The sequence below is a fragment of the Phalangium opilio genome, unplaced genomic scaffold (assembly GCF_054372755.1).
Source record: "Phalangium opilio isolate 3A_F unplaced genomic scaffold, DU_Popi_V2 ptg000209l_1, whole genome shotgun sequence".
In the NCBI taxonomy this organism is placed as follows: Eukaryota; Metazoa; Arthropoda; class Arachnida; order Opiliones; family Phalangiidae; genus Phalangium; species Phalangium opilio.
In genome coordinates this window covers 15398126-15470214 of record NW_028324217.1, presented here as the reverse complement: position 1 = coordinate 15470214, position 72089 = coordinate 15398126, and the positions used below count along the sequence as shown (strand labels likewise).

The 72089-nt window shown below is 37.3% G+C and overlaps 1 protein-coding gene and 3 non-coding genes across 4 annotated transcripts; 3 read left to right on the top strand and 1 right to left on the bottom strand.

The window, feature by feature from the left end:
- The first annotated feature begins 46022 nt into the window (after positions 1-46022).
- Positions 46023-46095, top strand: TRNAV-CAC (transfer RNA valine (anticodon CAC)). Its single transcript has one exon. It is a non-coding gene; the product is annotated as a tRNA-Val (tRNA).
- A 65-nt stretch (positions 46096-46160) lies between these two features.
- On the top strand, positions 46161-46233 carry TRNAV-CAC (transfer RNA valine (anticodon CAC)). The gene has a single exon. It is a non-coding gene; the product is annotated as a tRNA-Val (tRNA).
- Positions 46234-46298: 65 nt separating this feature from the next.
- On the top strand, positions 46299-46371 carry TRNAV-CAC (transfer RNA valine (anticodon CAC)). Its single transcript has one exon. It is a non-coding gene; the product is annotated as a tRNA-Val (tRNA).
- A 16757-nt stretch (positions 46372-63128) lies between these two features.
- On the bottom strand, positions 63129-66288 carry LOC149620812 (uncharacterized). Its single transcript, XM_089855818.1, has 4 exons — positions 65275-66288; positions 64926-65206; positions 64692-64861; positions 63129-64578 (listed from the first exon to the last, which is right to left on the bottom strand). Exons 3-4 carry the CDS (start codon positions 64844-64846, stop codon positions 63129-63131), a joined length of 1605 nt encoding a protein of 534 aa, XP_089711944.1. The 5' UTR covers positions 64847-64861; positions 64926-65206; positions 65275-66288.
- Positions 66289-72089: the final 5801 nt, after the last annotated feature.

Below are 72089 nucleotides of genomic sequence, written 5' to 3'. Positions count from 1 at the left end.
AACCCCTATTAGGCTTGGGAACCTAGAGTAAGAAACCCATATAAGGCTTGGGATCCTTGAGAAAGACACCAATATTGTTCCAGTTCATTATTGAGAAAAATGACAAAAATATTGTTCCAGTTCATTGGACAGAAATTTGTTACTTATTTCATTAAACTGTAAACCAAAATCATACTATATTCATTTTCTCATGGTCGGAAAGTTATTTTATAGTTAAATGAACAAAAAACGGTCAAATAAGCCAGGCATAACGTTAATCTGGCCGGGGCCATCTTGTTTCAAAGTAAAATGTGACTTGTTAAGAATTATAAAACTTGGTACAAAATATAAACCTTGTTACAAAATTATTGCAAATATTAATTCAAATCATAACATTTATATAATGAGTATGAAAAGTCCGCCTCTTAGCACGATTATTGACAATAATAGAAATATTTTGGAAAAGGTGGCAGCTAATTAATTTGACAATATTTTGAAAATTGTGGTAACGAATTATTGGGACCATTGTTTTTGTTAAAGGTGGCAACTAATTAACGAGACCAAACCGTCCCGAGACCAAATAATCACGATTACAAATAGTCCCGAGACCAAATATAATCACGATACCAAATAGTCCCGAGACCAAAAAATCACGATACCAAATAGTCCCGAGACCAAAAAATCACGATACCAAATAGTCCCGAGACCAAAAAATCACGATACCAAATAGTCCCGAGACCCAAAAATCACGATACCAAATAGTCCCGAGACCAAAGAAATCACTTCACCAAATGGTCCTAAGACCAAATCGGTTAGGCCATAAGCATATCAAACCACCCGGGTGGTTTGATATGCTTATGGTACAAGTCAAGGTTATGCGTTTATGCGCAAATTTATGACAAGGCTATGGTATCAAATTTACATAATATTAAGAATATGGAATGATATTTATAAAAAATGTTTTTTTAGACAAAGACATGCAAATGTAAAAGATATAATTTTTTTCAATATAGGGTGGTAGCTTGTAATTCCGAACACTTTTTTAAAATCGATTGAAACATGACACACGTATAATGTTATGAGAAATATTTGATATTGTACCAAATAGCTTGAACATTTGCGCTACTTTTGAGCCTATTTTGAGCCAAAATTACCGGTAACTTGTGGAGAAATATCTATTTCCCCGTTTCTAGTAGTGGCGTCCAATTCCGAACTGATGTCTTGTAATTCCGACGTAGGGGGTTTCAATTCCGACCCCCCGCTTCCAATTTCTGACCCCCCGCTTCTAATTGCCGACCCCCCGCTTCTAATTTCCGAACCCCCGCTTCTAATTTCCGACCCCCCGCTTCTAATTTCCGAACCCCCGCTTCTAATTACCGAACCTGCTTACAGGGTTGGCAAAAATCCGGATAATTTGAATAAAATCCAGACCAGTGGTTTTTATTGGATTAAACCGGATTTTTTAAAAACACGAGTTATTTTAGGGTTTTTTGAAGGCAAAGTACTTCTGTGTAGCTCTTATTTTAGTTTTGGGGCACTTCCCGACCCCTAGCCCCGATTCCAATGTAAAATAGTCTGCTAGTTTAACTGATAAAATGTTTCATGAAATCAATTTATTTCCTGAGTGCACGAACCTAACACTAGCGCGGCTCCAGTGGATCCCTTACAAGGGGACTTTCCTTCTAAACTCCGGGTTTGGCTTGGCAAAGGCTAGTGGGCGGGATTTATACATGCACGTACAAATTCCGCCCACAAATGCCTCTAGCTTTCCCAAGCCAAAACTGGAGTTCGTAAGGAAAGTCAAGTTGTCCACTGGAACCAACGCTATGCTTTAAGTTCGAGTAATACTGGAAAAATATTGTAAGCTGTAACTGGACAGTAACCGGTAACATAACTATTAGTTTTATCATTTATAATAAATAATCTTTAGTTGTCGCGTCATATATTTTTCCCTTGTTTCTGGTTGTATTTTAATTATTTTTATGGCACAAAATAGATTTTTCCCCATTCATAATTAAGCCGGATATTTTACGTGGTTTTTTAACACCACCACCTGTAATGTGGTATAACTATGGTGAAATAAACTTCAGCGCCTATCTCATTTGTATGCTAAATTGGGATTATCTAAAACTGAAATATTTTTTTCATTAGGTGAATCGGGATAAAATTCCCTAACCAAGGCTTAAGTTTTGGGACGTTAATTCTATAATAAATTTCGCTTTCAAGTTTTAAATCTCTCGTAGGTTAATAGGATAAAAAAGATTATTAATAAATGCAACAGCGATTTACATTACCTTGATCGTCATATTCCATATTCAAGTAGGTATAAACCTTTAGCGACCCGTTTATGCAAAAGTTTGAAACGCGCGAACGCAAATTTTCAAACTTGGCGCGAGATTGAACCGTTATTTTTTTTTATCGCGGAATAGTGTATGAGTACGAGTGACGGCGCCGCGGCGGGGAGGGAAGGAAACAGGGACTTTACGCTAGCCGGGTTAAACTAAAGTTGTCTGCTTGAAAAGCCCGGGAAAACGTATCGCCGTATTATCGAGGATAACTAATCTGTTAAACCATGTCGTTTAATAGCGTTAAATTTAATTTTACTGTCGATAATTTATGATTAATGGAGTGTTGTTTCGAGTGGTCGGAATTAGCTGCTCGCAAAGGTTTTTATAAATATTCTTTTATTAATTTAATTTTGAGCCAAAATTTCGTTACGAATGCTTATTTTGTGGGGGAAAACTTGACGTTTTGGCTGAAATTGAGTTTATTTGCCTCTGATTTATCTGAAGAAAATGAAACCTTATTTTCGGAGGCATCAGGGTCGGCATTCCCTTTAATTGACATTAAATTAAATTCGCAAATTAGGTACATTTTTATTTCGTGTCACATCGTTCCCTGACTTTTAGATATGGATTTGAAATGATGTTTTTCGGATAGACAATGAATCAAGGCATAATTTAAGCCTATTTTTCACGGTCTAAAGCCTCGCAAGTAAAAGAAAAATCAATTTAAAAAAACTGTTCGGAATTAGAAGCGTTCGGAATTACAAGCCACCACCCTAACAATAAAACATAAAATATGTTTTCTTCCGTTTTTACATCAAATCTTTCTGGAAAATTATTTTACGCATTATTTACTAATGACTTTAGTTTTCTATACAGTTCTAGAAGAAAATGGGTTTTTCGGTGATATTTAAATTGATATTATAAAGTTTTATAGAATAACGATGTTCAAGATGTTTCAAGATCAAAAGAAAATTAGTGCTCTTTAAACCAGTGATGGGCGCTCTCATCTCCTACTCATAATTTTGAGTAATTTCTGAGTAAAGGAGAGGGCTTTTTTGAGCTTGTGATATGAGCAGGAGAGGAGAGGAACTAAAATTTGAAATTGGAGGTGACCAGGAGAGGAGAGGTACTAAAATTTGAAATTGGAGGTGACCAGGAGAGGAGAGGTACTAAAATTTGAAATTGGAGGTGAGTTTGAGATGAGATGTGGTTTTTCAACCTCCACGAGTAACTTTTGTGGTGAGATATTTTATTTTCAAAACTCGGAGAGATAACCTAGTGTTGAGAGCAATTGTTTTGGATCATGAGGAGAGTAGTTGGATGTGAGATATGATTTTTCGGTAGTCCATGAGTGGAGTGATAGGTGAGAGGCTGTTTTTGGGCATTTTTTTTTCTTGAAGTGAGTGTATGATATAAGTTTTTGGTTTTCCATGGAATGAGTGGTTGATATGAAATAGGTTTTTTAATGTGCTATGAAATGAGTGGTTGATGAGAATTTCTTATACTCGATGAAAGGAGTGGTTGACGAGATGTCGTTATACTTGATGATAGAAGTGCTTGGTGAGATACTGGATGAAAGTAGTGGTTGATGGGAGACATATTTTGGGCAGTAGGTAAAAAATACTACAACTGAAAAAAAGAAAAGAGAAACTTTGCACCGCCTGAAATTTATATGAGTTACTTTCAAAGGCGAAACCCTACTATCTCAACCATAATAAAGATTTATTTAAATATGTTGTGGCTGTCAGTTTTTTTTCAGCTTAACGGAAATTACGGGATAACGTATTTTGAGTTTGTACTTTTGATAAATTTTGAGATTATCTTTGAAGCGACTTATGATATTTATAGGGGTTCAAAGAATTTAAAACACGCGTTAATAAGATAAGCTTTAGTATTCTAAGAGAGCGGTAGATTACCGACTACTGGTAATGAAGCTAGATTACCGATGGACGCGCAACGCCCTAATACGTTTTCTTATTTCTTTCCAATGATTCTAAACAATTTTAAATAATATTAAATAATATTAAGACTGAATTAGAAGATATTAATAAAAGCTGCATTTGTAGACAAAAAGGGAAAGTGTAAAAGATAAGTGCAGAAAATTAATTGCCTGAAGTACAGATATTCAAATTTTCCTTTTTGAAGAAATGATTAAAAATCATCAATTATCTGAAAAAATTCTTATCCTAGTTTTTTCACCTAAATTTCATTTGCCCAAAAATTTAAACACAGTATTTTTCTAGTAGTTCTAGAAAATAAGTCACCTTCAAGAATTTTTTAAGGGATACAATGTTCTACTTTATACTTTGCTTATAGAAGATTCAAATACTCAAATATCTGAAAAAAATGTAGCTTGATCATATTAAAGTTTTATATTATAAAATTGGAAATATTGATATGGTATATATATCAGTTTAAATTTTTAGATTTTAAAATTGGAAATATTACTAAGCGGAAAATAACATAGGCATTTTTATTGTGATTTCACTATTAGTGTCGAAAAAATCTGTAGATTGATCGTGATATCTTGAGAGCTACACAACACGTAAATTTTTAGAACTTCGAAAACTTTACAATTAACGAAAACGTTTTCTGTCCATTTTATTCTCCTTATAGGGCCGAATTCTCAACCTAATTGTAAATGTTTGAGAGAAAATAAAATGCAAACGTGTTCTTTTTTTTAAATTATGCATATCTTTCATGTTAAATTATATTTAAATTAGGTGAAAAAAATTAAGATAAGAATTTTATCAAATGATTGAGGTTTTATAATCATGTTTTCAAAATGGAAAATTTGAATATCTGTTACTTCAGGCAATTAATTTTCTACATTTATCTTTTACACTTTCCCGTCTTTGTCAAAAATGACATTTTTTATTAATAATGTTTGACTTCACCTCTTTTAATTTTGAGTTTCATTATTTTTTTATCTGATTAGCTTTGATTAAACTCTATTAGATGCTCACTGAGAACAAGTACTTTGCGCCTTATTTTATAGCATTGGTGCATAAACGAACACCAAATGCTCATATATGAAAACCAAAAGCACACTTCATTGAAGCTTGCTCGAGCCATGTAATATAATAAAACACCCTTTTACAATAAGATAAGTGCTAATTTGAAAATGAGATGAGCGCTAAAAATAAAATGATGTGAGATTGAAGAAATAGTTTTGAGTTCAAAACTAAGACTTCATGAGTGTTTAAATGAGATGAGTGAAAAATACCAGTTGACATTGCAGGCGCTTAAAATGAGATGATATACAAAACCCGGGATAAACTCACCGAGAGATATATCTACTAGAAAAAAAATGAAAGGAGAGGAGGAAAGGAGAGCCAAACTAAGGCTCTGATTTGAGGGCTGCCATGAAATGAGAGATAATGTATATTACTAAAAGGAGAGGACTCAAAAATGAGTTTTCAATAACACTGACGAACAGTAGTGCGCTTGATATTTGGTTCCATTTTATAAAATAAAAGAGGTGAGCCATAGAGGAGAGGTTTCTATAGAAAAGCGCCATTTTGATCACGTGAGATGAGATGGCATTGTATTTGAATTTGATAAAATAAGGAGAGGAGAGGTTTAAAAATATTTCACCATCTTATGAGATGGGAGAGGAGAGCGGCGCTTTGGTCAATATTTGAAAAAAGGAGTGAGTGGGAGAGGCAAGAAAACTATCAAAAATGCCCATCACTGCTTTAAACATCCTTGATCGTTTTAAATTTATGGGTAGTTATTTAAATATTTAAATTTTTAAACGGAAAGTAGTAGTAACAAAGTGTTGGTCCCCAAACAGTGGCGTGAACTGGCGTGAGAAATTGGCGTGAAAGTCATGATGTTGGACTTGGCGTGAACTGATAGGGGAAAATTGGCGTGTAATCTCATGTCGATCACTCGAGATAAGGTTATCTATTCCCGTTGGCGTGTCTTATCATATTTTTCGAGGAAAATATTAAACGCATGGTCTCAATGAATAGGGATTTAATCTTGTTATTATAATATAAATTTTGGCTTCTTTATAAACTACGATTTTGGGGGAGTTAAAGTATATGCATTTCGGAATTCAAAGTGCAATATTAATTAATGCAAACAATAATTCATACTCGAATAAGTTCATAACGTTCTAACTTATGATATTGTAAATATCTGCCAAAGAAAATAATTAATTATATATCTATTAAAATTCCCTATATATCGTCAATATCTTAAATAAAATTGGTCCGAATTATGATGGTTGAAACTCTCTTTTTACCGTCTACTTTCATGCTTCCCGCTTACTTCGTTAATAATAATAGGTATTTCATACGCTATAGCATCTAGTAATATCAAGATTAAATCCCTATCAGCTGATCCCTTACCATTGACACCAAGCGTTTAATATTTTCCTCGAAAAATATGATAAGACACGACAACGGGAATAGATAACCTTATCTCGAGTGATCGACATGAGATTACACTCCAATTTTTCCCTATCAGTTCACGCCAAGTCTAACATCGCGACTTTCACGCCAATTTCTCACACCAGTTCACGCCACTGTTTGGGGACCACCACTTTGTTACTACTGAAGGTATTGTTTCATTTAGACTAACATTATGTTTCAAAAGATAACTTGTCGGATTTGTGAAAACTTAGCTGGAAGAGTTACTTGATAACATCGTGAAGCTGAACACAAAATAGGCCCATTGACCGTGATGAAATTATATCATTTGAAAGATTGGGATCTTTTGAGCATTAGGTAGCCTATAACACGTTAGTTTTTGAAACTTTGAAAAATTAAATTTGACGGACAAGTTTTGGTTAGTTAGCATAATGATTTTATTTTTGTTTTATCAGGAGCAGATGAAAAAGGAGTCTCGGACGCTAGATTCCACAATGTAGAGGGCAATGGGACCCGCGTACGTCACAGCTGTAGCGGTATCGTTTGCCATAGAGGCGCTATCAGACATTATAGCAGACGAAGATTTTGGTGGATTATATCTGGCACCAAAGTCTGCTGGGAATTTTTTTTTGGAATAACGGGCTAACGGTGGCTACTGAGGTTCGTCTTATCCGATCGTGACATAAATATACACAATATAATTACTTTATTCAAACAACTGTAACCGGTGGTATTAAGATAAAAGATAAGACTACATTTTGTGACTTTAAACCTACTAAATAGTCAAATTAAGTCCACTGGAGTGAATGGACTGGTGTTTTCAAAAGATAAAAGCAAGGTTTTAAAAGATGCCGAAACACAATGTTATATATGTGTTTTAGGGCCATAATATTCCGTATTTCTTTTTAATTAATTGACTGCTACAAGAGGTTGGAAAAGAAATCACTGTCTCTTCCTTTTTGGGTTTTAAAAGATCGTGAGTGATTTCTTTTCCCAACCTCTTGTAGCTATCATTTAATTCAAGAAGAAATTTAGAAAAAATTGGCACTGAAACACATTTTAGTTTTTCAATAGTGTACATACGTTACTCGCTGGGCTTTTCATTACCAATTTTATTCTAAAAAAAAGATTAAAAATCCGTTGAAATCCATTTTTTAACTCGTTAAGCCTAGGCTAATTATAAGCAGACGATAAGTATTTTTAAAGAGAGGCTCCAGACGCGATTTCCCAGATCTTCTTTCGAGACTTTGCAGCCACGCTATTGGTTGGAAAATAAAGCTCAAATTTTCTACGAGAGGTGGCACTGGCGTAATGGTTTTGGTTAATAATCGTGACGTTCGCGGATCCCATTGCCCTCTGCATTATGGAAGCTAGCGTCCGAGACTCCTTTGTCATCTGCTCCTGGTTTTATTAACCTTAATCAGTTTACTGTCCATTTTATTCTCCTTTAGACGACCGAAACTGTAATTTTTAACGGAATTTAAAATAAATGTATTCTTGATCAATCTAAAGGCTGGTTTTCACCGATGGAACCATAAAAAATTACGTGTAATTTTGCGAAACATTCCTCAAAATAAAAACGGCGGCAAACTGTTTTCATTAAAAATTAAAATATGAAAGACCATGCACATGCTGCGTAAAGAAGGGCTTACTTTCATAACGAAAATTTCACCGATAGCAACCCATAGATTTTCATTCACTCGATTGTCTTAGTAGAAACGCTCAGTCTATCATATAAATAACGATAAAGCCGAACTTCTTCAAAGAAATTCTTGGAGGCTAAACATTCAAAGAAACTATACTCCACAGCCCGAACGCCTCCTTTTTTTAAAAAAACTGTTGAAACAAACTTGGCGCGAGCTGAACAAAACAACGTCTATGACATCACGTATTAGACGCTTCAAATTGGCCAAACTATCATTTCCGTAAAAATTTGCGGAAAAATAAAAAAAAAACATTCTGTGCATGCCGCCTAGAAATAACGAAAATTTACAGAAAGTTATTCTTTGAAAAAATGACGCAGCACGCGTGCATTTCTGTGTTTTGGGCCATTGGAAACCAGCCTTTACACGTTACACGTACTGTTTCTAAAATTTCACTTTAATTATTTTTTGCTAAACTAATTGTGGTGAAATAAAAACGAAGATAAGCACTTTTTTACGCAATTGATATTTGATATTCATGTCTTTAAAAGTGAAAATTTGAATATCTGAACTTCAGCCAATTATTTTTCACATCTTTTCTACGAAGACGGTTTTAATCATAAGACATGAATGTCACCCCTGGACATAATAGCTCGACCATTTTATTTTCTCTCTTGTATAGAGAGTGAGATGATTTGTACTTTATCTAGGATGGGGAAGGTGGCCGGGAATTTTTTCTAGAAAGCTGGGGAATTTTGTACTTTTTCAATAATTTTAGGATTATAACCGAGGCTCTATTGTATTCGGGGTATAGTCATATTCCATTAGGAATATTTGTTGCAAATTATGAATAATCATGTTGTAAATTTTCCCCATTTCGCTACAACTGTTCTAGAATTTAGAATGAAAAGAAAAGGTTTGGCTGCAACTGTTAATAAATAATGAGTAGAGAACTAATTTCTCCCATTTATAGGCATACTATTTTACGTTCCTAAGAATTGCAGCACCATCGTCTTTTATATTTTTAAAGTTTAAATTAAGTGCGAATTACCTGAATCTCCAGAATTCCGAATCCTTCGCTGAGTACCTTACATGACGCTGGGAGTAGGTTGATCCTCTAAAATTTCCAAGCCATACGTCATATCTTTCATCGGATAAGATTGTGGCTGTAATTTTGAATGATATTTATTTTTTTTTCTCAGTAACATGATTGTGTCTCAGAGGTGTCTCCCCATTTTTGCCAATCTCATGTTCCCTTATACTTAAAAGTAGCCACATTGTATATACGATGGGCTATTCGTTTGACTTGGTGTGTAGAAGAAGAAGGAGATGATGATGATGTTGTTGAAGATGTTTTCGTTCGTTATTTTTAACTAGTACTCCGTAAAACCACTCCTAAGTGGCGCTGGCTCCATAATTTTTTTGACAACGATTTCTAAATTTTTAATATTTATTTTCTTCTCCACCACCACCGGGAATATAACCTGGGACCTACGGCATGCCAGCGTTATACTATACTGCCTCCTCTACGGTCGCTTCTTGAAAGTGGGTTGCAAAGATTGTAGGAGAAGGAGAGAGATCGAAAGTATATAGGAGCGGTGCGAGCTGTGTTTAGTGAGCTCCAAGAGAGAGAGAGAGGAATGAGATATAGAAGCGGAAAGAGCGGTCCGAACTTTGCTGAATGAGCTTCGAGTGAGAGAGGAATGGGATATAGAAGCGGTACGAGCCGGCGAGGATTCTACTTCACCCATAGATCTTTTGAAATAGGGATAGCGAGAGTACGTAAACGATGCGGCTTAATTACGGGCTATAGAGCATCTTGTTTTATTCTTGCTTCACCCAAATTCGAGTATCAAACCAAGGCTCGATAAATGCTCGAACCTGCTTTTGGAAGGCCTTTAACTCTGAAAATGGTATGTAGTAGAAAGTCACTCACATTGGTTAACAGAAACAAGTTAGTGTTGATTGGGTAGTTTAGATCATCATGCTAGTGTAATGTATTAGGGTAGTAGCTCATAGTTGGTTCAATAGTGGTGGTAAAAGTAATAAAATACCGTTAAAAGCGCGTTGACTATTATTTGTATTATTATGTTTATTTATTTATTTAAGTTCAGCTAAGTAATTTTCGTTTGGGACTTTGCGCGAAGTATAACAATGGCTTGTGACTTCGGTGACGAATTAGATTCCGAATAGGAATTAGGCTGTTAAATTTAAAGGGAAGAAGACTAGTATCGTCTGGGAATTGTTTGAACTAGTTGTCGATGATTAAAACTACACTAAATGTCTATTATGAGAGCGGTAAATTGACAGAAAGTGTGGAGATACTGCAAAATCAATTCCTAATTACTCGATAAATACTCGAAACTATTTTTTCAACTACTCGATACTCAATTTGAGTACTTAAGACTCGACTCGAAACGAAAAATTCAAGGCTCGCACAGCCCTAACCCAAATGCGTTTTCCCCGAATTCCCAAAAAAGCGGTTATTGATTTTGTAATGCAAGCCTGGGTAATTGTAGGCAACGTTTGATAGGCTAGGTTAGGTTTCATCGTTACTTGATAGGGCTCTCGATTGGAGTTTTTCCAATAAAATGAGCTCTTCAAGGATAGCAGTCTATCATTGCCAATAACATTAGGTTTTGATATTTTCAAAGATTTGAAATTATGAAGACTTGAGCGTAAAGTGTTAGTGCCACGTTTTATGAAAAGTGGCTAATTTTCGTTTTAAAACATCAATTGGGTTATAATAACAGTAGATCCAAAGTAAAAAGTCTTATAGAAATTTATTCATTTTGTAATATGAAAAAGAAAATTGATATTTCACATACCTCATTAAGACGGAATAAATTATAAATATACCCCTGGTGACGTCATAAGAGGTTGACCAGCGCGAGACAGATTTAATTACGAGAACTAAGCCTAAATTTTAAATTCTGGATATAATCCGGCCTCGCGGAGTCGCGGTTCAACTCCGCGGTTCACGCGCGCTCGAATCGTGACGTCACCAGGGGTATATGGAGTACCGCGAAATTTAAGGTTCACGGGTAGTTGAGCGGTTTTCAAAAGAGCGTTTTGTAATAAAGCGGTTCCTAAAACAGCGGTTTGCAAAACCGCGTGGAAGCAAAACCATGGTTACTGTTTCCGCGTTTCTCAATACAGCGCTATTTCCCAAAACAGCGGTTGCTGTTTCCGCCCAAACTGTCATTGATAGGAAGGGAAATATCTATTATATTAAGTATATAGGACAAAGAACAATATTATGCAAAAAGGAGTAATGTTATATCGGAAGTAAATATAAAATATATTTTTTTGGAAAAGGCATATTATTTTGGGAAGTCAATGACGATAAACAACAATATTTTGGAAAAGGCGTACTTTCGTACGCTCAAGATATAAACGCTGTAATCAAAATGCACTAAAACGAGAAATGGCTATAATGGCAAACGTGTTTATGAAAATGCCGTTTTGGACAATGCTGTTTTGATAACTCGCCCAATCGATAACATACCAAATTTAACTGTCAAAATAGTTTGAAAAACTTCTGCGAGTAGGTTCCGAAAGCAGGGGTTTTAATAATATTTGAAAAATTATAATGCATTATATAAATAGATATTCTGAATCAGAAAGATTTGATCTTTCAAATGGGAATAAAACCTTTTAGTTTTAAAAATACCGATTTTTGGTGACTCTACCACTTTAATGAGTCATATTTTTTTCCAAATCTAAGCTCAATACGTAATTTTTTTTAAAAAAATGAACGGACAGATTTTTGTGCTTTTCTTATTTCCTTGTTCGATTAAAAATTATTTTTCTGTATATGTTTCTCACTCTACCGATGAGGTCGGAAACTCGGAATACATATCATTGTTGATTTTAACAAGGGAATTTCAACGGAAAACGTTACACGTATGTTTTTAAAACCAATGCATATATTACGATAAAGTATTTTGACAGATGGAATTTTGGTCAAAAAGAAAACTAGGCTAAGAATTCTTTTAAATTAATTGATGTTTTATAGTCATGTCTTTAAAACTAAAAATTTGAATACCTGTTACTTCAGCCTATACCCAATTACCCAGAGAATAGCTAAGAGTATGAAGAGGCATATATTCCCCGGCTAAAACAAAACGCAAAGACTAAAGATTCTTAGCCTTTTCGAACTATCCTCTTGAGACAGTTACGGTATAACGAAAGCATGGTAAACAACTATTATTAATGCCAAACCTTACAAGAAATAGTAGTTTGATAAGGGCGCTTGATTTACTAGGGAAGTCCAACAAATATTTAGATTCTCGTGAATTTTATTCTAAAATGATACCTTGGTTTGAATTTAAAATTATCTCTCAATTTCAAATGGTACTAAGGAAATTTCGGTTTATTTCATAAGTGCTTATTCCGGTAAGGCAAAAAATCTTGTCCTTTTATTTCTTAAAAATTATTTAACTTTATTTTTATTATGAAATGACTTACGTAAATTTTGCTTAGCGTGATTATTAATCACAAAAACTTTACTGGACTCCAAGAAACCGTGTAGTATTAGTACTACTGAAGCTCCTTTCTTCGACGGAATTCTTTGCAAACTCAATATGTAACCATCTTTAGTTTTAACGGTATGTTCTTCGGTTGGATATCCAAGAATTTTAGCCAAGAGCATAGTCTAATAAAATAAAAAATAATTTGAACTTTGCATTGTCCAAAAACTCTAATACTGTAAATGTGTCGACATAACACCTAGTAAAGTATTTTTGTAATCAAAGTTTGTCTCTCAAAAAACGTTTGATAAATTATCAGAAAAGAAGTGCTAAAACGTTTAGATATTTCAAGTTCAGCGCTAGACAAAAAGAGGTTTTAAATTTTCATTTGCAAATTATACTCACGCCCAAGCAACATTTTAAAGGGATAGAATCAATCATTTGATTACTAAAGAAAAGCTTTCATTTTTTAAAATCAGATATAACCTAAAATTACGGTTTCAATTATTTATATAAATTGATAGTTTTAATAACTTAAAAAATTTTAATAAATTTTTAAAAGTATTAGTTTTCAGCGCCGCTCCAATCACTGCCCCCTCTACAGTCGTTTGGCAAAAACACGAGCGAAACCCCTGCATTACACCAGCTACACTCCTCTCACTTGGAGATACAGTAGATTTACACATAAAAGTAGATTTACACCTAAAAGTAGTTTTCATACTATTTTGCTATTTTGCCAATTTAATATATATCATTTCGATATAGATGCTTTGAAAGTTATAAATAAAGGTAAATAGTAAAAGGTAAACTGTAATTTTGGTGTTCAAAGTAATAGCTTTACTATGTTTAATTACAAAAATATGTTAAAGCTTAGATAAGGGCCATTAGGCTAAAATAAAGCCATACCATTATTATACATGGAACGTAAGCCTTTGCCAAAATAGCATAAAAATATGGTGTTTTAGACATTACCTGTAACAATTTTGACAAATCGCTATCATCCTTACTCTCTAACCACGAGTTAGGAGAACAATGGATAATAAACATGAAACATCAAAACTATGTTTACAAGGTCTTCACAAATATGCGCCGCTTCCCAGTGAAAGTGAAAAGCTACTATACAGTGATCAAGAGCTCCCTACATTCTCCGTTTTCCAAAAAACCAATGAATCAAAGTCCCCTTAGCGACATCACTACGGGGAAAAACAAGTTGGACGGTATTTCGCGGATGGTTTGAATTTCAAAATATCTAACGTACTTTTCTTAATTTTAAACGTTATAATTCGATTTTTTTTGGCACACATAATTTTAGTCAATTTTTTTTACCTAAAACTGAACTCATCTTGTACTAGTCGGAAAACATTGAGAGTGACCCTTTAACTGCACGAAAATAAAGAGAAAATCATAGGGGAACCCGCTTATAAGCGAGTCCCATTTCGGGGCTCACAACCGCAATTTCCCGAAAAGTAGTTTACATGTTTCGACTGTTCCCTAAATAGTGGTTCCTGAAAGTGTGGATACCCGTTACGGCAGTTCAATAAATACCAGTTTCTGAAAGTTTGAATACCCGTTACCGCAGCTCCCTAAACAGCAGTACAACCGGGACGTGAAAAATACCCTTTGTTAGCTACAACGTTTAACTTTTAGGGGTTATGCAAAGTCCCTCCCAAATTAAGGGACAGGTTCTTTGGGCGATTTTGAGTAGAAAATGTTAATTTTTAATTGAGAAACTGAAAGGCACTGTTAATTCTACAGGGCCGGTAGGCCCTTGTAGATATGACTTGACAATGTTAAAGGAAAATTCACAGTTTTTAGGGTTAGCGTCCCATAGAAAAAGCATTAAAAAAGTTTCGGTTTTTTAAGGCCATACGGAAAAACTATAGCGAAGTTAGTTTTCGGAATACTTCTAAATTAACAAGCATTTCTTAAATGAGAAACTTACCTGTTTTGTTTTTTAATTAATGAATTCTAATTTTTGTAATTTAACTAATTAAGATAGTACGTCAAAAAATTACTTTTCGGTCAGAAGTCAGCCTAACCTCCTAGCGCGTTTAAAGTCATTTCCCCTTTTTCGTTCTCGTTGATAACTAGAACGGCCTACCTTTTTGCTTGCTAACAAGTTACGTTGATATATTTCAAACGTTTGCTTTTATGTGAAAAATTCCTAATTTCGTAGCAGACGAGAGTAAGGCAACTAGAATTAATTACTTTGGTATTTTGTCCGAGCTTGAACACCTTTGATTGGATTTGCTAATTATCTATAACACCCTTAAGAACAAATACTTTGATATCAGGTCGAATTTTCGTCTAAAAAATTAATTCAGGTAAATAATTACAGTTAATAGAGGTTTTTATATCTTTTGAAGTAAGTTTTTCGACGTTCTTTACGGCCAAGGCTTAAGTTGTATAGACTAATGGCACCCCATGTTATTTCCCCATAGAGCTTAATATAGTCGAAGGCAGAGGGCTGCCATTACCCTATTTTAGTTACTCGATGTAATTATAGTCTCATATAGTGTGATTAGTGGGATTCCCTGCTCGCATTCTTTATAAATTAAAGTATTTGCTTGTTTCCTCCCCTGTTTTTGAAGTTTGAAGGGTTAATTTCGTCTGCTCCGCGTTCTGTTGTAAAAACGGGTTTTTAGAGGAAAAGTACTTTGAAAATTGAAACTGCTCGTAAGTTGGAAGCGTGTGGCGCACTCCTGTAAGCCAAGCTTCTGGGCGGCAAAGTTTGAGGGAATAAGACACATGTCGGCGATCCTACCCTATAGGTGCCGACTGCCCCGTGTCCGCCGGAGGTGACCTGACCCCCACACCCCTTCCGTCACCTCCCAAGTAACCCTCATTTCCTTCCCTGATTATTCACATACTGAAACCTGAATAATCGCATCCTTGTCGCGGACCCTTATGGGACCCAATTTACATTGAAACCTCTTAAAAAAAAAGTTGGAAGCGTATTAAAACGTTATCTTAGAACTTAAAATTTAAGGTAATATCGATTATTTGAATATTAATTTTTAAATATGTACCTCATTCGCGAAGACTCATGGAAATTCCTCTTTGGCTGTCAGGGCTGATTACCTAATTAATTGGACCCCTTCTTTTCGCAATCTTATAGTAAGCTGGATAGATTACTCAAATTAGAATGTTGGGCTATTTCCTCATTTTTGCATGATTAGCCAACATACCTCATTCAATTTACGTGAATATTAAGTGTTAAGGCTCGTTTACACGAGAATATGAAGCTTAAAGATGAGAGATGAAGCTGACCCGTGTTTCTGTTTCTCGCGTGACCGTTTACATGCCCGCGAGAATATCACTTGAACGAGCTTTTGCCTAGAGATGAAGCTGATTTTCCGAATAAGCTCGCGTTCTGCCAAGGCAGATTTTCTCGCACGAGTTCAGCTTAATCGGAATGTCATGTGACTTTTGCTATCCAATGACAAGCATTTGTTTAGTCGGCGCATGGTCGGTGGTTATTTTGTCTTTGTCTGCTAGTCATTCACGCTTGATTTTGAGAGTAAAATTTTACAGAATAGAAAGAACAATGTCTTTGAAAGAAAAAATAACATGCAAATATTAAAAGCCTACAATAGAAAAAGGACAAGAAAGAAAGGAACATTTAATAAATATAATTCGCGATTACTCGGAGATTTGGGACAAGTCCAACATTAATTATCGAGACAGGGACTTCCAAAACTTAAAATGGGAAGCCATTGCCAGGGAAATTAAAATGACAGGCAATTAATATTATATTAAATGATAAGGTCGTTACTAGTCCCTCCGCCATTTTGCATGTTTACCTTCCCGGCTCTCGCAAAAGCGCGCTAACTTGAAGCGCCAATGTGAACGATAGGCCTCGCGTAGAGAACAAGCTTACGCCGAAACCGATTTTTTGCGCGAGATACGACATCATACTTCGGAACCTACTTTCCGCTTCAGCTAGATAACCTCGCACTTGTGTAAACGAGCCTTTATCGTGAGATGTTTATGTTATTTTAGCTTTATTGACAATCTCGCTCAATATCTACTGTTCAACAATGATGTAAAATTTGCCACCCGATTCAGATTTCGATCTTAAAGACCTTTGGATGTTCATGTGAAAACCGGTATGCCCATAAAATCAAGTATCTTTCCTTTCAAGTATTTACATTGAGCTCTTAAGCGTTGCTATTGAATCACTTTTTGGTTCATTAGGGAAATATGAAGTTCAAGTGTGAACAGTGCGGTTGATATATTTCAAACGTTTGCTTTTATGTGGAAAATTCCTAATTTCATAGCAGACGAGAGTAAGGCAACTAGAATTAATTACTTTGGTATTTTGTCCGAGCTTGAACACCTTTGATTGGATTTGCTAATTATCTATAACACCCTTAAGAACAAATACTTTGATATCAGGTCGAATTTTCGTCTAAAAAATTAATTCAGGTAAATAATTACAGTTAATAGAGGTTTTTATATCTTTTGAAGTAAGTTTTTCGACGTTCTTTACGGCCAAGGCTTAAGTTGTATAGACTAATGGCACCCCATGTTATTTCCCCATAGAGCTTAATATAGTCGAAGGCAGAGGGCTGCCATTACCCTATTTTAGTTACTCGATGTAATTATAGTCTCATATAGTGTGATTAGTGGGATTCCCTGCTCGCATTCTTTATAAATTAAAGTATTTGCTTGTTTCCTCCCCTGTTTTTGAAGTTTGAAGGGTTAATTTCGTCTGCTCCGCGTTCTGTTGTAAAAACGGGTTTTTAGAGGAAAAGTACTTTGAAAATTGAAACTGCTCGTAAGTTGGAAGCGTGTGGCGCACTCCTGTAAGCCAAGCTTCTGGGCGGCAAAGTTTGAGGGAATAAGACACATGTCGGCGATCCTACCCTATAGGTGCCGACTGCCCCGTGTCCGCCGGAGGTGACCTGACCCCCACACCCCATCCGTCACCTCCCAAGTAACCCTCATTTCCTTCCCTGATTATTCACATACTGAAACCTGAATAATCGCATCCTTGTCGCGGACCCTTATGGGACCCAATTTACATTGAAACCTCTTAAAAAAAAAGTTGGAAGCGTATTAAAACGTTATCTTAGAACTTAAAATTTAAGGTAATATCGATTATTTGAATATTAATTTTTAAATATGTACCTCATTCGCGAAGACTCATGGAAATTCCTCTTTGGCTGTCAGGGCTGATTACCTAATTAATTGGACCCCTTCTTTTACTTAAAATGGGAAGCCATTGCCAGGGAAATTAAAATGACAGGCAATTAATATTATATTAAATGATAAGGTCATTACTAGTCCCTCCGCCATTTTGCATGTTTACCTTCCCGGCTCTCGCAAAAGCGCGCTAACTTGAAGCGCCAATGTGAACGATAGGCCTCGCGTAGAGAACAAGCTTACGCCGAAACCGATTTTTTGCGCGAGATACGACATCATACTTCGGAACCTACTTTCCGCTTCAGCTAGATAACCTCGCACTTGTGTAAACGAGCCTTTATCGTGAGATGTTTATGTTATTTTAGCTTTATTGACAATCTCGCTCAATATCTACTGTTCAACAATGATGTAAAATTTGCCACCCGATTCAGATTTCGATCTTAAAGACCTTTGGATGTTCATGTGAAAACCGGTATGCCCATAAAATCAAGTATCTTTCCTTTCAAGTATTTACATTGAGCTCTTAAGCGTTGCTATTGAATCACTTTTTGGTTCATTAGGGAAATATGAAGTTCAAGTGTGAACAGTGCGGTTTCCAGACAGGGAAAAGCTCAGTCTTTAAGAATCATCAAGTAAGTCACAGCGACGAGCGTCCATTCAAATGCAATATTTGCGAATATTGTGCCCGAAGGCGGGGTGATTTGAAGTACCATGTTGCGACTCACAGTGATGAGCGTCCATTCAAATGCCATATTTGTGAATATCGTGCCCAAACTAGCTACAATTTAAAGAAACATGTCGTGACTCACAGTGAAAATCGTCCATTCAAATGCGATATTTGCGAATATCGTGCCCGAAGGCGGGGTGATTTGAAGAACCATGTCGCGACTCACAATGACGAGCGTCCATTCAAATGCGATGTTTGCGATTACCGTACCCGGAAACGCAATGATTTAAAGATACACAATGTGACTCACAGTGTAAGTGTAATTTTTGTGATTTCGCAGCCAAATTAAAGACAATACTAAGAAATCACATTGCTAAACTCCATCCATCAAAATCAGGAATTATATATGGTATATGATAAAAATTTAACACATTGTGATGGCAAGAATGAAAAACTCTTCTAAACTTTAAATTACAATTAAGGTGATTTGAAACTCATTTTATAAGCTAAATCAACACTGCCAAACCTCAATCCTTCATTAATTTCAACTTAATTAAGTATAATTAACGTGAATTTAAACATGAAATATACATATTTGGATGAGAACTCGAGTAACTTTGAAATAAAATACCTAATTAAGATTAAAACTGCACAAGCTGTTAGTATAGCCCCATGTTTTCTATCTCATACTTAGTTGATTTAAATTATCTTTAAAGTACATTAATAGAAATCAATTAAATATAATTAACGTGAAATTAAACCAAAAATATACATATTTGGATTAGAAGCTCAAATAACTTTTAAATAAACTGTTTAATTAAGATTAAAACTACCCAAGCCGTTGGTAAAGCCAAATGTTTTCTATTTCATACTTCAGTTAATTTCAACTATGTTTAAAGTACATTAATTGGCGCGAAATTCAAAAGTTTAGGGTAAAATGATGACTGTGGCAAAAATGTTAAACTGCACAAAACGTTCCAATTAGGGTAAAAAATTCCAATAAATTATACTTTTAAGCTTAATCGACTCTCCCGAACTGCGCTCAAATTAAGATTAAAACAACACAAGTTTTTCGCACAGCCACGGATGTTTCCTATTTCACTTTCGAATTAATTTAATTCATCATTAAAATACATCAAAAGCGCATACATATTTTAGAGTAATTGCAATTAAAGTTAATATTTCATTGAAACTTGTATTATAAACTAAATCCACACTAGATAAGCCGTTAAATTAAACTTAATCAAGTGTAATTAATGTGAAATTAACCCAAAACACGAATGTTTTTGGTAAGTTCATGGATACCTTATAATTAAACTAACAAATTATAATTAAAACTACACTTATCTTTCACTCAGCCTCCATTTTCCTGTTTAATTCTTACACTTAAAAAATTGTCATTTAAAATCATTTTTCCCATATTGAAAAGAGAGCTATTGAAAAGGCGCGAAATTTAAAAGTTTTTTTGGGGGGAGGGGGGTACAGTATGTGTGCCTTTTAACAGGAGTATTGTTACAATCGTAACACTACAGACCTTGTATTTCTAATGGAACCGGTAATACCGCAACGCAGAGCCGAAAAACCAGGATGGTTATTGTTTGGACCTATCGGGTGAGGACATTGGAGCACCAAAAACATACCGCGGTGTCACTTGTTGAACCTTCATCACTTTAAATCCCATGACCTGCTCAATCTGGCAATCTTTGAAAATTCAACTTTGAGGTACTTCCGGTCCCTTTTGATATACAGGGTCTTCAGTGTAGGAGCTAAGTAGTAGAATTACAGTAGTTATAGTCTCGTTTCCTAGCAAAATGCCAACCTAATCCAACCAGGACAGGATGCTTATTTGGGTCGCAGTAACGTTCAACTAAAGGCAGTGCTTTATGCCGAACGTTTTCCAAACCGACAACATGTTTTGAAGCCAATTCATGCTAATAGTAGAGCGGTGGAACAAGAAGTTGCACTAAGCCATTCTACTGTTTGTGCCAGTTTACAAGGGCATCACTACCGGCGTTATCATACCCCCCTACATCAAGCCTTAACGGACGAGGATTTTGTAAGACGGAAATTCCATTAGTCTTACCATGCTTCATGAGTTTACTGCTTGCAAATGTATTATTTGCAAGACATGGACAGTCGTCTGGAACAGTGCCTAAACCACAATGGTAGAAACGTCGAATATTTACGTTGAGGTGTTTACCAAACAGTTAAAGGGGCTGTTCGGACAGTGGGACAAACGACGATCTTCCTCATAGAGCTTAACATAGCGGGTGGGTAAAAAAGGAGAGGGGGTCGGACAGCCCCTTTAAGAGGTTGCAATTTGAGGCCCACGTTCTAAGACTAATCGTAGGACAGTGCTTTAAAATATTTTGTTGCATTCTCCAGTATTCTTTTTGTACCTTGTCACTCGTTGTCACTTGCATACAATAAAACATGATTTCTAAACATTTATTTACACCCTGTATAATTTAGTATGACATCATCCGTTGGCAGTATTGGGGGTTGTACATAAAGGAAGCTGTTGGTCTGATCTCGACACCACTGTATATGTATACAGTATACGAAACAAATATTTTTCTACCAAATTTTAAATACCGTCGTTTTTAAGCTTCTTTCATAAATAAAGTGCAGCATTATATGCTTATCGAAATCAATGTTATTGGATATAAGTTAAATGTAATTAACGATACCAGGGATAGATAGACTTTTTTAAGACGGAATAAACAATGTTTGGCCTTTACTTCAGTCCGACTCATAGACGAGTATATAGTCCCTTCCTTCAACACGTAACCAAAAAATTCAATTATCTTATTGGCTCACAAAAACTACGTATTGGTGACGTTGCTGACGGGGAGGGCCAAGAATACGTAATTCCTGTTTACCTCTGTCGCCATGACTACGACCCCTCTTGCGTTGTACCATAGCCCACTCGATCACGCGCGTCACGACGCAAGCTGCTCGCGCTATAGCTATAGAGCGCGGATCGAGTGGGCTATGGTTGTACAGATAAGCGTCTTCACAGGGGTTCAAAATGGAGCAGTCTAAATGCGAGGGTCCGGTAATTATTCGGGAATTGTTTTTAATAGCAATTAAGAAGGTAGTTAGTGAATTTGGTGCCGGTGTTTTGGATTTGGAGTACATCTGTAAAGGTGAAAAGTGTTCGCTAATTCTTTCTTAAGCCAATCATTTCTACTATCCTCATGATTTTGTAAACGAATTTGATGAAGTTAACCAAGGCTTAGTGAATGGTCAGGAGTTTTGTGAGCTTAGTTTTTGGTTAAAACCTGTTCGTGCTGTAATATCTATGAAGACTTTTACTCAATTCTAACTCACTTTTAATTTTCTTGGGTCTTCCCCGTTTTTTTTCAGTTGCAAGCCCTATGTCTTGTGTAGCTTCCATTTTTAAACAATGTTATTTCAAAAATTACAATCCGAGCCCATTCCAACTTGGCAGACGAAGGGGCAGACGACGTTTATTTGACCCGGATATACATACAACGCCATAACAAAAATAAGACCCGCCTCTTTTTTCATACCCCTCCGTCACGGGTAAGGGGGTCGTGGACTAGGACGCGCACCCGAATAACCCAGTTACACATTCCGTCTTAAAAAAGTCTATCTATCCCTAACGATACTTAAGTACTTCTTTAAGCAATTAGAAATAGATCAACCCCAAATATATGACGGTAAAGCAAACATAATTATTCAAAATTTAATTACATTAAGACTGAAGTAACAGATATTATGAAAAAACGTCTTTGTTTGGACCAAGGCCGAAAAAACAAACGATATGTGTCAGGTTTATCAATTGGCGGAAGTTCAGATATTGCAATTTTTTTAGTTATTTTTATCCATTTAATCCTTAATCAATATTAAATTCAATCAACTGATTTTACTGTTAATCGATCTATTCCCTCTAAATTAATTGAAAAAATTACATATCTACGCTTTTTCAAGAACAATTACATTTTCCGAAAACATTTTATCATGAAATTAATTATTTTGAAGGGATTTCGTGTAAGCACCTTGACGGACACAGTTTTAATTGTTGCTGGCTTGACAAATTTTCAAGTTTGCATCAAAAAGAACTTAAATCGGTAAGTTGCTAAGAAGACTGATGTTAAAAAAAATATGATAATTGAAATTTATTTGGTTCAGACTAGTTAATAAACGAATGCCGTATACTTAAGACAAAGCAACATCGTTTATTCTGTGTGGTTTTTGTTAGTAGGTAGCTATCTGTAGCACTGGAAAAATATTTTATCGGTATAAATATAACCAAAGGTATAGGTAAAGATTACATAAAAAGAAATACGTTTCAGTACCAAAGGCTTGTTATATTCATTTCCATTCATTACCAGTTAAACGAAGAATGTCACACTTAACTTAACACCCCCCCCAAGAAAGTCTAAAGTACGAAGAGGGAAATTGCAGTGCAACCTTTCTTTCATAGTCGCGACATTAGAAATGTAGCATTTCGATATACGAAATTAAATGTATGAATTCGTGCAACACCCTGGTTTGGCATCCACTATTAAATATTTACATTTTCCTTTCGAATTATGTCAAAGTTCGCTTGGTCTTTTTAGACACAGTATTTCAAATATTCAATATTGATCTCTCAACACGTACACCCTTCAAAATAATTAATTTCATGATAAAATGTTTTCGGAAAATGTAATTGTTCTTGAAAAAGCGTAGATATGTAATTTTTTCAATTAATTTAGAGGGAATAGATCGATTAACAGTAAAATCAGTTGATTGAATTTAATATTGACTAGCTGTTACCCGCGGCGTCGCTCGCTTGTAATAAGAAATTTCATCAAAATGATATGAAGAATGGGTAGATTTTACTGGTGACTAATATTTTTGTAACACCCTAGGAGCAAAGGCACTCGGCGTTGCCCGTCAGCCCGTCGGGACATTTTTTTATTACTTTTCACGCGGACATTATTCCATAAAGAAGGGTTTTTAAGTTTTTGGCCGCCATTTTAAAGGATGGCAACAATTCGAACCCAAAAGAGCATTCATCCCATCTATAGGTTAAAGGAAAGCAGTGTACTAAATATTTGCGAAATCGGTTGAAACGCACGGACTTTGTTGCACAGAGAAGATATTTTACATTTCTGGGCGCCATTTTTTAAGATGGCGGTGGATTGGAAAAATCTTTCTTAGTACGCGCCTACTACTCATGAGTAACGTTCCTGCAAATTTTGAGCCTTCTAGGGCAAGCGGTTTGGGCTGGGCGTTGATTATCAGTCAGTCTGTCAGTCAGTCAGTCAGTCAGGACTTTGATTTATATAGATATAGATTAAGGATTAAATGGATAAAAATAACTAAAAAAATTGCAATATCTGAAACTTCAGTCAATTGATAAACCTCACACATATCGTTTGTTTTTTCGGCCTTGGTCCAAACCAAGACGTTTTTTTATAATTTAATTAAGGGGTCATCTGTAAAACACTGTAATCATAACTTGAAATCGATGTCCTGAAGGCGAAAGGTCTTAGAGCATTTTTGACAAGAAACCGCCCAAATAACGCCCCACTTAGTTTGTGATGGACTTTGCAAATACACCCTGAATACTTCTTATTATATGGACCAGTTAAGCATGCATGTTCACTTTATACACCAACTCAATGATATCCACATCGTACTGTCGAAGTGTAGAGTCGGACGTTTTTAGGAAAAATAACCCAAAATTGAATGTCAGTAGTGTTAGGTCAGTTAAGGTTAGGTTGGGTTATTTTAACTGAAACAGAAAAAGGTCAAGTAAAAATAAGTTGGTGTATTTGAACTGAATTAGTAACATGTCATTTTAGGTATGGCAGGCTTATTTTAAACCCAAGTTTATCCTAACAAGTTCGGGTAAAGTAAGTTTAGGTTATGTGTGGTTATTTCAACCCAAATAGCATTAGGTCAATTAAGATTGGTTACCCTAGGTATACTTCTTAGAACCCAAATAGGATTAGGTCAAAATATTTTGGATTATTTAGGTTATTTGAACCCCAACAGTATAGGTCAAGTATAGAAACTTTAAATTCAAGCGCAAGCCGCACAAGAGCCAAACTGTTACGTAAGTGTGACGTACGAATTGAATTAGGTTGTTTTAAATTTTTTGAAGTATTTTTTAAAACATCAAGCGAGGCGTGGTTTTTTTATGTCATAATTTAGAGCCTTAGAGATTTTATATCGATTACTCGTATACTTTTTTCTAAAATGCTTAATTAAAATTTATATCGCTTTTTATTGTAATGTAACGATGGTTTTGGATTTACGAAAACTCAAATATATTCACCATATATTTAAGGGACGCTAAGGGCTCTGATCTGATACTTAAGGAAGAAGATACGGTACAAAAACCTTTGTTCTTGGTCCATCCAACATACAGCAGATAATTTGCCGTGGTAAATTACCAAACATTTTTGAAATTTTGGTGCTCAGAGTCCAAAACTCTGTGAGCTAAACCAAGTGCCTGCAGTGCCAGAGACTATAACAATGTCTATATTTTCATGGATTTCAAAATCAGGGTTCTCTCATCCTCATAAAGCTAGTCATTGTACTGTTTACTTGCCAGCCGGGCTAAGGAGTAGGCTAGAGAGGCCCATGTTAGTGCTTCATTTATTTTGGCCCAGGGCTTATTAAGTTGCAGTGCATCTGGCTGGTTTTTTATCATTGCTTGTGCACAGTTGCTTATTGTTTTTGAACATTTTTTTTCAGTTTGTACTGTTATTGTAAAATGGATCGACATAATGATTCCTGGATAAAGCTGGAAAATAATGTCTTAAGAAGCCAAATTTTCTGTTAAACTTTATTAACTTTTGGGTCTGTTTGTGTTGACCCATTCAATTCGTCATTAATGATAGTGAAGATTTTTATATCAAGATAATGCAACTTACTTTTCTCTTCCGAATGGATTTTTCATCGCTAATTTTTGGGCTGTATATCATAAAGGCAGATTGTTTTGTTTTTTCATTTAACAGGAGGCGTTTAGCTAGAAAAGTTTTCTTGGGAGCTTGTATGACTTATAATGTTTGCTATTTGCATGTGAGCATCGTGATTTGAGGTTATAATAGCGTTGTCATCAGCATATTCTAATGATTCTGACATTTTTAATGATTTAAGGCTATTAATAGCGTAAAAGTTGGATAGGTTTGATCCTTAAACCAGTCTTTATTATACTTGTGAAATGGTAAGAGAAATCTGCGAGCAACTGCCATAAATTTCAATAACCGTGGTTGTTTCACCCTCTTAATTTTGCCGAAGAAGATTTAATTTAAAAATTAAGAAAAAAATAAATTTCAAAAATTTTCTGTAAGAACTTACAGTGTTATACTTTGCTTCGGGAATACTGACGAACAAGGGATTGTTATTGGGTAACTTCACATTCATATATGATGTAACCAAATCTTGTACCGTCACACTGATGAACCTTACTAAATTTATAACTGTACCTAATATACCTTCAATTATTCCAGCATCTTTATCCGGATTTAATATTATTTGTGAAGTGCTCCCAACATATGATTTCTTCATTAAATCCAAATTAACATTTGAAAGAAATTTATCTAAATCGAGAGGTTTTTCTTCGCGACTTTTAGAGTTGCTTCTGCTTCCAACTTTAAGACTTAGAAAAGCTACAAACCACGATACAAGAAGATACTTAAAAGCCATGGTACAGACTAGAAACTATTTCGCCAACTGAATAGAAATAATGAGTGAATAAACCTCTGATTTTAAGTGTATATGTACAGTAACAAGCAGCTTAATACAGAATTGTGTTGTACATACATGTACACGAAAAAACAAGGCTTTAAATTTAATTGCATCTGCGTTAACCATGTAGAGGCTCATAACGCAACGGTGCACTTTGGTTTCGTAAGGCTAGAGAGAATGGCGTGATTTTTGAATATAACTCAACAATTTCGTTGTTGAGTATCGGGTGGGAGGGGGCAGTACCCGATATTATTCGAATGTCCTGGAAATTAGACTAAGCCGAAAAGTGATTGTCGGGTACTAGTCGAGTGTTAAAGGAAAAGTTAAATTACAATAATATTACACATTAAAAGAACGGCCTTTTTTCTAAGCATTATAAAAGGATAAATATTAAAAAATAAATTATTTCTTATTACGAGAATCCTAATAATTACCCTGCCGACTGCCTAGTAACTCACCCTGTTGTGTGTTACTAAACACGGTGCATGGGGTATATAAATTAATAATAAAATGCCTAGTAACTCATTTTAGAGCTTTCCTCCACGACCGGCAGAAATACATCTTCAATATAAACGCTAACGGTACAAATTCCGAGCCAGCTAGCTAATATAGGCCCCAAGGGGAGCGAGTTCAAAGGGCAAGGTTCAAGGGCAGGAAACTATAGCGCCCCCTCTCGGCCGTTCTAGGGACGGTGAGGCTGGTGATGGAGATCGCCGACGAGGCGCTGGACGAGGTGGAGATCTTTGACGAGGCAAGGTGCCTCGAATGAACAGAGATGGTCCGCATCGTCGCTCTGGACGTGTAGGACGAACTCGAGGCTCCCACCGAAAAAACCGGGAAGAAGATCGACGGAGTGAACGGGTAGGAGAAGGACTTCGTGATGGTGATTCGGCCAATGAAGGGCGGAGGGGAAACCAACTTCTGGAATGGCGCGAACGATAGCGGTAGGATTCTTGATAGGTGGGGCTCCTGAAAGGGGGTGACCCCATTCGTACGCCAACCGAACGTCTACCTGGACTATGTATGATAACGACTAGGTTATCGGCGGCTATAAGCCCATTCTAAGGGAAATAGAAATGTTATTATTATGTTATCTTCCTCAACAGTCAACACTCGGAAGGTCAATGGAAGGATAAGGGTACAGTTCCTTTTATTTAAATGAGACTATCTTGCGTCCCTAAAGATTTCCTGAGTCGGGGTAGCACCCGGTATAGGATCAGGTGGTGTGACAAGAATAATTTGCCAGTCAATCCTCTTAAGTCCCAACAGGTCGCCTTCACTAGGCGTATCAGTAGACAAATCGGCTTTTCTTATACTGTCGGTATCTCTATCATTCCGCGAATGTTTACGGTAACCGATCTTGGGGTACTATTTGACAGCGCCTTGCTCTTTCGCGAGCACGTCACCCATACTGTTAATCGTTGCCGCAGGACTTTGGGAGTGGCATTTAAGATTTGTCGGCCTCTGAGGTCCTTGAAACATTTCCGTATGCTCTACCTCAGTCTTGTCCGATCACGTCTCACTTACGGTTCGATAGTTTGGAGTGGCTGTAGTTCTTACCTGCGCGAATCCATAGACGCTGTCCAGCGTAAATTGGTTTTTTAATGCACATATTAGGTGTTGGTAAAAACCTTCTTGGCTGGTTTCAATCTTACCTACTTCATAGAACTAATCGCATTAAGTGTAATGGTGTCCTTGCCTCCGTTGTGTACCATGTTAACTGCGGGGTTCCTCAGGGTTCCTCTCTTGGTCCGTTATTGTTTAATTTATACGTTTACGATTTACAATTTTTAATTAAACACTCGAAGCTAATAGCTTTCGCGGACGACCATAAGGTCTGTAAGATCATTAACTCTATTGAAGACTGCGCTAAACTCCAAGCAGATTTGAACATAATTACGATGTGGTGTGACAAGAATAATTTGCCAGTCAATCCTCTTAAGTCCCAACAGGTCGCGTTCACTAGGCGTATCAGTAGACAAATCGGCTTTTCTTATACTGTCGGTATGTCTATCATTCCGCGAAGGTTTAGGGTAACCGATCTTGGGGTACTATTTGACAGCGCCTTGGTCTTTCGCGAGCACGTCACCCATACTGTTAATCGTTGCCGAAGGACTTTGGGAGTGGCATTTAAGATTTGTCGGCCTCTGAGGTCCTTGAAACATTTCCGTATGCTCTACCTCAGTCTTGTCCGGTCACGTCTCACTTACGGTTCGATAGCTTGGAGTGGCTGTAGTTCTTACCTGCGCGAATCCATAGACGCTGTCCAGCGTAAATTTGTCTTTTATGTACATACTTTCTTCTTACGTCATCTAGATTACAACTACCTCATTTTGTTGAATCATTTAAATCTCCCGTCCATAACTTATTACTTGGAAATAATTGATATTAAATTTCTTCATAAATTGCTTAATCATAGAATTACAATGAGCGACTTACTTGTTAAGATAAACTTTTTGGTGCCCCATACCCTACGTAAAAATGTAACTTTCCTTGTTCCTTGTAAACATTTAAATCCTATTTATCGTGTTCAAAAAACTTATAATCTCTACTCCCAAAAATTTGATATATTTTCAATTACACTTGGCCAAATTCGTTAGATAATGTTGTTTCTTGTACATAATATATTGAACATGTGTATATTCTCGTGAACTACTTGTATAGTTTTTAATATACACAATAAAAATTCATTTCATTTCATTCATTTCATTATTATTATGGAGTCTTAGTTCACTGCTTCGATCGCGCTCCGGTTTTTGCTTCCGATTTTTGGTTTTTTCTCCGTTATGTGTCCGGTTTTTCCACATTTCGACATCTAACGTCTTCCGTAAACGGTATTTAAACCTAATTTCCACTAATTTGGATTATTTTTCGCGTTTTTGTTGTATTTTGGTGCTACATTCTGGCAGCGATTTGCCATAGTTGCGGATAGTTCGTGTTGTTTGTTTCGCGGGACTCATGACGGGACTTTTTCTGTAACTGTATTTGAGACCTTACTAAAAATACCTCCAGTTTCCCTCCGGTCTGCTATTTTTTAAATTTTTCGAGTCATTTACTTCTCACCGCAGCGGCTTTTCGGTTGAGTCGTCTGCTACAGGATGGCGGGCTCTAGCGATCGCTGCGAGGCCTGCGACGGGCAGTTTTTTGGGAAACAAAAGAGCTTACTTTGCTCTGGAAATTGCAAACGCAGAATACACGAGAGTTGCAGTAGCAAATCCTCCTATACGTGCTCGCACTGTAGACTTACCGCAAGGAATTCTAGAAGTCCCATTCGTAGGACAAGCACCAATGGTACGGGGCCAGTTGCTGATAATGACTCCAGACCAGTCACGCTGAATGAGGTGCACCTGGCCTTCAATGAGCTTATGAAAGTGAATAGCCTTACTAGGGATGGTGACTCGATGCTGGATCTCCTTTGTTCTAAACTGGACCAAATGCAAGTCCAATTGGTGAATCTTTCTTCTACGGTCGATGCATTGGAAACTAAACTTGCGATTGCTGAGCGAGAAAAGGAGACGCTGCGTCGGGAAAACTCCGAATTACGAACGGCACTTTCTGCCTCTGGACCGTCTTGCAACACTACCAATGGCAAACCCACTGATTCACGGAGCGAACCGTTGAACCCACGGGCTCTTCCCTTCGCCCAGTTACCGATTCTACCAACTCCGGGTTCATTTGCTGCGATGGCTAGCCGCAATGGTCTGCCGCTTCAACCACCACGCCCGACTCAACAGACCCGTCCTATGCAGCCTGTAAAAAAGGGTTCGGCCACAGCTTCACGGTTGAAAGTTGCGATTCGTGGCCCAAAACCGGCGCCTAAGGCTTTATTTGTAAGCCTATTGGATGAATCGCTGCTATCTGGAGATCTTCAGGCTGCCCTTGTGGAAGATCACGGGATAACATCGGCGCAATGTATCTGTTTGCGTCCAAAAAATCCTAAGGCGCGACACTCATCCTTTTACGTGACTTGTACTATTCCAGAAGAATTTGATGCACTCGATGACACTGCTATATGGCCAGCTGACTGCATTATTGCGAACTTTACAGGTGTTCCACGTGATGATCACAAACACGAGTCGGAATTGCTAAAGGACGGTCTCACAACCAACTCTGCTACCAATTCTGACTAATGACAGTACAGCTAACAATAGGATACCAGAACGTTAGAGGATTAAGAACTAAATCTCAGGAATTTTTGGATAATGTCATAGGGCTGGATTTGGATGTTATTTGTATCACTGAAACTTGGTTTGGGGATGCGCAATTTATTAACGACTATTTTCCTTGTACATATTTAGTTTATAGAGCAGATCGGCCTGATCCTAAATTAGTAAGCGTCAGGGGAGGAGGGGCACTGATTGCCGTAAAAAAGTCCCTAAAATGTATTCGCCGTCATGATCTAGAAGCCAGTGAGGAATGCGTCTTTCTAGAGATCTTAACCGGAGCTAGCGACTCTCTATTGCTAGGGTCGGGTTATTTTAAACCAGCCAACAATGATGTGCAGTACAAAGTTTATAGTGATCGATTAATTCAGGAATTAAGGAACTTTGAAAATGATATAATAATAATCGGCGACTTCAATCTCCCAAAAGTAGACTGGGAGAATTACGGCACTCAGGGCTGTTCCTCAGTGACAAAATCCAAAGCACTCCATATTTTTGAACTTTGTTTTTCTTTAAATTTAAATCAAATTAACCCTAAACTTGGCGATTTAAACCTATTGGATCTCTGTTTAACCAATGTTAACGGTTTAAATGTTGTCCCTCTGTCATCCCCTCTAGTTAAAATAGATAAATTTCACCCACCCTTTCAACTTACTTATAACACAAAGGCCTCACCATCGCATACTGCCATTCCCTCTCGGTTCAAATTTCAAAATGGTGACTACGAACTACTTTACAAAATGGTTAGAGATACAAATTGGTCAGCAGTTCTTCTTTCACGAGACCTTGATTTTTGTGTGACCTATTTAACCAACCGAGTTCAATATGCTATGGCATCTACAATACCTAAGAGCAAGGCCCGTTTCTGCCCTAAATTTCCTCCATGGTATTCTCGAGCCCTCCAATTAGCCATTAAAAGGAAAAAGTACTACTTTACCAAGAAAAACCGCACTGGGGATATGAAGGACTTTATTGAATTTAAGAGACTAAGGGCTGTAGTTCGACGGTTGACTGTTAGGGACCGCCACTCGGAAACACTTAGAATATGTGCGGATGCAAGAGCCCATCCCAAAAAATTTTGGAGTTACGTTAATGGGAATTTAAAACCGGCTTCTACGCCAATATCTCTTAAGGTCAATGGTGAAAATATCACCGATGCAGAGGTCTTAGGCCAACATTTCAGCCAACATTTTTCAAAGATTTCAGTTGATGCTACAAAACAATATCCCGCTGTTGCTTCTCAACTTACTAATGTTGTTCCCTACGGGTACCATTGTCAAACTATATCCCCTACTGAGATCTATGCGGCCATTAAGGCACTACCTTTGAAATTCTCAACTGGCTGCGATGATATTCCGGCCTTCATTATTAAGGGTTGTACAGCTCCCCTGCTTCCCGTCCTCACCCATATATACAACCTATCTCTAGAGCTAGGCGCATTTCCAACTCTATGGAAAAAAGCCGTTTTAGTTCCCATTTACAAGAACGGGCCTGTCCAGGATGTGAAGAACTACCGACCAATTTCTTTACTGTGCGTATTCGCCAAATTATTTGACAAAATAATGCACTCGCACTTTCAAAGCTGGTTCAAACGCTTCCCCAATGATTGCCAACATGGGTTTCTACCAGGCAAGAGTGTCGCAACGAACCACACATCCTTTCTGGATTTCGTGGCACCGCAGGTTGAAAGCCGTGGTCAGGTTGATGTTGTTTACCTTGACCTGGCCAAGGCTTTCGACCGGGTGTCTCATGGTCTCTTATTAAATAAATTGCAACACCTAGGTGTGGATGGCAAGTTATTGCGTTGGATGGCTAATTACTTATCGGATCGCGTCAACGTCGTTAAGTGTAATGGGGCTATGACTACTAACTCTTATGTAGTTTCTTGCGGTGTTCCGCAAGGCTCGTCACTCGGTCCTCTGATGTTTAATTTATATGCCTACGATTTACAATTTGCCATAAAGAACGCTAAAATTTTTCAATTCGCCGATGATATTAAAATTTGTAAAGTTGTCAGTTCCCGCCACGATAGCTTCCTATTACAGTGCGACCTTGATGCCATCTCTAGTTGGTGTGATTGTAACAATATACCGATTAATCCGGCTAAATCAGTTCACGTGGCGTATACCCGACGTGTTTGTCGAGAGGTCAAATCGAAATTTTACCTAAATAACTTGTTAGTTCCTCAAAAAAGCACGATGAAAGACCTTGGTGTCACTTTTGATAGAGGACTGTATTTTCGGGAACATATAAATAACACGGTTAATCGTAACCGTCGAACACTAGCTGTTATATGTAAACTTACTCGAAAGCTTCACTCCCTAAAACACTTCAGGTTACTTTACCTTAGTTTAGTCCGGTCTCGTACCCTTTATGGCTGCTCGGTATGGAGCGGCTGCAGTGCCTATTTACTAGACAGATTGGAAGGCGTGCAACGGAAATTCATAGCTTATTGCAGTACATTTTACCTGAGGGACCATGTCTATAACTACGACTTATTATTAGATACTTTGGGTTTAAGAACACTAGAATATCATTGGAAATTAGCAGACGTACAGTTTGTAGCTAAACTTATACAAGGTCATTTTTCGTCACCGGAACTTCTGTCTAAGCTGGCTTTTATGGTACCTTCCAATCTACGCAGATCTTTAACTTTTTACCCCTCACCCCTAAGGCTTAATCCAATTTATAGGATGCAGAAAACATGCAATATCTTTCAGGATAGGTTTGATATTTACACCGAGGGGCTAGCCACTTGTGAAATCAAGTGTACACTCGACAAGAAATCATTTTGAAATCAAAGTAAATTCTTGAAATCATTTTGAAATCAAAGTGAATTCTTGAAATCATTTTGAAATCAAACTGAATTCTTGAAATCATTTTGAAATCAAACTGAATTCTTGAAATCATTTTGAAATCAAAGTGAATTCTTGAATTCGTAGTGAAATCATATTGAAATCGTAGTGAAATCATAATGAAATCGTAGTGAAATCATATTGAATTCTAGAAATCGTCTTGAAATCATTTCGAAATCAAAACGCAGTCTTGAAATCATTTCGAAATCAAAACGCAGTCTTGAAATCATTTCGAAATCAAAACGCAATCTTGAAATCATTTCGAAATTAATATGAAGTCTGGAAATTATTTTGAATTCAAATTGAATACTTGAAATCATAGTGAATTCATAGTGAAATCATTGTGAATTCTTAGTGAAATCATTGTGAATTCTTGAAATCTTGGTCTATATTGGTTAAATCATTGTGAATTAGTATTAATCCTATAGGTAAATTCGAATACTACCCCAACGTCCATGTTTCTCTTTACACAATAATATTCAAATTGGTCTATTCCGAAGTATATTTAAGATGTTTGCATGACTCAGGCCGTGGGAAAATTCCGCGCTCGGTTCCGCGCCTAGTGCGGCCTAGTGGTGATTTTCCGAGGGGTCGGTCATTCATGAAATCCCGTACGCTACCCGTGAAATCCAATTTAAGAAATCCGAAATCAATGCTGATTTCGAAATCAATACTGATTTCGAAATCAAATAAAAAATCCGAAATCAGCAACGAAATCACAAAATCGGTAAAGAAATCATAAAATCAGTAAAAAAAATCACAAAATCAACAAAGAAATCACGAAATCAACATAAAAATCACAAAATCAGAAGCAAAATCAGTAAAGAAATCGTGAAATCCATTACAAAATTCACGAAATCCAAAATCAAAAGAAATCACAAAATCCGACGAAATTACGGGGAAAAATCTCAAAAACCTAGGAAATCACGCAAAAAACCTCAAAATCCCAGGAAATCACGCGAAAAACCTCAAAATCCCAGGAAATCACGCGAAAACCCTCAAAATCACAGGAAATCACGCGAAAAACCTCAAAATCCAACGAAATCACGCGAAAAACCTCAAAATCCAACGAAATCAAGGGGAATATCGCAAAATCAGTCGAAATCACGGTAAAAATAGCAAAATCCGACGGAATCACGGGGAAAATCTCAAAATTCGATGAAATCCATTGGATTTTATCAAATTCTGAAATCAAACAAAATCCGACGAAATCAAACGAAATCCGATGAAATCAAATGAAATCCGACGAAATCAAATGGGATTTCGAAATCCCGTACACTTTTTCCTAAACGTCCGACCCCTCGTGATTTTCCGTGATTTACCAGGCTAGCTAGATAGTGATTTCCTTGTAATTCTTGTGATTTCCTTGTAATTCTTGTGATTTCCTTGTAATTTCCTTGTAATTCTTGTGATTTCCTTGTAATTCTTCTGATTTCCTTGTAATTCTTCTGATTTCCTTGTAATTCTTGTGATTTCCTTGTAATTCTTGTGATTTCCTTGTAATTCTTGTGATTTCCTTGTAATTCTTGTGATTTCCTTGTAATTCTTGTGATTTCCTTGTAATTCTTGTGATTTCCTTGTAATTCTTGTGATTTCCTTGTAATTCTTGTGATTTCCTTGTAATTCTTGTGATTTCCTTGTAATTCTTGTGATTTCCTTGTAATTCTTGTGATTTCCTTGTAATTCTTGTGATTTCCTTGTAATTCTTGTGATTACATGAATTCTTTGGAAATCAAATTGAATTAATTTGAAATCAAATTGAATTCAGTGGAAATCAAATTGAATTCATTGGAAATCAGATTGAAATCATTGGAAATCAGATTGAAATCATTGGAAATCAGATTGAAATCATTGGAAATCAGATTGAAATCATTGGAAATCAGATTGAAATCATTGGAAATCAAATTGAAATCATTGGAAATCAAATTGAAATCATTGGAAATCAAATTGAAATCATTTGAAATCGCTTGAAATCTTTGAACTCGCTTGAAATCATTTGAAATCGCATGAAGTCATTTGAAATCGCTTGAAGTCATTTGAAATCGCTTGAAGTCATTTGAAATCACTTGAAATCTGAAATCACTTGTACACTTTTTCGCCCAGTGGCAAGCCCCTCGATTTACACCACCAAAATAAAAGATATAAAACTTTAGATTAAACCACTATTCATTACGAAATCCTCTTCATTCGAGGTTATTTAGCTTTCATTCCAATTAATTAATTTTAACTTTCTCTATTTTATTCAGTGCATTAAACTATTTACAATATCCATTACAAATATGTATATTCACGGAAATTAACAATGTCTCCTATTTCCAAATCCCTTGTAACAAATGTTCAATTTTATGTCTATACTCCAGTGAACTCTTTGTAGTTTTTTGTATGGACAATAAACCTCCATTTCATTTCATTTCATTATTATTATTATTATTATTATTATTATTATTATTATTATTATTATTATTATTATTATTATTAATAGGGAAACATGGGGTGAAGCATCGATTCTTGATTTAATGTGCTCAGCAATAGATAAACTACAGGCTACTGTTGATAATTTGACAAGCGAAAGTAACTCCCTCAAAACTCAGAATTCTCGATTAATAGATCTCGCGGTAGATTCTGCATCAAAACAAAATAATAGTCACAATTCTGACGCAACTTTTATCATGTCCGCTGTGCCATCTGCTTCCAACAAAAGTCTCGTTCGTGACAACAATGATAACGATAAGACAAGCAGCGATGGTAATAACTGGACAAAAGTGGTTAAATCGGCCAGAGCATGTAAAAAATCAGATAGTGGTTATACCGAATCTTGCAATAATACTAAAATCAAGAAAAAAACCTCTAAAAACAAACCAACAGCCTCATTCACGGGAACCTTGGCCTGCGCCCCATTTCGCGCGGTAGAAAAGCATAACGTTACCATCCTAAGGAAAAAGGCAGTATTTGCCACTCGCTTCAAACCGAATATTAGCGCCAAAGACCTAGACGCTTGGTTGAGGAATGAATATAACCTGAAATCGATAAACTGTCTGAAAATGAAAGTCAGGCATAACACTTACTCCTCTTTCTATATATCGGCAAGTAGTGAAGAGTTTGCTACCTTACTTACAACTGATATATGGCCTGCAGATATAATCGTGAAGGAATTCAGAGGCAGGTTATATAACTCCCAAATCTTGAGAGATGTGCCTGACCAAAGTGACAGTGCATGCATAAATATGGAAGTTAGTCTGGAGCCATCCTCTAAATCCCAACCTGATGGGACTCAACTTGCAATTAATAGTGATCACACAGCCGATAAAGATCCCAATTATGTTCATTCTAATCTCGTAGAAGATTAATTAATTAACTAACTCTAAAGGACTTTATTACTTAACTAAAGCTACAAACAGAGATCTAAAACACAGGAAAATGGCAAGAAATCCCCTAGTAGATAAACTAATCATCAAATATCAGAATTCAAGGGGTTTAAGAACCAAACTAGACTTACTTTTTTCGGGACTCTTGACCACCGAGGCGGACATAGTGTGTATCACTGAAACATGGCTATCAACACAGCATTTTAATGCCGACTTTGTTCCCAAAGATTACTCATGCTTCAGGGCAGATAGGCCTCAGAATTCAGCATTTACATCCCTCCCTGATTAGAAACACGCAGTCCTATCCGCAATACAATTACAAGAAAGGTACACTCTAAGAAATGGAAGCGTTAAAAACGTGTTAAAACGGTGTAAACACCGTAAAAACACCCAAAAGAGAGCTTTATTACCTTGACTTTTTAGGGGCCAATTTAAAGTGTAAATTCGGTGTAAAATAACACTATTGAAACACCGTTCGAAATTAAACATGAAAAATTATAATACTGCGGATTTCTTAAAAAAGGTCTTCAATTTCATTAATGTTTTAATTTAAAGTCAATACAAACAGTAAAAAATTGTTGAAAAACGTAATTGTTAAACCTTTTTTAAAGATGATATTCATGAAAGAAAACAGTTTTATCCTTTAAATAAAATCAGGGATAGATAGACTTTTTTAAGACGAAATGGGTAACAGGGTTATTCGGGTGCGCGTCCTAGTCCAGGACCCCCTTACCCGTGACGGAGGGGTATGAAAGAAGAGGCGGGTCTTATTTTTGTTATGGCGTTGTATGTATATCCGGGTCAAATAAACGTCGTCTGCCCCTTCGTCTGCCAAGTTGGAATGGGCTCGGATTGTAATTTTTGAAATAACATTGTTTAAAAATGGAAGTTACACAAGACATAGGGCTTGCAACTGAAAAAAAACGAAGACCCAAGAAAATTAAAAGTGAGTTAGAATTGAGTAAAAGTCTTCATAGATATTACAGCACGAACAGGTTTTAACCAAACACTAAGCTCACAAAACTCCTGACCATTCACTAAGCCTTTGTTAACTTCATCAAATTCGTTTACAAAATCATGAGGATAGTAGACATGATTGGCTTAAGAAAGAATTAGCGAACACTTTTAACCTTTACAGATGTACTCCAAATCCAAAACACCTGCACTAAATTCACTAACTACCTTCTTAATTGCTATTAAAAACAATTCCCGAATAATTACCGGACCCTCGCATTTAGACGGCTCTATTTTGAACCCCTGTGAAGACGCTTATCTGTACAACCATAGCCCACTCGATCCGCTCTTTAGCTATAGCGCGAGCAGCTTGCGTCGTGACGCGCGTGATCGAGTGGGCTATGGTACAACGCAAGAGGGGTCGTAGTCATGGTGACAGAGGTAAACAGGAATTACGTATTTTTGGCCCTCCCCGTCAACAACGTCACCAATACGTAGTTTTAGTGAGCCAATAAGATAATTTAATTTTTTGGTTACGTGTTGAAGGAAGGGACTACATACTCGTCTATGAGTCGGACTGAAGTAAAGGCCAAACATTGTTTATTCCGTCTTAAAAAAGTCTATCTATCCCTGATAAAATTAACAAAGAAATTGGTAATCTGGCGGTGTTGTACCTTCATAAAACTATGCTAAACGTGTTAGGCGGCACTCTTACAGGTGTTAAGCGATACTCTTAAAAAACGAGACTAGGTTAGGTACTGGCCTCACAGTAGAGCCAGCTTGAGAAGCAAAAGTGGGGCACTTGCTTTTGTGACATGTTTTATCATTATTTTGAGAAACATTAGAGTACTAAATAGATTTTTTTGTAAAATCTGTAGTGCAAATTAGATTAAACGCGTTTCTGGTGCTCGAAAAACTATTAGTGAAAAGAGATTATTAAATTTAACAAGAACGTCTATATCTACTGCTTGAATATTATAGCCTCCAAAACTAATTTAATACCCTATGCATTTGTACAAATTAAAAACTTTCTGCCTTTTTCAGAAGTTTATAAACCCGTAAATATGACTTTATATGCAACAACCCTCGCTTAAAGAGGTATAGTTCTGCATGTGAGAACTTTGCTCCCTATAGGCGATGAAGTTCTCTCAAGATGGGACCCTGCTTTGAATATAGCACTAATTGTTAATAATACTGCGGAATGGCGGATAATCAAAATTTAATTAAACAGGAAAACCATACTCGATATTTGAGTTATGCCTCGTGAGTGGTCAAAATTTAGCTACTATAGTGTTTTTTACGTCGTCGGTTTTGCTCTTAAGTCTAGGAAAAGTACTAGAATTTTTACCAAAAAATCTCCCACTCTTAAATGTGTTACGCGACACTCTTAAAGGTGTGAAGCGACACTCTTAAAGGTGTGAAGCGACACTCTTAAAGGTGTGAGTGTGACGCGAAACTATTAAAGGTATTACGCTACACTCTTAAAGGTGCTATGCCGCACCCTTTAAGGAGTTGCACAACACTAATATGAGAATAAAAATTCACTTTCAGTGCGATATAAGAGTTACAAAGGTGTTAAACTGCACCTCTGTTGCACAATTTTATACTTATCTTTGCCACCAATTGCTCCAATAAGTGTTATTAAACCCTTTCAGGGGTGTAAATGAACACCTGTAACGGTGTCAAATTTGGACCCATATAAACTACTTTTAAAGGTGTTAAAGCACTCCTCATTTTCTTAGCGTGTAATTATCGGGAACTATACACTCAATTACGGGAGACGAATTGGTCCTACTTCGACTCCATCACGAATGTAAATAGTGCCGCAGATTATCTCGGAGCGATTATCAAAAAATGCATAGACTCAAATATTCCCACTATTAAACCTATTTGCACAAAAAGGTCTCAGAAATATCCCACGTGGTTCTCTCCTGAATTAAAGAAGACTCTTTCCCGGAAAAAATACTACCATAGAAAATACAAAAAACGTAAGAAGCATGACGATGCAGTTCAATTCCGAAGTCTACGTAAAGAGTGTCATACATTACTAGTACGCGATCGTAAATTATACGGTGAAACCATAGTGGAAGACCCATCAAGTAACCCTTCAAAGCTCTGGGATTACACGAGATCTAGACTTAGACCTAAGAAAAATGATATTGTGCTTGACTATAAAAACAACCTTGTTACTAACACAGAAGAAATTGGCAAATTGTTCAAAAGCAAGTTGACCGAAACCCTCACTTCCAATAATATTGATTACGATCTTAAAGACTTTCCCCACTACCACGACGCGAGTTTATGCAACATATCAATTTCTGAAGCCTCTGTTAAAGTCGTTATTAGTAAACTCAAACCCAAAAAATCGTCAGGAATAGATTTTATTCCCCCATGCATTGTAAAAGGCTGTAGCGATGTTTTGGCCCCAGTACTCACAAAAATATTTAACATGTCCATAAAAGTAGGGATATTTCCGCTTGCCTGGAAAACGTCAATAGTCCTTCCTGTCTACAAGAAGGGCTACAAAGGAGATATTTCAAACTACAGACCTATCTCTCTGATTCCTATTTTTTCGAAACTCTTTGAGATGGTCTTAAATGATACCCTATATAGTTGGTTTAAGCCGTACTTGGTAGATACTCAACATGGATTTTGCCAAGCTAGATCGACAGTTACTAACTTAATGACATTCATGGACTTCTCGGCACCCATTGTATCAACCCAGGGACAGGTCGATGCTATAATGTTAGATTATTCCAAAGCATTTGATCGTATGAACCACAGACTATTATTAGCTAAGCTGGAACGGTATGGTATCGGTGGTAACCTATTAAGTGTGATTGCGTCCTACCTGCAAAATAGAGTAAATATCATTAAGATTAACTCAAAAATCACAAATATTAAATATGAAACTAATGTTGGAGTTCCACAAGGCTCTGCCCTGGGGTCATTGCTCTTCGTAATCTTTATTAACGATCTACCAAACTGTTTGGTCAATAAATCGCAACTGGTAACTTTCGCTGATGACAATAAAATATTTCGTCAAATAAAATCAATAAATGATTGCCAGCTTTTGTATGAAGATCTGAGTTTCATAAATGAATGGAGTGAAAGGAACGGTCTGCCTTTAAACGCCATAAAGAGTAATGTAATTACATATACGCGGAAAAATAATTGGATTTCGTTTAATTACACAATTAATGGTGCTTCCGTTCCAAGGGCTACATCAGTTATTGATCTTGGTGTAGTTATTGACCAGAAATTCCACTTTATCCTTCATATAGCAAAAACAAAGAGCACTTGCCTCAAGACTCTCTGGGCAATATCTAAAATAGCCAAAAATCTAAATTCATTAAGAATCTTTAAATTACTATACGTATCATTAATAAGATCTAAGATAGAGTATGCCTCTCAAATATGGTCAAGTTGTAGCAATTATTTACTGCTTAGCCTGGAGCGTATTCAACGAAAATTCGTTCAAATCGCTTATGAAAAGTTTCTAAAACGCGGACACTTTGATTACATTAATATTTTAAATGACCTCAAATTACTAACTATTAAAAGCAGATTAACTTACCTGGACATGAGCTTTTTAAACAAGCTTGTAACTTTTCAAATAGATTGTAAAATATTACTCGAAAAATTACATTTTCATTTACCACGCAAAGTGCTACATGGCTACAAAACATTTCAAATAGGCAATACGAACAAAGTTTTACTGAATCCCATAAAAAGAATACAAAATACGTACAATAATTGCTCCGAAACGTTACTGAAAATAGACCTGTTCGAACGGAAAAAGACGAGCTTCAAATGTACCTACTTCAAAATTGTAAGCAAAAACACAATTAACGACCTATTTTAGTGAAATTAGTCTTGTTTGAACAACCTGCTTGTATTTTTAATTCATACTTTGTCATAAAACTACGTAAAGGTTAATTATATATCTATGGAAAAAATAAGGTATCATAAACAAAGTATCATATTCCTAAAATGTGCATAAACATGTAAAATAAATATATATAATTTATATAAATTCAACTCCCGGGATAAGGAAGAAAGAAAAGTTGTAACTGTATCCCTCTAACGTTAATCCTGTATAACTATGGAAAGTGGCATTATTGTTATGTTGTTATATAGGATTTAAAAATAAACTTCATTTCATTCATTCATTCATTATTATTAAAGCTTTCATTTATTAGGATATTCCTACTCAGTTAAAACTGGTTTACAGAGGAGTCCTATTGTACAAATAAATTAAAATTGTTTAACTTAATGATAAAAGAGTACTAAAATGACAACAAAACATTAGTTACATGTTAAGTATGTGCAATTTGACGTTCTTTTTGAATTCATTTAGCGAGTTAAGAGTCTTAATGTTCAAAGGCAGAGTATTCCATAGTTGTATACCTCTTACTTTAAGGCTTTTTAAACCAAGACACGATAATTTAGCAGGCAGAGAAAAATTATAATTATTAGTTCTAGTACTATGGGTATGATTAACTTTTTGAAACATTTCCAGAATATACCTTGGAAATTGGTTATTAAAAATTTTATACATTAATATTAACAAGTGTAATTCATAATCTTGTTCTAATGTCAGCCAACTTAGAGTATTTCGAGCCTCCGTGGCTGATGTTCTCTTTCCCTTTAATAGAATTAATTTAGCGCTTATGTTATGTATTATTTGTAATTTAGTTAGGTATTTTTTGGACCAATATTGTAAAACAGATTACCATAGTTGAAGATGGGCTGTATAATAGCCTTATGTAGGAGAATCTTGCCGTGCAAGTTCATGCATTTAAATATTGAGTTGACTAACCACAATCTCTGGTTTAATTTGTTTAAGGTGTACTCAATATGGTCAATGAATGAGAGGTTGTCGTTAATTATAGTTCCTATATATTTGTATGAATTGACTCTCTTTATGTTTAAGGATCCCAATTTTGTTATATGAATTGTAGTATTTTTAAATCTTTTAGGTTCTAGGATCATGAACACTGTTTTTGTTTCGTTAAAAATAAGAGCCCTTTCTGCCAAGGTTTTTTTCAATAATATCACATCCGATTCTAATCTGACTATTAAGTTATTTACATTAAGAGACGCATCGAGGATTGCAGTGTCATCAGTGTTGTAATAGGCCTAGGCTTAAAGTCTATTTTTAATCTATTGCTAAAAAACTAACGCTTATCAATCTTAAATTGATAACGGGGATTACCTATATAAAGCCTAACAGAATAAGCTACGGGGCAGAACGTAATAGAGACTGTGTTAATAACTTACGCCGCTGTTCCGTTACAAAAGACTACCCTTCGGAGTATCGTCGGCGCCCGCGGTTTTCCAACGGGAAATGGAACAATTGCTCACCAACATTCCGCATGTGGCTATCTTCCTAGACGATCTGCTGATAACGGGTCGTGACGACCAGGAACATCACAAGAACTTGGAAGCCGTCCTCAACCGCCTGGAGCAAGCGGGACTCAAACTTCGCAAGGAGAAATGCGTATTCATGGCAAACTCCGCAGAATATTTAGGGCATAAGCTTGACGCCAGAGGTCTTTCGCCTATGGAAAAAAACCTACGTCCGATATTAGAAGCACCGGCCCCCACAAACGTCACAGAAGTTAAATCCTTCTTAGGTTTGGTAACCTACTACTCGAAATTCGTACCCAACATGTCCGATCTGCTAAATCCGCTTTACAAGCTAACCCGCAAGGACGAGCCCTGGGCGTGGGACGAGAAGGCAAACGCATCATTCACAAAGGCCAAGGAAATACTAGCATCCCCCTGTGTGCCGGTAAACTACGATCCAGTCAAGCCCATCTACTTAGCGTGCGACGCCTCGCCGCTGGGAGTCGGAGCGGTTCTGTCGCACTTGGACACCGACGGGTCCGAAAGGCCTGTAATGTTTGCCTCCAGAACCCTATCTTCGGCAGAAAGGAATTACAGTCAAATAGAGAAGGAAGCACTTTCCCTGATCTTTGGAGTCACTCGGTTTCGAGAGTACATTCTAGGAAGGAAGTTTACTCTAATTACAGACCACAGTCCTCTAGCCGTACTTTTGGCAAATACCAAGCAAGTTCCGACGACCACGGTGGCCAGGATCCAAAGATGGGCCATAACTTTGGCCGCCTACGACTATACCATCAAATACAGACCAGGAAAGCTAAATGGGAACGCGGATGCCATGAGTCGATTACCTTTACCACACTCCGCCGACACTACCCCTCAACCGACAGAGTACGTGATGCTGCTGGATGAAATAAACACGGGTCCGGTGACCGCGAAAGACATCAGGAAGTCTCTGGAAGAAAATCTCACGACGCTTCAACTGATGCGTTTCGTTCAAAGCGGATGGCCAAAGGACGTACCGGAAGCGCTGAAACCCTTCTTCTCCAGACGCCACGACCTTTCCATCAGCTCAGGCCTACTATTATGGAGCAGCCGGGTTTACATTCCAGAGCAGCACCGCCCGTCAGTACTCGAAGAACTTCACGCAGGTCATTTGGGCATTACCAAAACCAAACGTCTTGCCAGAAGAATAGTTTGGTGGCCTAACATCGACAAAGACATAGAGAAACTGGTTTCCTCCTGCTACTATTGCCAACAAGAAGCTTCGTTGTCAGCAACAGCCTATTCAAACTGGCCCAAGACATCGAGTCCAATGGAACGAGTTCACATTTTCTACCTTGGACCGCTCGACAAGAAAATTATCCTCGTAGTAGTCGATACTTACTCAAACTGGATCGAAGCCGTTCCCACCGAGTCTTCCACGTCATTCGCCACGATAGAAATACTGAGAGATATATTTGCACGTTTCGGACTACCCCAATGCTTGGTATCCGACAACGGGACCTGCTTTACAAGCGACGAATTTCGCGAGTTTACCAAAGAAAACGGCATCAAACACTTGACGACAGCCCCTTATCACCCTTCGTCAAACGGCCACGCTGAGAAGGCAGTGTCAACAATCAAACACGGTCTAGCAAAGCTACGAGACGGTACAATGAAGGCGAGACTGGCCAAAATCCTCTTATCACATCGCCGTTCACCCAACGAGGAAGGGCAGACTCCCTCATTCCTCTTTCTACAGCGAGAGTTACGCAGCCGATTAGACAGCTTAAGACCTTTGGACAAAACGGTCAACGAGCACACTCAAGACACTTCCGGCGGAGTAAACCAGAAGTTTAGCCAAGGTGCTCCGGTTTGGGTAAAGAATTACGGACGAGGACCAAAGTGGCAAGAGGGCAAGGTCGCGGCCTTTTTGGGAAATACCATGACGTCGGTGGTTACTCCGTTTGGTAGAATGCGTCGGCACCTTAACCAAACCAGACCAAGGGTAGAAAACCCCTTCCCGAGAACGACAACAACGGAACACGCAGCTGCAAGTCCAAGGGTAGAAATCCCCTTCCCGAGAACGACAACCACAGAGCACGCAGTCGCAAGTCAACGAACGTTCAACGCCTCAGCAACTTCAGAAATCGCAGAGTATGCCAGATCCGACCAAGAATCGACCAATATCGCAGTATCAAACAACGGAGCCCTAACGGATCGAGAAATGCTTAACACGCCGGACGTTTCAACCATCAACACAGATCCTGCAGAACAAGAAACCTTTATGGCAGGCGGACCTCCGGATGCTCCCCAAACATCAAGTCGATCAGCAAGAATCCGCAAGGAACCTACACGTCTCACGTACTATCAGAAGCCATGAAATTTCGCTTTCAAGGGAGGAAAAGTGTTACGTCACGCCGCTTTTTCGCCAACTAGCAAAAAACCTTACGACGACGTTGTTTTTTAACCAACAAGAATTCACCGTATAAATAGCGAAGCAGTTTTAATAATCGCCACTTCTCGCTTGAATGTTTAATTGCCTAGTCTTACAAATAGTCAAACGCTGTAACCGCGTCGTATAAATTGCGTAATCTTTTATGAACATGATAAAGTGTTAAGTTTTACCTGCGCCTTTTTATTGCCGCTTCACGATACGACATAAACTAAACATGAAATAAAGTTGTTCAAGTTATACATTATCGCCTAGTTACTTAACTGTAGTACATATTCTACAGGGCCGGTAGGCCCTTGTAGATATGACTTGATACCGTTTTGTAACGTTAAAGTAATATTCACCCGCTTTTGCTAATTTCCTATGGAGATTAACATGGGTTTTTCGTGATCTTTCCCCACCGATAACTTAAAAACTACAGCGAAGATACTTTTCGGAATTATCTTAAATTAACAATTAAGTATTCAGGGTGTGCTATCGGCCAGCTTGATCAAAACAATTATGTCTAAGTATGTTAATTTTACTTAATTACAGAAGTACGGCTTTGACCATCGTGATTGGACATAATAATTAGCTAGATATCTCTTGGAAAACTCAGTGTCACTACGTATCTGTAGTGTGGTGGTTATCACGTCCGCTTCACACGCGGAAGGTTCCAGGTTCGAGCCCTGGTAGATACATGTATTGACGATCGTGATTGGACATAAGAATTAGCTAGATCTCTTGGAAAACTCAGTGCTACCACGTATCTATGGTGCAGTGGTTATCACGTCCGCTTCACACGCGGAAGGTCCCAGGTTCAAGCCCTGGTAGATACATGTTTTGACCATCGTGATTGGGCAAAAGAATTAGCTAGATCTCTTGGAAAACTCAGTATTACCACGTGTCTATGGTGTAGTGGTTATCACGTTCGCTTCACACGCGGAAAGTCCCAGGTTCGAGCCCAGGTAGGTACATGTTTTAACCATCTTGATTGGACGTAATAATTAGTTAGATCTCTTGGAAAACTTGGACTTACCACGTGTCTGTGGTGTAGTGGTTATAATATATATTTAACAATTATTTCACTTCACTTGGTTTAATAAGGTGACATAGGTAGCGTACTTTTTCCCTACTTTTAAAACCATTAAACTAAGTATTATTAGAAGTTCAATAGATTGTCTAAAAAAGATGGTAAAAGCCACTGTAAATGGTGCATAAATGCTTAATATTTCCTTAATACTTGCAAATAATATTAGTAAATGGCGCGAATTGATCATAGAAATGGGGTTAAAGTAAATGATGTCTTTTATGGCACTGGAAAAAACAGCATATATGGTGTTTGAATGCACCATTATATTTTAGAGTGCAAATGTATGACGGTAAAGCAAACATAATTATTGAAAATTTAATTACATTAAGACTGAAGTAACAGATATTATATAAAAACGTCTTGGTTTGGACCAAGGCCGAAAAAACAAACGATATGTGTGAGGTTTATCAATTGACTGAAGTTTCAGATATTGAAATTTTTTTCTAGTTCTTTTTATCCACTCAATCCTTAATCAATATTTAATTCAATCAACTGATTTTACTGTTAATCGATCTAGTCCCTCTAAATTAATTGAAAAAATTACATATCTACCCTTTTTCAAGAACAATTAATTTCATGATGAAATGTTTTCGAAAATGTAATTGTTCTTGAAAAAGCGTAGATATGTAATTTTTTCAATTAATTTAGAGGGACTAGATCGATTAACAGTAAAATCAGTTGATTGAATTAAATATTGATTAAGGATTGAGTGGATAAAAAGAACTAGAAAAAAATTTCAATATCTGAAACTTCAGTCAATTGATAAACCTCACACATATCGTTTGTTTTTTCGGCCTTGGTCCAAACCAAGACGTTTCTATATAATCATAACATGGTATCAGAAGTGTAGGACACTTAATTCGGATACAACATTGGGACGACCACTTGCTTCACACGAAAATGACGTCTGTACGGCCTCCTGAACCCTTCATTCCTGGTGCCCACCCGGCACAATCGTGGGAGGACTACAAGGAAAGGTACGCCTTCTTCGCCGCCGCTTCGAAACTTGACAAGGAAGATGCCGAACACCAGAAGAACGTTTTCCTGCATGTCCTGGGAACTGAAGGAATTCGAATATACAAGACTTTGAAGATACCCACCGACCCCGCCAAATCGGCCTTAACCCTCATCTTTGAAGCTTTCGATAAGTATTATAAACCATACAAAAGCACCAACTACTCGCGATATCTCCTGTTTACTACAAAACAAACACAGAACCAAACCTTCGACCAGTACCTTACCCTACTGAAAACCATTGCACCTGGTTGCGCACTTGGCAACCTACAAGATTCAATAATAGCTACCACTATACTCATCGGTACCAAGTCTACAGAAGCCCGGAAAAAGATGCTGCAAATAGACGACTTGACCCTTGACGAAGCCATATCAATTTGCCAGGCAGATGAAACTTCAACAGCCCACTTACAACGAATGACTAACTTGCCCACATCACACGACATGGTAGAACCTCTTGACGCCATTAATTACAACTATACACAACGTCCACCAGGACACTCGCAACAACGCCAATTCGCGCCACCACACCGTCCACGATCTGCCAGCGAGACAAGAAGATTTCCGCGGCAGCAGTTCCACCCACGACAACGGGCTAGATCCCATTCCCAAGGATACAGAGAACGCCCCTCTTCAACCCCAACGTGCAACCGTTGCGGCCTGACTCACATCTACAACTCCTGCCCAGCACAAGGCTCGCAATGCAGATCATGCGGTCGCATGAATCACTGGGCGTCAACTTGTCGCTCAATACGCACACTGGAAGAAATATCACCAAGTGAGTTTCCAACGCCTGCCGAAACACATTGCTCTACACAACAGGAGTTTTCACCTTATAACGCTGATGATGCAACCTTGGAGCCACTATACCTGAACTCGCTGTCACTCCACACCACAACATCGGATGATCAGCACCAAACGTCGGCAGACACCGTATGGAAAGCTAATGTCCTGGTAGCCGGACGAGCCATTATCTTCAAAATAGACACCGGCTCACAAGTTAACGTCATACCCATTGATGCCTTCAACAGCCTACTAGATGCACCACCTCTAATGAAACCAAGACATACCATACGGGCCTATTCTGGTCACACTGTCTCCGTAATAGGAATAGCGTTCCTCCCATGCTCGTCACAAGTCGCATCAAGCTACAGCCAATTCTACGTAGTTCCCACCGATGCGACGCCAATTTTGAGTGGGCAGCTCTCCATGACATTAGGATTAATAGCTAGACTACAGTGCAACATCATTAACCAACCAAAAACAAGCCAACGACAAGGAAGAGCTAACAAACCATCATCGACGATAACAACGCATACACCTCGTCACATGACATTGGACTCGTTAGGTACTCCAGGAAGAAAGAAGGACACGGATCCATTGACGACCTCAAACCCAAGAGAGATTATAGCAGATTATGACGACGTATTTGACAAGATCGGTAAATTACCCGGCCAGTACGAACTTCGCATAAAACCTCACACAAATCCTACAGTTTGCCCACCAAGACGAATACCAGTACAGCTGCGCGACGACGTGTACAAAGAACTGCAGCGTATGATGGAAAATGGCGTAATAGAGGAAGCTAAAGAACCCTCTGAATGGGTACATCCGATGGTGGTTGTCCGGAAAGATAACCAACAAATGAAGAAAAATCAGGCGGAAAGCAACGACCACACAAGACAGAAGTCTCCAGATGAAACCGGGACAAATGAGGAACATGAAGAGAAAAGGACCAGAGCCAGAATATGTATCGATCCAAGGAATCTCAATCCGGCGCTACTAAGATCGCAATTCCAAATGCCCACAAGCCAAGAAATATTTGCTGACCTGGCAGTATCAAGACTCTTCACTGTACTAGACGCACAAAGTGCGTTTTGGCAGATCCAACTGACAAAAACTAGCTCCCAGCTATGCACCTTCTCGACACCATTCGGAAGGTTCCGGTTCAAGAGACTACCATATGGAATTGCAACCGCCTCCCAGCTGTTCCAAGAAGTGATGCAAGACATCTTTGGTGATATACCAAATGTCCGGATATCTACGGACGACTTTATTATCCACGGACCTGATCTGGAAACCCACAACAAGACATTAATAGCTGTACTGAAAAGAGCCAGACAAGTAGGACTGACATTCAGCACATCCAAGATGCAGCTAGCAATACCACAAATTAAGTACCTCGGGCATATAATCAGCCAGGACGGCGTGAAACCAGACCCAGCCAAAATCAAAGCAATCACGGACCTACCACCACCGACTGACAAAGGCGCCCTAAGACGATTCCTCGGTATGGTGAACTATCTAGCTAAATTCGTACCTTCTTATTCAGAGCGAACCGCCCAATTACGAAGCCTACTGAAAGCTGACGTTGAATTCTACTGGGACGCCAACCTTCAACGCACATATGATGATGTTAAAGCAGCAATTGCCTCGACACCAGTACTGAAGCTATACGACCCCAAAATACCATGCATAGTGTCAGTAGACGCAAGTCAAAACGGTGTCGGAGCTGTACTCTTACAAGATAGCCAACCAATCGAATACGCCTCAATGACTTTTGATCAGACTCAAGTCCGATATGCTCAGATCGAGAAGGAGCTTTTAGCCGTTCTTTTTGCGTGTGAACGCTTTAATTTTTATATCGCAGCCTCGTACGTCACGGTACAAACTGACCATCGTCCTCTCCTCGCGGTCATTAAGAAGCCGTTCAACTTGATGTCCCCCAGACTTCAACGCCTGACGCTTCGCCTAGCTCGTTACGATCCCACATTGATCTATGTCCCAGGCTCGCAGCTGTATGTTGCCGATACTCTATCCAGAGCTACTTTACCAGATTCACGATATGACACCAGCTTCCGGGAAGGGCCTAATGCTACGGTCTACAGTCTCACGACCATGTCGCACACCAGGGAAGAAAAGTTCCGAACAGAAACTGAAAAGGATCAAACTCTGCAAGCTGTCATCCGCTACACCAGTGAAGGCTGGAAGACTCACAGGAATAAAATAACCGATAAGACCGCCCAGCAATACTGGCCAGCACAAGAAGAATTACACTTCAAAGATGGACTCTTGTATAGAGGCGATAGAGTAGTGGTTCCTGAAACACTGCGAAACAACACCCTGATGCAAATACACTCGGCCCATCAAGGAATCACATCATGTCAAGCTAAAGCCCGCATCCATGTATACTGGCCGAACATGGCCAATGACATCAAGGAATATATACAACAATGCGCCATATGCAGAACACATGATCGGGCAAATACGGCTACACCTATACAGCCACTACCTATCCCACCTCTACCATGGCATAAAGTCGGAACCGATCTCTTTCAACATCAGGGACGCCACTACATACTATTGGTCGACTACTACTCGAAGTTTGTAGAAGCCCAAGAACTACAATCAACGACGGCCAACGCGGTAATACAATTCCTTGCCCCTCAAATAGCACGTTATGGAGCACCACGGAAACTAATCAGCGACAATGGTCCGCCGTACAACTCAACCGCCTTCAAGGATTTCCTCAGTGAATGGAGCATCGAACACAGCACGTCAAGTCCTAACCACCCTCAAGGCAATGGACAATCGGAAAGAACAATCCAGACCATCAAAAACCTCATGGAGAAAGCCTTGAAATCTGGGACAGACCTCGATCACATTCTTCTGGAGTATAGAACCACGCCGAAACATAACTTGCCATCCCCTGCGGAAATACTAATGGGTACGCACACAGCTGACCGCAAATGAAACACTATTGCGACCACATTACCCGATACGGACAATAACCAACACACTGCAGAAGAGGCAGCAAGACATGGCACGACAGGCTGGAGAACGTCCAAATAGACCATTGCCTCATCTACGACCAGGCGGTTCTGTCAGGTATATGGCAGGCCCAAGACAATGGATACCAGCAAGGGTTCAACAACGCAACCATAATGACGACTCCTACATAATACGTGCAGAAAATGGGCGCCTGTATAGAAGGACAAGAACGCATTTACGCCCCAATATGGGCGCGAAAACAGCCCATGAAAACCCAACTCCAACAACAAGAACTCGACAACAACCTCTAGACGGAAAAGAAAATTCAGAACCATACATGATGATCAGACTACCGATCCGAAACCAAATCGACCACGAAATCCAACCAGAACATGACTCAATGAGGGCAGAAGAAAGACCACGGAGAAACCAACTGTCAACACGGATCGGGGAACAAAACCCACCATCATTCCCAAGTACCCGAGAGACCCAAAGCAACAAATCTATTATGGCCAGACCAGGTCAATCACTGGAGGGATTCAGTCACCAAATCACTAGGAGCGGCAGGATATCAAAAAAGCCAGATCTCTTCTCTTCGTAAAAGGAAAAAAAAAAGTTGTTGTAATAGGCCTAGGCTTAAAGTCTATTTTTAATCTATTGCTAAAAAACTAACGCTTATCAATCTTAAATTGATAACGGGGATTACCTATATTAAGTCTAACAGAATAAGCTACGGGGCGGAACGTAATAGAGACTGTGTTAATAACTTATAAACTAAACATGAAATAAAGTTGTTCAAGTTATACATTATCGCCTAGTCACTTAACTGTAGTACATATCATAACAATCAGCATATTCGAAAGATTTCGAAAATTGTAAACACTTGTGGTTATTTCTTGTATAAATGTTGAAAAGCAATGGGCCCAAAATACTGCCTTGGGGCACTCCCATAGTTATCTTTATAGTACTCGAATTGACATTACCAATTGAGACTGATTGAGTTCTTTCTGTGAGGTAGGATTTAAACCATCGCATAGCATTTACATTTAGGCCGCATTTCTCTAGGTCATTAAGTAATATCAGAAGCGACATAGAAATAACACGAAGTGTGGGACTCAACGAATTTAAGCATATATCACGTTCGGGGCGCCCCGATACTCAATGTCTACCCCCCCGAGTGAGTGAGAGAAATTTCGGTGGAGGAATATTTGTCGCGAAGCTAGAGAGAAGCGGCAAGATCCTATTCACTGTACCTTAGCCAGGACTGTGCAAGCGCGCCGAGAAAAAAAGTTACTGTTGCTTTTTTTTGACTCGGCGAGACGGCGTCTGCTGTACAGTCTTAAATGGCCGAACGACGATAGACCGGCAAGCCTTAGCTTAAAAAATGGATTTTATCATTGTGACAGCTGATTCAGTCATTAATGACTACAAGAATGATTTTTTTGATCGGATACAACGGGTAAACGTAAGGAAATTATTCAAACTGCGCACAGTGAAGGACTTTTAACCCAAATTATTAAAGATATGTCGGAAAAATACGAAAACTTGAAAGCGCAATTTAGAAATATTCAATGTGGTTCTTCAAGTTTCGCGTTTGCTTGGCCACAATGGGTGAAAGAGTACCTTTTAAATGCTCCTAAATTTGGATTTAACGCACTAGATAAAAGCAGCCCAGAGTCAAAATTAGCAGTTTCTATTATGCAATGGGTAGCTATAAGGGTTCACACTGTGAAGAGCGCTGGTTCACTTGTGGAAACCACCAAACCTCAAACATTTTGCGGCTCGGTAAAAGCAAATAACGTAAATGAAGGTAAAAAGATACGGCACTTTAAAAGTGATGAACTGTATACGATGAACAGACTAGGTGGTGGTGCGCTTGGTGAAATTTGGCGTGTAAACAAAGGCATTATGCAAATTAAAAGTAAAATTGTTAAAGGAAAAAAACCATACTCCCAAAAACAACGCGATAACGCTCATCAAATGTACAAAATTTCTCTGACACTCCGAAATATGGATCAATTTCCTGAAGATATTCCGCCAGCGCTCATAAAAATCAACAAAGGAGGACTACTCATTCCCCATGTGGACCTTATTCCATTTGTAACTAAAATAAGCCAGTGTGGTTAACGAGTACAAAAAGTGGGCCAACAGTACTAGATCATTATCTGCAATAAGTAGGCTTTAAAGTTAATTTTAACAATATCTTAACCACGTATTAACAAATAATTTGTTTATAATTCTTAGCAAAAACAATGGATCTCGTAAGAAATAGCGAAGAAATCAAACGTTTATTTTTCGACGGTTTGAAGACAATTCCAGCGTTAGATAAATATACAGGGTGTTTCTGGAAAGTCTGGCACAAATTAACAGGCATGTTCCTTGAGTCAAAAGGAGTCCGAAAGGTCCTATGACGTTTTGGGGTAAAACGCTCCGTTGCGACGTTATGGGCTCTCAAAAGTAGGCCGAAAAACAAGGAGATTTTGCAGAATTATAGCACTAGTATTGTGGTTTTGACCCAATTGTTTTCGATTATTGAGCATAAGACAATGATCGAAACAAGTTCAAACCTAGTGGAAGACCGTGAACGTGTTAAACGGCCAAAACCGTTAATCCCTTTGTTTTCATTAGTGATTGTAATTAAAGGTAAGGAAAGTAGCTCAGATATCGGTTACTTGTTGTTCAGATGTACTGGTAACTGACCAGTCATTTATTCTTTATTTCAATTACTTTTACAATAATTCGAATGCATGAAACCCTTAACCTTTACAATAATTCGATTGAACCTTTTAACCTTTACAATAATTCGTATGAAACCCTTAACCTTTACAATAATTCGAATGAACCCCTTAAATTTTACAATAAATCGAATCGAACCCATTATTTTTACAATAATCTGAATCGAACCCAATAATTTTACAATAATTCGAATCGAACCCATTACATTTACAATAATTCGAATCGAACCCATTACATTTACAATAATTCGAATTGAACCCATTACATTTATAATAATTCGAATTGAACCCATTACATGTACAATAATTCGAATGAACCCCATTACATTTACAATAATTCGAATGAACCCCATTACTTTTACAATAATTCGAATCGAACCCCATTACTTTTACGCCATGAAGCACGTTAAGGTTAACCAGTCTGTAAAAAACCTACAACAACAACTTCTGACGTGCACATTTGGAAGCTTATCTGGAACTAATCATGGTCTAATTCATGAATGCAGAGTACTCAGATATGCATCTTATGTATGAGCTGGCTCGGGGAAATGAGGTGGAAGCTAGGCGCTTATACCAGAAGCACTTTCCTCAACGACGCTTGAGAGAAACCGGGAAACTTCAACCGTCGGGACCTGAACCTCGTGCAGCGATTGTTCCCGAGGATGTAGAGGACACCGTTTTGACAATTTTCAAAGATGATCCAACAACCAGTACCAGGAACGTCGCACGACAATTGGGCGTTAACCATGTACTCGTCTGGAAAATCCTTCGAGGACATCAGTTCCACTCATACCATTTGAAAAAAGGTACAAGCTGATTATCCGAGACGGGTCGATTTGTGCCAGTGGTTTGTGGCACTGGTAAATGACTTAGACTTTCCGCGTACTTTGCTAGTTTCCGACGAGGCCAATTTCTCGCGTGACGGGATACTTAATTTACATAACTATCACGAGTGGAAGCAACAAAACCCGCATGCGACCACTGTCATGAAACATCAAGTTCAGTTTAGTTTGAACGTCTGGTGCGGAATTGTAGGAGATCATTTAATTGGACTTTATTTTTTGCAACCGAGGTTAAATGGGGAGGCGTACTTGACCTTTCCGCGAGACAATTTACCGGAGCTTTTAGAGGACGTACCGTTACGACTGCGACAAATAATGTGGCTCATGCACGATGGCGCACCGCGGCACCGCCCCATTTTAGTCATCATGTTAGAGCATATCTTGATGTCGCGTTTCCCCGGAGGTGGATAGGTCGAGTCGGAACTGTTGCGTGGCCAGCAAGATCTCCCGTATTCAACCCATGCGAATTTTTTCTTTAGGGCCATCTCAAGGACTTGGTATACCGAAGTGTAGTTCGCGATGTCGAAGACTTACGACAAAGGATAATTGATGGATGTGATATCATCCGTAACACGCCAGAAATCTTCGAACGTGTTCGTGAATCTTTCAAAAGACGCAAGCAAGTTTGCTTAAACGTTGATGGTGCCCATTTTGAACAATTTTTGTAGAACAATGTAATTGGGTTTCATTCGAATTATTGTAAAAGTAATGGGGTTCGATTCGAATTATTGTAAAAGTAATGGGGTTCATTCGAATTATTGTAAATGTAATGGGGTTCATTCGAATTATTGTACATGTAATGGGTTCAATTCGAATTATTGTAAATGTAATGGGTTCAATTCGAATTATTGTAAATGTAATGGGTTCGATTCGAATTATTGTAAAATTATTGGGTTCGATTCAGATTATTGTAAATGTAATGGGTTCGATTCGAATTATTGTAAAATTATTGGGTTCGATTCAGATTATTGTAAAAATAATGGGTTCGACTCGATTTATTCTAAAATTTAAGGGGTTCATTCGAATTATTGTAAAGGTTAAGGGTTTCATACGAATTATTGTAAAGGTTAAGGGGTTCATTCGAATTATTGTAAAGGTTAAGGGTTTCATTCGAATTATTGTAAAAGTAATTGAAATAAAGAATAAAAGACTGGTCAGTTACCAGTACATCTGAACAAACAAGTAACCGATATCTGAGCTACTTTCCTTACCTTTAATTACAATCACTAATGAAAACAAAGGGATTAACGGTTTTGGCCGTTTAACACGTTCACGGTCTTCCACTAGGTTTGAACTTATTTCGATCATTGTCTTATGCTCAATAATCGAAAACAATTGGGTCAAAACCACAATACTAGTGATATAATTCTGCAAAATCTCCTTGTTTTTCGGCCTACTTTTGAGAGCCCATAACGTCGCAACGGAGCGCTTTACCCCAAAACGTCACAGGACCTTTCGGACTCCTTTTGACTCAAGGAACATGTCTGTTAATTTGTGCCAGACTTTCCAGAAACACCCTGTATATTTTCTCAAGAGCACTTAGAACAGTTCCGCTGTGTCTACCAAAGGAAAATTGCCCATGCTAAGATTGCTGATTTAATTCGAGCACAAATAAGGAAAAGAAATGAAAGGAGAGGAAAACGGGGAGTAGGCGGCCAAAATTTAAGGTGCATGCTCTACGCTTTACCGACTAAAGGATCAAAGAAAAAAGGCGTTTGTAACTCGAAAAACATTGTTAAGAAGAATTTAAAAATGCCAAAAATTGACCAATCTCTTGATAGTAAGTCTAAGGTTGTCAAACCCACTTCTAAAAATACTCCAAAAAAGCCAAAAATTACGAAAACTGAAGATAAGAGTCTCGAAATTGACCAACCCATTAATAAAGATCCCAAAATTACTTCTAAAGTTCCAACAACAAAGAAAAACATAGTCAAAACTCCCACTAAAAATCGTCCAAAGAACAGGAAAGCCAAAGCTGATAACTCAACGAGTCAAAGCATGCCAAAGCAACCAAAAAATGCCAAAGAATTACCTAAGAAGAGGAAAGCCAAAGCTCATAACTCAACGACTCAACTCGAACAACCAAAAAATGCCAAAGAATTACCGAAGAAGCGTAAAGCTAGTGATTGTGATATAAATACAGCATCTACGAAATGTGAGGTTCAATCTAAGAAGCCCAAAATCGTCGAATCTCCACCCAAAAATGCACCAAAGAGGCGTAAAGCTTTTGATATGTGCAAGAAAAGGTTAACCTATTATTTGAAATTCGAGGCTTATGTGATATTAATTGTGATTGTTATATTAATTGTGATTAATAAAGGGTACAACTTGTGATATTTAAGATTGCTGTTTTTATTATTTTCTATTTCACTTATGCTATTATATTCAACACACATCCATGTTAAAGAAGACTAAGAAATATTTCAATTATTCAAACAATACAACTTCAGTTTAGTCAAAATCATAATATACAGATTCATTATATACCGATAAGAAACGGTTCTATCATATTTCGTCAACAATATCTAGGTCCACTTTTCTATATTGTGCTTCAGCATTTTGCGCGGTACTAGTGCATTTTTTAATTACCAGAGACCGTCTGACATTTTTGTAATTGGCGCTAGTTAGTCCATCAGCAATATACTTCATTTGGCTGAAAACTGTTTCTACGGCTGATCCATTAATTTTTACAGGATAACAGTACGATCCTGGAAGTCTTGAATTCATATCATCAACATAACCGATAAAACCGTAAACAGATATTCTTAGAAGCTCAAAAGTTTGCCAGGACAAGAATTTCTTATTATTTGTTATTTTTTCTCCTTCATTTAGTCTTTCGGTAGCCCAATCTTCGAAATACTTTAAACCTGCTAACATTGATTTAACTGGAGAAGAATCGGTTGAGTAAACCCTATCATGTGATAACAATCCGTTTTCAAATATCTGGCTACAGGCGAAAAGATAGTTGTAACAGGCCATTACAGATTCTTTGTCGGCAGGTGCTTCTTCAAACATGGGATTTGCATAGTTGTAGAGCTCACCCAAGACTTCTTTCTGCTGCATTATGAGGGCAGGGCCAACCAGGGCCGGATTAACCACTAGGCAAGTTAGGCAATTGCCTAGGGCCCGGATATCTGAGGGGCCCGTAATCAGCTAGTTTTCCAAAATTGAGAAAATGAAAAACCAAAAAATATATTCCCCCTCTTTCTCTACCAAAACATAACGTCACTGACACCATGGAAAAGCCAGGTGAGATGTAACGGCAGCGTAATGTTGGAAAAACCGTTACCCAAAAACATTATGGCAATTTATAAAGGAAGAAAGAAAAAGACGAAAAGAAACTTAAAAATTCAATGGAAATGTATTTTGAGAAGTCGTAATCCTCGGAGAAAGAAATTTCATTTTGAATCGTGTTGTTACTGACCGTCATTAAACACTGGGGTTGCATTGTATGATTCCTTGAGAAGCTTTATTCGGGGTGGTCGTGATAATTTGAAATAATTTAAATAATTGCTCAGCTCACAAAAGAGATAATTTACAAAAGTAACGAAGAAAGGGGAAAAAAATACGTAAATATGTTAAAGGCGCAGGAAAGAACAAGGCGACCCAAGGGTTGGGCTCGTAATAGTAGCCACATCGTACAGTACTTGACAGGCGTACAGAAAATTTAAGTGAATAGCCCTCGATGCGCTACCTGAACTGTTTTAAAATGATTACTTCATTTTTTACTTCTGTTATAATTATAATAGTGTGACACGAACGAAAAACGTGAGTACCCCCACGATGAGCATCCTTTAACAGTGTTTAAACGAAATACCCGTAAATGCCCATTAAAAGAAGTACAGAAAATGAGAGTGAATAACCCCTCGTTGCCCTAACAAAAATAATAACCCTTAATCCTTACTTCAATAAATTTACTTACATTATAATTGTAATATTTAGGGCCACAAGTTAGTGCTTTTTTTTAAATTCTTCTCGATTTGTGGAGAAATACACGTAACTTCTAATAATTAACATCTCCTTAAGGCCATTCTAAATTTAACGTCGGAATATACTTCTTTTTGCTTTTGAAAATTCTCTCGATTTCTTTGAATTTTGATATAGGGGAGCGGGATTGAAAGCGTGAAACCCTTATTGTCAACTGGTGACAGGAATTTTAAAGGGAGTATTAAACCTTCCATTTTAATTAAGGTAACACCATAATCCTTTATCTCGCTTTAAATATGTCGAGCAATCGTAAAACACAATTCAAAATGCTAACCCTTACTGATACAATTAAACGCAGGGGCGTCGGAAGTGTTTTGAAGTTGGGGGGCTCGGGCTCCGATGAAGACCAGGGAGGATGTATGGGATAACGCCCCAAACCTGCTCCGGAGCGTCTTTTGAAAGCTGTTGTCGTAATTTACACAAGTATTATTTTAAATAGTATAATTATAGATATACACCGGGGATGAGGCATGAGACTGTAAGACGATATTAACCTGGAATGAGACTATGCATAAGGTATTCAGGGGTGATACTCACTCATACGCTCAATTTTAGTTGAATAAGTGACTAATTAATTTAGAAATAAAAAGCAAAAAGGGACTAAATAGGGGTAAATCAAGCTATAAAAAGGGCCACTTGAAATGAAATGTTTTCAGAGATGACCGATTTAAAAGATATTTTAAAGGTCGGAGTCGTAATTAAGCCCAATCTATGGTCTTAGATATTTCCAGTCAAAAGAAAGGTCACCTCATAAAAGGTCTACGGCGAAATTCAATTACAGAATGCAAAGCATTCAAAAATAAAACAAACATTCATTTGAATTGGATTAATTTTAAATAATAAGTTAAAAATTTGCTGAGCGAGCGAAGCGAGCTCCACGATTTTGGACTTTGATCAACTGTGATCTCGCTATTTTTTCGTTTAAACCGTCATAAGACAAATATATTAAGTTTAACTTTGTGGTCGAGAAGATAAATAACACCGAAAGACTCAAAAATCCAAAAAAATGGCAAATAGTAACTAATTTTTGGAAAAGTGACTTTTAGTAACCGAATTCGAAAAAAGTGACTTAGTATCAGCCCTGGACCGTATTTGTCAAGGGGTGAGACTACTATTAAAGAAATTCAGAAAGTATAGCTAAAATATGCTTTACAATTTTTTGTAATGCAGTAGGTCCTAAAATATAGCAATTTTTTATTTTTAATCTAAAATTTAATACCTAAATGAATACAAAGTAAGAAAATTAAAAACCAAATGTGAGGGGCTGCGCCCCCTCACATTTCGTTAGAGCAGGGGCTTGAGCCCTCCCTGCCCCCCGGTTCCGACGCCACTGATTAAATGCAATGCTTAAAGTTACTATTAAAATGCCCATCCTCCTAAAATACACGAACCAAACGAGGCCAAACTAAGAGCCTCATCGTAGATGTACATCATACGATGTGGCTAAAAACAAACTGAGTGGACGGGGCGCTTTCAAAATAAAAGTGTTTTACGTCGTATCTAATGACAAATACTAAAAAACAATCTGAAGTTAACAAGGACACTGATGAAAAGTTCAAACCTATTTTTAACATTCATGCCCCCGATGAATCTTTCTCTGGAGCTTTCCAAGAATTGGCAGAAACGTATTGCAATGATTTAAATTTTGAAGAGCTTGAAAACGAACTGCTACATTTCAAGCATTTCGTGAAGAATGAAGAAAGCAAAAACCCAGAATTCTTTCATTCCTTCATTCGTACCAATAATATCATTTCAACTTTTCTAAACTTAGAAATTGTTTTGAGAATTTAGTTGTGTTTGCAATGCAAGTGGCGAAAGATCCTTTTCAGCTTTAACAAGTTGGGAAAACCAAAATATTACCTCTCCGTGTCAAGAGGTCTACTACTACAAACTTATTTACCTAGATATGGAATTATTTCTTTTTTTTTTTTTTGAAGTAAAAATTTACGAAATATTGAAGCAGTATTCCAAACATAGCGAATGTACAGTAAAGCAGACGACATTTTACATCCAATAGGGATAAATCTTGGACACATGGAAATCAGTCAATGGGGAAAAGAACAGGAAGTGAAGTCTGCGCTTCAGCTGTTTAGCCTATATTCTGATAGCTGCATTCACAACTGGTTTGCAGTGTAAACACTATCGTCTCGTCTCACCTCAACAATATTCTTAGTTTGCCAACATGAATGTTAACGTTAAATAACACCAAAGCTAAATTGTAGCTAGACGCACTAATAGTCAATGCGCACCATAAAGAGAATAATAAGTCTGTAGCTTCTACCCGTTCACCATTAGCCCTTTTACTAATTAAATTGCCACCATGATCTTTTCTTCCATTATAAAATCTTTACATGATTATTTAAGAGTGTATTTAACTTTCGGCTCACTCTGAACCGTTGATGTCTCTTCATTACAGACACGAAAATCAAAGCCACAAGTTTACTTCACCTCAGGCCTCAATTATTCACTCTTTATTTCTCTAAGCCTATTGCGGATAATACTTGTTATACCCGCCGGAGTCTAGGTCTTAGTTTTCTTCATGAAATCACTAAACCAAGGATTATTCTATATACAGATGTAGTATAGCTTAAGCAATATGTAAACAGCCATTTCAAATAACAATATTAAAAACAATCTTTGGAATATCAAAATGAAACAGAGCTTTAAAGCTACAAAAGTACTTAATGCATCATAATTACGAAAAATACTTCCACATATTCACTTTATATTATGGAAAAAGGGAATATTAAGGTTCTGTATGATTTCTTAACACATCAACACAAGGCTAACTGCTAACGCGACGCACTAGTGTAACAATGGACGGACACACACAGACACAAGGAGTATAAACCCATTAGTGGAAGCAGTATTTTTTTTCCGAAACAATCTCGCTTATGTTTATCCTCTCTAAACTTCGCTAAAAACGTATTACTACTACGTAAAATATTAATAGACAGGCAAGGATTGATACCATTAAAGAAGGAGCGCAATATTATCCATATTTTCATTTCATATACAGAGAAAAGAAATTATTATGTTTCTGAGAGGAGCTTCCCATTTTGGTTGTTGTTTTGAAAAATACATCGCAATGCACGGGCCTTGATAGATATAGGAGGCAATGAATGAAATATATCGCATGCACGGGCCTTGGCAGATATAGGAGGCGATGATAATCTCTCTCTTTGCACGAGAGGTTTATCTTTAATATTTAAATAAATATAATTATTTTTAATTATTTTAATCTTCAATAATTAACATTAATAATAGTTAAATCGTTTAAAATAAAGTTATACCTATTATCATCTCACACTTTGCTAATATTGACGTTTAAAGTGAAGGGTACCCCTCTTGCCCACTTTCTTCAAATTTTGGGGTATATATACGATTCGTTTCCATTATAATAGTAAGGAAAAAGCGCAATTGCGAAAACCTTTGGTGGCGATCCCACCTTAGGGAGGCTAGACGTTTCTCGTAACCCTAGCTGATCGCCGCGTATATCCTAAAACCAAACGATGATAATGGAGTAGAAGCCAATGATACAGATTGGTGTCTATGTGGATTAGACGGAAGACCAGTGGATGGTGGTGTTAGAAGCCAGTGTAAGTGCAGACTGGTGTCAATGTGGGATTGACAAAAAACAGAAAATGGTGGTGATTAGAAGCCAGTATGTACAGACTGGTGTCCAAGTGGAATGGACGAAGACCAGAAGATGGTGGTGATTAGAAGCCATTATGTACAGACTGGTGTCCATGGGGATGGATGAAGAACAAAATATGGTGGTGATTAGAAGCCAGTAAGAACAGACTGGTGTCTGTGTGGGATGGACAAAGACCAGAAGATGGTGGTGTGAGAACTCAAGTAGAGGAGCCATTTCCGTGACTGCGAAAGCAGTTCGGAAATGGCGAACACGTTTGCTCCGATACGCAAACTGCGAACGCGGTCACGTGGGTGTAACAACGGACAGACAGACAGACACACAGACAGACAGACACACACACACACACACACACACACACAGACACGGCCGTTACAGAACCTCTCCTGGACTACGTCACACGGAGAGGTAAAAAGAGTGAAAAACTACCTAAGAACCACATTAGCCCAGTAAAAATTAAATTCTTTATCTTATATATATTGAAAAGGATTTACTAAACAACTTCATAGACTATGAAGAGATAATTGATAAATTTCTTGAGTTAGAATGAAAGAAATTTAACTATTGAGTTCAAAAAGAAATTTAAATATGCAGTTAAGTGTTAAGTCAATTAAAGGGATAGAAAATAGTATGTCTCTTAGATTCTCTTAAACTGTGGTCTGTTGGGGGGCTGGGGGCCCGGGTCTAAGGCCTTGCCTAGGGCCCAAAATATTGTTAATCCGGCCCTGGGGCCAACGTTTAATTTTGTCCAAGGGTCCCGGTCTATATGGGCTTGACACAATTTCTTCACATGAACTAATTCATCGTTGTCTCGTCTGTCATCTTCCCTTGCTTTCATATCTATAATTTGCTGCCAACCAAAGCTTATTCCACCTTTATTAAACTCTCGTGTTCCATCTTTTTGGGAGTGATGAAGGGCGTTGATCATATTCTTTAATTGATGGGAAGGACATATGATCCAGTAAACCCACCGATCAAAGAGGCAAAGATTCGGAAATCTTGGAAGTATTTTGAAGTTGTAAACTCCCTCATGTTTTTCTGGTGTTGGTATATGACCAGATGTTACTCCCAAACTGTGACGTAGTGAGGTGCAATTTGAGCTTCCGCCATCACAAACTAATCCTACTGTGTCTATATCCACACTATGAAAGGCCCAGATCACACGTGTAATGGTTTGAGAGATAATGCTATGGGACACGGGCTTGGAAAACATAAAATATGGACCAATTATGTCAAATTTGGTAGTGGAACATCTAAACAGGAATTGCAAAACATATTCCGCTTCTAACACTTCAGATGTATTAGAATGTTTGTATAAGTCTTCTAAAGATGACAGTTCCTCTGGTTTTAATTGGGAACCCATAAACTGATCATTTTTGGAATTCCAAAGTAGTTTCCCAATTACTTTGACTTCATCCAATATCAGGAAGCCTTCTTTGACAGGTTTAACGTCACCCATCTGTTTCAGGCAATGAGCTTCAAACCTTTCCGCTTCCGCACGTAAAATGATCAAATCTATCCCCTGTTCGCTTGGTATCTCACGAGCTTTGGCTCTAACGGTATGGACACTTGGTAGTTTGAAGATGTCAAAGGACGCAAGTGCTTCGTAAGCTGCTGGTGACCTTGAATATACACTAAGCGCAATCCTGTATGTCAATGGGCTCCACCGATTTCCCTTGTTTCCTTTGGTACATCTTTCTTGATCTTTCGCAAAATCATTTGTTTCCCGCTCCACATCCATTTTCCAAGCTTTTCGTAATACTAAACCCAGGGCTGGATTTTTAGAATTTACTTCCCCGAGTACCTTTTCCAGTTCATCTTGAAATTTACTGTCTATTTGCTTTATTGCATTTGACATTTCTTTACTCTGATTTTCACTTAGGTAAACCCTATTTTCTTCTACCTTCCTCTCTAACATTTTAATTTCTTTATTTAGTTTGCAACGATAAATCCTATTTTCTCTCATCCATTTTCTTTTGGATCGAGGAGTTAGTACACTTATTTTGCATCTTGAACTTATAGTAGCCCTCTTTGCCTTGCGAGATGGTGTAAGTGTTAAAAGTTTAGCTTTTCGGTCCTTTAAGTACCTATTTAATAGACGAATGTACTTAATATAATTAATAATAAATCCGTAAATTGAAACATAAGATATGAGAGTCTTATGAACGCAATTTCTCAACTAAAATTTATAAAATCATACCAGTTAAGCGCCTGGCATCTACTGAACATGTAAATTTTGTTTTTTAATTTGTTTCTAGGAGCATTGGAGGGTGGAATGAACCATAATAGGCACTCTTTAGATTGAAATCGTTCCACAGGATATTCAAATCGCAATAAATTTTTGGTTGTTTCCATACTCTCGCAGTCGCTCTAAACCAGTCAAGAATTTCAAAAACGAAAGACGTACTCAATGATTCTAATGACTATACAATACCTTGGATATGTCGCAACAAAAAACTTGCTTTCCGTTTAATTCTGATAGAGCTTTACTAACGGCTTCCTCGTCCAGTTTCTCCGATGCAAAATCAAAATATTGCACATTATCTAACGGCTTGAAGAGTCTGGCTATAGACAGTAGACCACTACTTGAAAATATTAATTTAACAGGAAATTCGCTGCAGGAGGATGATATAGCAATGAGCGTGTCAACATTCGTTACTTGAATTTGTTCAATTAATCCATCGTAATTCCGAGCAAAAATAATATTGAGACTCGCTAAAAGAGATTATAGACTGAAATTTATGCAGTAACAAAGGTATTGGATTATGGTTATATTTACTTACGCCAATTTAAATCATATATGAAGTTTTAAAGAGCCAAAAGAGCTAAACTTTCTGACGGTTTACACCTTTTTTCTCTCGGGAGACAAAAATCGACATATGTTTCCTTGTCACTTTGTGTTCGTTTTCTCTTGAGCGTCTTAAACATGTTTATATCATTCCACGTTTCATGATTTACCTGAGTACCAATAATTTCAGTTTGTGTTTCTCGTACTTCAAAACTATTGGCAGTTTGCGTTTGTCGTGAAAATGTCCGGAGGTTTTCATTTTGGTTAGGATTTAGATCGTTGTCTGTTTGAATTTCTCTTTCGCGTGTGAACTTGCTATATATATATTGTGTTGAGGAATTTATCATTCGTTTAGGCATTGAATTCTTTAATTCTAACTGAACAACAGTCTCAACAGGGCTTTGACTTATCGCTTTTGTTAAGCCTTGGCTAACATTTTGTAACTCTGTTTGAATACATTTAGAAGCAGTATATTTCAAATAAAAGTTACACTGGGTAGAATCAGAGCGTTGCCCGTCGCTTAGAACCTTTTTTCGAGGCATATCAAGATTTAAGTTGTCTGATTTATACTATAAAATTATACTCTCGTCTTTAAAATTCTGTAAGACAGACCACTGAGATCAGACGACACAGTTAAAAAACTTATTTCCAGGACTGGCAGCCACTCGACCTGAGGAAAACGCCGCTAGGCGGAACAGAGCCTGTAAGGGACAGGCTTGGAAATAAGGTTTATTTCTGAACTAGTCCTCCGGACCAGTGACCCCCTGATGTCTTAAATATGAAACTGGTCCCGGGACCAGTGACCCTTCCCCAATATATTTTTCTACTGGTCACAGGACTTGTGGTCGTTCTCTCTTCTAAAAGAATCTCTCTCGGCTTAGGGTTGTATACACAACTGGACTCATGGAGTCGAAATTTATGTTCAAATGAAAATAATTAAAGAGGTCCCCATATCAATTTTTAATAAAAGTAGGAATTATTAAACTAGTCATTGGGACCAGTGAGCCTCACGTTTTGAATAAAAAAAGTGGTCCAAGCTATTAATAAACTGGTTTTTGACCTGTAAACCTGTCTTATTTCCTAGCCTGGTAAGGGAGACTACTTTCTTAGAGAGAATATGGAAAAAATGCAACTATTGACGTCACGGGCGCGCCCCTCTTAGAGCTCGTTTACTGGCTATAGGGTTAACACACGTTTGGAGCTCTTCAAACGTGATGTTTTCTACGGTAGAAGGCAGGCTGAGCCGTTAAGTCCTACACTTTTTGTTATTTCTATGTCGCTTTTGGTAATATCTCATGGTTTACACAGTCGAAAGTTTTCGATAAGTCCACAAATACTATACCCACATACATTCCCCTATCCAATGATTCTAAAGTGTTTTCAAACAGATTCATAACGCAGGTGGTTGTGGAATGACCTGGTACAAGTCCAGCTTGCATTTCATATAGCAAATTATTAGATGTAACATAGTTCATTAGTTGTTCAAACACCCATTTTTCCAATATCTTAGAAAGACCCGGCAAGACAGAGATACCTCTATAATTGTTAGGGTCTGCTCGATCTCCTTTTTTGAATAAAGGTATTACTCTACCTTCTTTCCACTTTGATGGAAAGGTATCACTTCGAATCGATAAGTTTATAAGTTTGGTTAGGTATGGTGCAAGTATTAGACCCTTTATCAATGTACAAGTTAAACCATCTGTTTTGGTCGATCTTAGGCTTTTTAACTGTTTAAACACGATGTCCTCGGAAATCTCAGATAAGTCAAATGTTGTTGGGCAATGGGTATCGTTCCTTTCAACCGAATTCCCAATGGACCGAAATAACATTCGACCGAATATCCCGCAATGATTTTAGATTTCCAGCCTAATGGCTATATTCCCGATGGACCGAAATCCCAATCGTCCGAATATGCTCCTAAAAAATACATGAATATAACTTGAAACACTGTAGCCGTCAGCGATTCGGTGGTGTAGTGGATACGATGTTGGACTGCGAAGCGATTGGTTGTTGGTTCGAATCTCCGAAACGTATGTTAATAATATTAAAAGTAAATGTTTCGTGATACTAATTATAACGCTCACTTTTATTCCTTTCAAGGCAAGAGATATATAGAATTAATAAACAAATTGTGCTTAAAATGAAGTACAGTCTTAATGGTAGTTCCATCAATGTCTTTAAATTTTAAATTAAAATTTTAATATTTTGGTTTCGGGTGGGGTTAGGTTAGGTTAGGTTAGCATAGGTTAGCATAGGTTAGGTTAGCATAGGTTAGCATAGGTTAGGTTAGGTTAGGTTAGCATAGGTTAGGTTAGGTTAGGTTAGGTTAGCATAGGTTAGCATAGGTGAGGTTAAGTTAAGTTAGGTTAGGTTAGGTTAAGTTAGGTTAGGTTAGCATAGGTTAGGTTAGGTTAGGTTAGGTTAGCTTAGCTTAGCTTAGGTTAGTTTAGGTTTGGTTTGGTTTGGTTCCAATAATTCGTTGACACCTTTTCCAAAATATGTTCCTTTTAATTAGCTACCACCTTTTCCAAAACATTCTCCTATTAATTAGCTGCCACCTTTTCCAAAAGATTTTCCTATTAATTAGCTGACACCTTTTTCAAAATATTCTCCTTTTAAGTAGCTGCAACCTTTTCCAAAACATTCTCCTACTAATTAGCTACCACATTTTCCAAAATATTCTCCTTTTAACTAGCTACCACATTTTCCAAAATATTCTCCTTTTAACTAGCTACCACATTTTCCAAAATATTCTCCTTTTAACTAGCTACCACCTTTTCCAAAATATTCTCCTTTTAATTAGCTACCACCTTTTCCAAAACATTCTCCTATTAATTAGCTGCCACCTTTTCCAAAATATTCTCCTATTAATTAGCTGCAACCTTTTCCAAAACATTCTCCTACTAATTAGCTGCCACATTTTCCAAAATATTCTCCTTTTAATTAGCTACCACCTTTTCTAAAATATTCTCCTATTAATTAGCTGCCACCTTTTCCAAAAGATTTTCCTATTAATTAGCTGCCACCTTTTCCAAAATATTCTCCCATTAATTAGCTGCCACCTTTTCCAAAATATTCTCCAATTAATTATCTGACATCTTTTGCAAAATATTTCTATTATTGCTAATAAATTGTTCGTGGTAAGAGGCGGGCTTTTAATACTCATATAAATAATCTTTTTATCTCCAAACAAGGTTGGGTTGGGTTAGGTTAGGCTAGGGTAGGTGAGGTTCGCCGTAATTAAAACGTAGTTAAAATAAGTGCAGTAATACATTTTCAACTCACATTTATTTTAACAATAATAAGTTGTGAAATTAAAAATATATTTAATGCAAAACCACACAGTATGTCTTCTTCCAGTTCAATAGAATTTCGGTCCAATGGGACTATAATAAAATCGCACCTTTGGCTACGTTCGGTCGAATGGGACCCCAAAAAAAACCCCTTCTGTCGAATGGGAATTCGGTTCAATGGGACCAAAGCGGGCAATGTGTGGTTGGTAAACTTATATCATATGCCATATTTTTACAGGTGCTTTGATTTTTTGTGAAATGCTCATTCAATTTCGTGGTTATATCTGCGAAATTATTATACTCCACATTGTTATATCTTAAATTAGAAATTGTCTTAGTTTTCTCCTTAATATGAGGTTTTACTATTTTCCATAAGTTAACCCCTTCTTTTATTTTGTCCTGAAAGTAGGATTTTTTGGCCTTTTGAATTAGTTTGACTACCAGATTTCTATAGTATTTATATTCTTCTTTGAATAGTGCCTTATTATTTGATTTCCTTTTCGCTATATCCCTAAGGTGCATAGTGTTTTTTATTTCATTACTTAGCCAAGGAGGACTATTTATGCATTTTCGTTTTGAAATTATGGGGGCATGTATGTTCAAAGTGTTGATTATGCAGGATTGAAGATCAACCACCCCTGCTTCAAGATCAACTAACTCCAGTAATTCTAAGTTATGCATAAGATCACGACAGAAATTTTCTGGAACAAAGTTTCTATAATTACGAATTAAACAAATTTCCTTTTTTAATTTAGGGCATCTTAATTTCCTTACATATAGAAAATATAAAATTAACTCTCATCGATTTCCATTAAAAAATTATTAATACAATGTTTCAACAAAAATCTATATTTAATACAAAAATCTATATTTAGTACAAAAATCTATATTTAATAAAAAATATTTGTTTTTCATAACAGTTCGTACCATTTGCTTTTCCAAACCACAACGAAACTTTTCATATTGTATGGTTACTTTTTAAAGTATTTAGAGTAAGTTTGACATTGGTAGAAAGTTTCTCGTTGGAGCGATAGCTACCGTAGGTAATAAGTCCTACCTTGTCATCAAGTTTCGATATTCTAGAGGGCCGGTAGGCCCTTCTAGATAAGAACCCACACCCTCCCGTAATGTTAAAGAAGTAATTCACAGATTTTAGGCTTAGCGTCCCATAGAAAAAGCATGGGATTTTTGGTGGTCCACTCCATCGAATAACTCAGAAACTACTGCGAAGTTAAGGTTCGGAACACTTTTGAATTATCAAGCAACTATTGAATGTTGAACTTCTGAAGTTTGATTAAGAACAATTAAGTATAAGTATTTTATTTGAATTAATTTATAAATATGGTAAAACCGTTAAATATATCACACTGTTTGCATAGCATTTTATTCAGCCTTTATCGGGTTTGTGGCGCATAGGATAACGCGTCTGCCTATGGAGCAGAAGATTGCAGGTTCGAGTCCTGGCAAGCTCGTTGTTTATTTTTACAGATCATTTATTCAACATTAATGGAATAATCCTATAAATACAATGTTTAGAAATTGTTTTGTTACGATGTACGGGCTTGTGGCGTAAAGGATAACGCGTTTGCATTCGAGGCAAAACATTGCAGGTTCGAGCCTTGGAAAGCTCGTTGTCTATTTTTGATGAAGAATCTTATTATATATAAGGGAAAATTCTTAAATAACAAACTTTCAATGAAATGTGCTCGTGCTGGCGCGTGGTTTTTTAAATCGATACAAAAAGGTCAACTAAACTTAATTGAGTCACCAACCGCCTTTTTATATGAAATAAGTTACCACCCGCCTACCAATTGTGAATTAATTTACCACTCCCCTGCCAAATGATTTAAAATTTTAATCTTTCCCATAAAATAATGAGAGGCACTTGAAGTGAGCCAATATGCTCATGAACATCTTACTGGAACATCGAATTAATGACGTTTGACAAGCATATAATTATTTTTATAATATATTAATACAAATTAAGGCTGAAGGAACAGATATTATATAAAAAAGACTTGGTTTGCCCAAGCCTTAAAAAAAACGATAAGAGTTTATCCAGATGTCTGAAGCGCAGATATTATTTTTTTCTATTGAATTATAAAGACAATCCGTATTTTACTACTCTTCAGAATTTAATTCAATCACCTGATTTTACTGCTAATGGATTAGTTTCCTATAAATTAATTGAAATGAAAAATTACTTATCTCAGATTTTTCAACAACAATTCCATTTTTATGAAATATTTTATCATGAATTTATTATTTTGAGGGATATCGTGTAAATTTAATCAAATTGACACTTTATTTTCTAATTTCCGAGAATTTTCCTTTCAAAAGGTTTTAAACACATCAAGTTTTCATAATGTTGTCAACTAAATAGCAACTCAACCAACACTTCTAAAATCTTTCCCACAAGTACTGATATACACAGTTCAATAATTGTGACTGTGCTTAAAGAAGAAACGAACCCGTTTATCAAATATTAGAAAGGTGATAACAGCCCCCCTTTGTATTCTAAAAGACCGCATAAAATACATTATTAATGAGAGAATTAGTTGAAAATTAAAGTACGTTCTCCATTGAAAAGAAAAAAATTCATGATAAAACGTTTCAGGAAAATGGAATTGTTGTTGAAAAATCTGAGATAAGTAATTTTTTATTTCAATTAATTTATAGGAAACTAATCCATTAGCAGTAAAATCAGGTGATTGAATTAAATTCTGAAGAGTAGTAAAATACGGATTGTCTTTATAATTCAATAGAAAAAAATAATATCTGCGCTTCAGACATCTGGAAAAACTCTTATCGTTTTTTTTAAGGCTTGGGCAAACCAAGTCTTTTTTATATAATTTAATTAGATCTTATCTTTATCTCTATGGTGCATTTGCATTTAAATAAATCATTCACCAGTTAAAGGTATTGCAACTATTCATTTTATTTCGGTGCTACTGCCCGTTAATCCTTTACAGAATATTATTGCATACTACCAATAGAAGTCGCCGGAAAAGGTTTCCTCACTTTATGGTGAAGAGTACACAGAGGTCTCAGCTCTATTCCCTCTTCTACTATAAATTCATTTATATTCATTACTTTTATAATTCATCTTTATAAATGTTTTTTAAAGGAATCGCATAGGAAAAACAATCATCTATCAGTTTTAGTCCAAATTGGTCAACTGACTTACGACTGAAGATTTAAAAATCCAATATTAGATTAAAATTTTTATACATTTTGACTTAGGGAAAATATGGACCCAATTAACATGAGAGTGGTGGCTCCAATGGTTAGTGACAACTATAAATAACACTCCAAAATTGCATCTCACTGAATTTTAGCAAAGCGAGCAAGAACTGCATATTTCTATAAATTCCTTATTGCTTTTTGCGCGAATCTCTATGCGTGACTCAATAATTGCCATGAATAGCTAGAAAGTTACTATTATATCATTGTACACATAGCAGATCGGTAAGGTTTTTGGTGTTAATGAACAGGTAAATGGAAAAAGTCGAACAGA

Bases quoted from the DNA above. Each gene is read 5' to 3' on its own strand.
- LOC149620812 (XM_089855818.1), bottom strand. From the start codon at position 64,846: ATGGAAACAACCAAAAATTTATTGCGATTTGAATATCCTGTGGAACGA. The intron at 64,579-64,691 runs GTATGATTTTAT...TCTATTAAATAG, and splicing joins AGATGCCAGGCGCTTAACTG to GTACTTAAAGGACCGAAAAG.